At 42.0% G+C, this 72,089-nt stretch overlaps 1 long non-coding RNA gene and 1 pseudogene across 2 annotated transcripts in view; both read left to right on the top strand.

The window, feature by feature from the left end:
* Positions 1–22,329: 22,329 nt before the first annotated feature.
* On the top strand, positions 22,330–34,792 carry LOC125921632 (60S ribosomal protein L32-like; annotated as a pseudogene).
* Positions 34,793–63,963: 29,171 nt separating this feature from the next.
* Positions 63,964–72,089, top strand: part of LOC125921962 (uncharacterized) — a 13,592-nt gene continuing 5,466 nt past the window's right edge. For both annotated transcript variants that reach the window (XR_007457544.1, XR_007457543.1), the window contains exon 1: positions 63,964–64,455. This is a non-coding gene — a long non-coding RNA (uncharacterized LOC125921962). The remainder of the gene's footprint in view (positions 64,456–72,089) is intronic.

Raw genomic sequence — 72,089 nt, 5'->3', positions numbered from 1 at the left:
TATATATCAATCCATTCATCAACTCAAACACAGATTAAACTCCTTCTTTGCATCATTTGTGGACCATACCTCCAGGATATTTTGTCAAAGTTATTATGATGATTAGCAGTTCCCTGAGGCCTTTGATCATCAGTAAATTCTGAGCGGTACTGAAGAAATATTCAAACAAGAGCTCTCCTGTCTATCAAGTTTTAGAAATTAATTTTTTGCTGATATAATAGTCAAGACTCATATAAATTATATACCAAGGGCCAGCTAAGGGTTAAGTGAATGCAGGCAATAAAAAGGAAATCATAACCTCTTCCTGCTAGGTGGGTCTTCTGTACCGCATTTTGAATTTGCTCTTTAGGAGTGATGTACATAGTGCCTCAGTGGCTTTGAATCTAACTTTCTGCATCTGTGAAACAGAGACAGTGGTTCTGAAGATTACATGTCAGAGAGGCAGGAAATCACCTAGCACCTGCTCAAGCAGGCAGTGATGCTCCGCACGGTGAGGGTTCCAGAGTGATGGAAGCCAGGAACTTACACCGTATAACTTACACCCTTCTCACCCAAGGGAAGTCTAAGGTTGACCATTGGTAAGAAAGGGAGAATTGGAGAGAAGGGATTAGGGTTTAGGTGCTGAGGGCTCCTGGGGCCCAAGGTTCTGGGGAGGACTTAGGAGCACACGGCGGGTGAGATCTTGGGAAGAGGATGCCTGTGAAAGATGAAAGGGGAAATATGGGGCAGGGAGCGGCTCAGACTACAATGCAAATCTGACAAAGTCTCTGCCGGCTCAAGCGGGGCTCTGGAGCAGATGGCCCCTTGGAGGTCTTGCACGTTGGGCAGAAATGCAAGGCCTGAGTATTCCACTGTGTGTCCAGTTATTGGCGAGGCCCTGCCTAAGAAGTGTGAGAAAGAGCCTCATGGGGCAGACACCTGGGGCCTAGTAGCTAAAGACATTCTTGCATCTGAACAGCAATTTTCTTTTTTCTTTTATTTTCTTTTCCTTTTCTTTCTTTCTTTCTCTTTCTTTCTTTCTTTCTTTCTTTCTTAAGTTTACTTATTTTGAGAAAGAAAGCGAGCACATGCAGGAGAGGGGCAGGGAAAGAGGGAGAGAGAGAATCCCAAGAGAGAGATCCACACTGCAAGCCTGGATGCAGGGCTCAAACTCACAAACCATGAGATCATGACCTGAGCCAAAAATCAAGAGTTGGACTCTTAAAAAAAAAAAAAAATTAAAAAAAAAAAAAAGAAGAGGGGCGCCTGGGTGGCTCAGTCGGTTAAGCGTCTGACTTCGGCTCAGGTCATGATCTCGCAGTCTGTGAGTTCGAGCCCCGTGTCAGGCTTTGTGCTGACAGCTCAGAGCCTGGAGCCTGTTTCAGATTCTGTGTCTCCCTCTCTCTCTGACCCTCCCCCATTCATGCTGTCTCTCCCTGTCTCAAAAAATAAATAAACATTAAAAAATAAAAAAATAATAAAAAAAAAAAAGAGTTGGACGCTTAACCGACTGAACCACCCAGGCGCCACAGCAACTTTCTTTCTTGAAGGGAGATTCAACCTGAACAGCCATGTGGCTGGACAAGATGATATAATGGAAATCCTTCGCTAAATTTAGAAGGATCCCGGAGCAGAAGATATACCAGTGCCTGGCTTCCTCAGAGAGGCCATAACTATGACGTGGCCCTTGAATGTTGGAGTGGCAATGTCTGGGGAGGTGTTGAAGCCGATGAACTTGTGGGCAGCTTCACAGCATCCTGCACGCTCTGGCTGGTCCGGGGAAAGAGCTGAGTGGCTCTGAGATCCCAGGATGGGGGCAGCAGTACCAGTAAGGAGGGAAGATGGGGAGAGAATTCCTGGTCAGAGTAGGAGAAGGTAGGGTATGTGGACCAAGTGCCCAAGGCCACAGGAAGTAGAGGCAGCAGGAACAGAGTGATGCCCAAGAGCTGGTGGGACCAGTTATAGCTCAGCAAGGTCAGCAAGGCCAGCAGATAACTACGGACCAAAAATGTACCTGGGCCTTCACCTGGGCTCAGTGGGAACCACAGGACAAGAACAAGAATCCTAAATTGTCGTAAGAGTTACTAAGAGCAAATGGAATTTTAAACTAGAGGGACTAACTTACTTTGAACTAGTGTGATTATGCTTTCTACTTATGAGAAAGCATATTATTTCTAATACCGAAATGACTTAAATAGGAGAAGGGTTAGGTAAATTACAGTACATTTACTTGATGGCTTATTAGACTAATTACAACGACGTTACCATTAATGTACAATAACATATAACCATTTTTCTGTTATATTGGTCAATGAAATAAACAGAAAGAAATATTGCACAGTGTTTTTCAAACCTTTTGACCACAGCCACAGTAAACAGCTCATTTTATATCTCGACCCAGGACACACATGCAGATTTTTATCACGGACACAAAGTGGTATGAAACAATGTTCGCCTACCCTGGGTGCAATGCATTTTGGCATTTTATATGATCTTCCCTTCTTTTTTTTTTTTTTTTTTTTAATTCTAGACTCACTGCATGGGTTTCCTCACCACTGATAACTCATGACCCTTCCTGGATTGAGCATGAGCCCAGTGATGGAAAACAGCAAATGACAAAAATGTGTGTCTGGAACACATGCTTGGGGAGATGTGCCAAAATACCAACAGGACGGACTCCAGGGGATTTGTTTATATGTCCCAATTTGTCCCTAATAAACAGAAATTACTTTTTATGATGGAATTAATAGGACCATAGCAATTTTTAAGTGGCTCTCAAGGCTTCTCTTCTCCAGGCTAAATAATCACAGTTGCTCACTGTCTGGTGAATTCACTTTATACCACCCAATAAACTCCAGCACAGGAGGCCAACAGCAGGGGTGGCAGCCCCAGGCAGTATATGGAGCCAGAGCCCCACGAGGAACAGCTCTGCAGCTTTGCACCTCATGACTCATGGCCCCCACGTGGCCACTGCTGAATTATGTGCATTTTAACAAGAAGGCTGATGTCACAGTTGTCGTATCCTTGACTTCTCTCTTCCTTTTTTCCTCTCTCCAACACAGGTTTATTGAGTACCTGCTTTGTTCCAAATACTAGTCTAAAAGCTGTTAAAAGAGATCTTTTTTTATATTTTTCCTATAGTTAGCATGTATTTTTTTTTCATAATCAGAAAAAAAAAAATACATACCGTTTCAAAAGACTTGAAGACCTAAGTCTTTTTTCTTTAATGTTTATTTATTTATTTTAAAAGAGAGAGAGAGAGAGCATGCATGTGCTAGCCGGGGAGGGCCAGAGAAAGAGGGAGAATCTGAAGCAGTTTCCACACTGTCGGCACAGAGCCTGACACGGGGCTCGATCTCACAAATTGTGAGATCATGACCTGAGCTGAAATCAAGAATCAGATGCTTAACCGACTGAGCCACCCAGGTGCCCCAAGACTTGAGGACATAAGTCTTGCCTTCAAGATGCCCACAGCCTAGGAAGGAGCAGTCACATAAATAACCATGTCAGTGTGAGACTGACCTCAGTCCCTTACCTGCCTCCTGCCCCAGCCAGAAAGTGGTGCCTCTGAGCAGCTTCTAATTGGCAAGAGGCCAAGGTGTTGGTCTCTCTCCTTTCCCAGAACACCACAGAATTTGTTTTGCTCCCATCTCTGCCCTTAAGTCTCCATTCGTATTTGCTGCTTGAGAGAGAGCAAGAACAGAGAGAAGGAGAAAGAGGAGAGGAGGAGGGAATGGGAGAAGGATGGAGAGAGTCTTCACGGCATCTAGTCCAGTGGTGGCCCACAGATGCTTGGATCTGTGGGGGGTCAGGTCCCTACATGGGCCATGATCATTTGACTGAGGCTAGTGTTGGGTGGCATTCTTCAGTGCTCAGAACACCTTGTAACTCTACACCCTTCTGAGCCTCAACAGTACTAACACAGGACTGGTTGGTCCATCAGATTATTTTCTGCTGTCCTGTGTGGCTTGGCCTGTGACCTCCACAGGAATTAGACAGCTGCCTCTCTATTTGTCTGGTGTCGATGCTGTACCAGATCCTTCTGATTATTTTCAGGTTTTCTCAGTTAATGAGTAATGTTCTAATGGTAGCTTCTCCTCAGGACATTAATTTCTGATTCTGGTGTTTCCCTGAAGAGTTGGCAGACAGCAGGCTGGATAAGTCACTAGAGAAAACAGCACAGTACTCCTAAGTCTATGCTTCAGGGACCGCTCCTCCTGGAGGACAATTGATTTATCACCATCTTGTTAAAGGAAGTGTCTGTTTTTCAATCTTGGGCAGCCTGTCAAAATTTAACATAATGCTGGGAGCACTGACAGTCAGTCAGGGGTGTTTTACCTCAGCAATTCCTTGACCTCTTGAACTCTTGTCTCCTGCTGTAATCAGAAAAATTTCCTCTCAGCATATTCTTTTAATAATCCCTTGGACACAGTTGTGGAGGATTCTGACGCGTCTAGCCACACTGGATTTGTCAGCCCGAGTTTCGCTCAGCATGTGTCCACCTTCCAGGGCCCCTGTTCTGCTCAGACGTGCTCTTCTGATCTGAGAAGGGCTGCACAGGCTACCGGGAGGTGTCAGAGAGATCTGGGAGGTGTGTTTCAGGTTCTGAAAAAACCCGGTGAAAAACATCGCTCTCCCAGTGCTTCTTTTATTTTGCACCTCATGATAAATGTTCCTTTGGCACTTTTATAAACAGACAGCTAGAACGTCACCTTTTTAGAAGTGCGAGTGGCTTGTTGGAGAGGAATCATGGGAGTCAGGAGGCCCAGGTGCAGTGGCCTCCATGGCCTGAGTGGGTGGTCTGACAAGGAGCAGGTTGTTTGTCTGCAGAGTTGGTCTCCTGGTTTGCAAAATTTCAAGATGCCATCCTTCATGCAGACAAAAAAAAAAAAAAAAAAAAAAAAGTGACATTGCCGATTCTCTGCAAGTCACATGTGGGGTTTCTGTGTGCATTTTGGTCTTCATGAATGCCTCTCTGTCCTTTCTGTGAATAGCGTGGAAGATGGCACAGAACAGGATGCAAAGATAGTCTTAGAACAAGAGAAGCCAGCTGGTCTAGAGTGGGAGCAACCCCCACCCTCCTGCCCCCAGCCCTGTCTTTTAGGAGCAACAAGCTCTAGCTCATAGAATGAAGCAATCAGATAAATTTGGGCATTTACCAACCAAAACAACCAGCCTGCAGAGCGAGAAGGAATTAGGTCATCTCGATAATGCATTTGGGATCCCAAGAAGCTAATGTATTGTGAAGCGGAGGAACACATTATTTGAATTCATGCTTGTTCAATTAATGCAGAAATTAGCCGTAACTGGGTTCAGTCCCATCCACCCCAGAGAGCAGATGGAGTCCATTCTGCTTGGCTCATCCATCACACATGGATGAAATTCCATCTGAATTCCAGAGATTCCCCAGAGGCCCATAAAATTGTATCTTAGCTGCTATACAGGACACATTGGAAATCGGGAGAATAAAAGTCTTAATTTGTAAAGTGAGGAAAAATACTAGATGCTCTAGGAAAGGAAAATGCTCAGAATTTCATAGCTAGTAGGGTGGGTCCTTTCAGGAAGAAAGCTGTTTCCATTCAATGGCCCCCAAGGTCTATGTCCATCAGGCCCAGAGTTTTCTCAGCTGAATGGTGTAATTCTTGCTAGCAAAAAACCTGCTTTACATTTGAATGGTTTGGATAAACCAATTTTTGACCTCAAGTTTACAGATTCTTGTCATAACCCTTTGTTTCCCTTTGATAATAAATCTTCAAGAACTGTGCAGTCCGCTACAGTAACCACTGGCCACATTAAGCCCTCGAAATGTACTAGTCGCAACTGACATGTGCTGAAAGAGTACAACACGCACTGTGTTCCAAAGACGTAGCACATTACCAAAAATGCCAGATATCTCAATGATTTTTTTTATATTGATTACATATTGAAACGATAATGCGTGGGATGTACTGATTTAAGTAAAGTATATTACTAGCATGAATTAATTCTGTTTCTTTTTATCCTTTTTAATAAGTTTACTAGAAAATTTCACATTACATCAGTGTATTTATAACAGACGGCACTGTTAGTGGTTTCGTTTCGGGTGTGAAAAGAGTCTCAAGCTTCCTTTCCCACACACTTTCAAAAATCCTCTTTTGGTCTAATTCTGAAGTCACTTTTATGAGACATCAAACTTTTTTGTTGTTGTTGCCACAATTAGGGACAAGTTTCAAAACCCAATAATTTTTTTAAATAGGCAATGATGAAAAAATAAAATAAAATAAAACAAAAATAAATGGGCAATGACTACTCAAGTAGCTTTGTACCTGGAAAGCCAGGCAAGAGACATGGGTCAAAGGGACAGTCTCAGATGTTTTCGGTTTAAACATCACATTTTCTTCACCAGCCTCTTTCCATTTCTTCTACCTCCTATCACCCCAACCGTGTACAATATGGAGGTTTGGTTGAGCCCCACCACACATGTCTGCTACAAATAAATCATTGTCTAAGAGTCAGGTTATCTAAATTTTACATACCAGTGGGGCTAGATTCCCATTAGACATAAAAATACAGTGGGCAAAAGGAACACAGGAATTAGCAAACACACTTTAAACCCGGAGACGGGGGAAGGATATAGAATCCATCATGTCAGTGTCCAGCCACTCACAGCCATCTCTCTCCGAAGACATAGTATCAGATCCTAAGAAAGTTCAGATTCCAAAGTTTCTGCCCATACCAATTCATTTTAATGCTCTTTATATATTAGACATAATTATGATTAATAAATTTGTATGGCAATGACTCTCTGCAGCTCTAACTTGTTGATATTCCTCAACATTAATATCATTTCTTGCACTGGGCTACATTAAAGTACAAACAACTGATACTGTATCTTTTCTTTCTTTTTTGATATCACGTTGTTGTTGTTGTTTAAATTTTTTAAATGTTTATTCGCTTTTGAGAGAGACAGAGCATGAGCGGACACGGGGCAGAGAGGGAGGGAGACACAGAATCCAAAGCAGGCTCCAGGCTCTGAGCTGTCAGTACACAGCCCGATGTGGGGCTTGAACCCACAAACCGTGAAATCATGACCTGAACCAAAGTCAGGCGCTTAACAGACTGGGCCACCCAGGTGCCCCAATATCACGTATTTTAATAAATGGGATTCTGTTTCTCTTAGGTTCCTCATTCTTTTTTTCCCTGTCTACTAAATTTAGGTAAATCCCAATTATAGTATATTTGTATATGTATATGTATATGTATATGTATATGTATATGTATATATACATATATATATATATATATGTATGTGTGTGTGTGTGTGTGTGTGTATCTATCTATATATATATATATTTAAAACTTTCTTTTATAGATTTTCTCTGTCTGGAGTTATTAATTGCCTCTTTTTTTTTTTTTTCATTTGTTCACTGGTTTGGTTCCCATACCTTGAGTAGCTCTATACAACACATCAGAGTATAATCTTTTACTTTGTCAAAACTGTTACATAGTTCATTCAATCCATTTTTCTTCCAGGGATATTTCTTTTAGTATTTTTTCTTCTGGATGCCCTGTTTCCGGGATCCTCATCCTCTTTTCTTGGTTTAGTCTCTCATTTTAATGAAACATTTCTTCCAGTCGCTTCTGAGAAGCATCAGAAGTAAATTTTTTTGAGATTTAAAATGTCTGAAATGTCTTTATCCTCATAATACTTCTAGGTTGAAAATAATTTTCCACCAAATTTTTGAACTTGTTCTATGTTCTTTTATTTTTATGTAATGTGGTTGAAAAGTCTGGTGCCATTTGAATTTCCAGTTCTAATATATGATGTTTTCTCTGTAAAAGATTCTGAGCTCCTCTGTTTAACATCGGAGATCTTAAATTTTGTGATGTGCCTTGATACATATCTTTATTCTCTCATTTATCAGAGTCTTTCAATATGAAAGCTCATGTCCTTGAGTTCTGAAAAAAGTTTATATTAGATTTTTATATTTTAATAATTTAATATACAATATTAAATTTAATAATATAATTTTCTTTTAATATATAATTTCCTTTTCCACTATTTTCTCTCCTCTCTTTCTGGATCCAAAATTTAATTTTGTTTTTTGTATCTTCTCTTTTCCTCTAAGTTTTGGCTTTCTAGGGAATTTTAATCTCTCCCTCTCATACTGAAGGCTGTTCTTAAAAGGCTGATCATCTTTGCATATCATAATTCAGCTTAAGCCACACTGTGTGTTTGGATAGAGTTTGTTGGTGTGTACTTTACTATATATAGGGCAATTACATGACAACTTGGCTTTTTCATAGGGACCCTCAAATGTCATTTCTTGGGTATCTTTATTATGTGGTAGTTCAGTTTCTCCAGAGAAGATCCTCTGATCTCCTGCTTGGGGGTATTTAGGAAGCACATCTGTCTTTTTAATTTTGGACATGTTACATTTGAGGTGCCCATGAGACATTCAGGTGGAGATGTTGAGTCAGCAGAGATCTATTGGATATATGGGTTTGGGGCTAAGAAGAGAAGATTAGACTGGGACATCTAATGGAGGCAGTGTGGGTACATAAACAGTAAATGACAGGGCTGCAGTTACCTATGGAGGAAATATAAAGTGAGAAGGGAAGAGGTCCTGGGAATAGTTCCCGAGGAGTGACAAAATAGGGTGAGAGAAAGGGAAAACATGTGGTCAGGGAGATTGGGAAGGAGAGGTCAGAGAGGTGGAAAGAAAAAAGCATGAGAGTGTGGCCTCATGGAAACCAGAAGTCTCCTGACCCATGTGCTTTTTCCTAAAATGAGGTTAGATTCCCCCATCATATGCTCTCTTCTAGGTTACACTTTCCATCATGTACTGTAATGAGTATTTATGTACTTGATTCATTTGTTCACTGAATATTTAATAAGAATGCACTGTGTACCAGTACTGTTACAGGATACAGATCTAGTAGGTACAAGATAGACAGGGTCTTTGTTTTTATGAAGTTTACCTTCTAGTAGGGATTAACAGGTAGGGATAATAAGGAAGAAGGTAGAGGAAGAGAGTGGTCAAGTGGGTCAAATGCTTCTGGAAAGTCAATGACAACAAGGACTGAAGAACATCCACTGGACTGTACCACATAGAGCTCATTGGAGACACTAGTGTGGTGGGAACAGAAACCAGATCAGAAAGGGCTAAAGATGCAGCAATCGAGGGAGGAAATGTAGACAACCCTTGTGGGAAGAATGAGCAAAAAGGTGGGAATAGACAGTGCCTGTATGGATCTTGATACAGGAAAAAAATTCAGTTAAGAATGATTGGAACATGTTTAACAGAGGATAGAAAGGATCTGGTTGCTAGAATAAGATTGAATAAGTGTTTGAGTAGAGAACAAGGGCAGATACTGAGTAGCAAGAGGTTTCTTAGAAAGGTGCAGAGAGGAAAGGGAACACATATGGGGAGATTTGCCATTGATAGCAGAAGGACGTCCTCTGTCACAATAGGGTGACAGGGATTTGAGGAGAGTGATAAATTTAAATAGCAGTGATAGGAAGGGTGTTTTGAGATTTGAAACATGTTTTTTACTCCCTCCCATTGACTGAGGGGCTTTCTTTGTCTCAGGAGGAGTGAATAGATGAGAGCACAGCAGAGTTCAAAAAGAATTGGAACTAGAGCATTCAAGCAAAGACCCTGGAAGGAGAGGAGGCTGAGGGCCGAATATGGGATGCTTGAAATAGTGAATTTAAAAGATGTATGAGGCGCCTGGGTGGCTCAGTTGGTTGAGTGTCTGATTCTTGCTTTCAGCTCAGGCTATGATCCCAGGGTTGTGAGATCCAGCCCCACATCAGGCTCCATGTTGAGCGAGGAGCCTCTAAAGATTCTCTCTCTCTCCCTCTCCCCTGCTCATGTTCTCTCTCTCTAAAAACAAACAAACAAATAAAATAAAGGTTTGTGGGCATGAATGGGCAAAGTTGAGTGTAGGGGAAGGTCACTGGAAATGAAGAAGTTCAGGAAGTACATGGAATAGTGAGGAAGGCTGGGCTGAGGTTCACAGCACAAAGCCTTTAGGTGATGGCCCAGCTCATGGGCTCTATCCAGGGACTAAAAGTTGGAGAGAGGTGGGTCCCTAAACAAAAATCTCAGCCAACAGTCCTAAGAAGGCATATTGTGTGCTGGGAGGTAAACCTCAAATGTTGGCCATGGGTCATGGACAGTAGTTTCCAATAGATGCTCCATATGGAATCAGCCTGCCTCATGGGACCAGCTCTGGAGTTGGGGCTGGGGACTTCCTTTGTTTCCTTTTACTTCAAAGCCCCACAGTTTATATTGTGTGGTACTGCACGGTTCACCTTCAAGCCGGAAGCCTACATGTTGTGTCAATAGTGGCTTCTGTCTTTAGACAAAAGCCATATGTCTCAAGCAGTGTTTGGGGCAGGTCAGGCTTGTATTCCCTTAAGCTCCAGGTGGAGAGACATGGCAGTTTTACTTTAGAACAGTGTTTCTCAATAGTACTGTAGCATATACCAGAATCATCTGGAGGGCTTGTGGGGAAAAGAAAAAAAAAAAGATTGTCAGGTCCTACTCCCAGAATTTCTGGTTCAGAGAGGCTAGGGTGAGGTTGGAGTATTTGCATTTCTAACAAGCTCACAGGTAAGGTTGATGCTGCTGGTCCATGGGCCATATTTTGGGAACCACGGATTTAGAGCACTGTTCTAAATTCTGGCAGCACACTGGAATCACCTGGAGAATTTTATTTTTAAATTTTTTTTTTTAACGTTTATTTATTTTTGAGACAGAGAGAGACAGAGCATGAATGGGGGACTGTCAGAGAGAGAGAGGGAGACACAGAATCCGAAACAGGCTCCAGGCTCCGAGCTGTCAGCACAGAGCCCAACGCGGGGCTTGAACTCACGAACCGCGAGATCATGACCTGAGCCGAAGTCGGACGCTTAACCGACTGAGCCACCCAGACGCCCCTCACCTGGAGAATTTTAACACTCACGTGGGCTGGGGTAAAACTTGAACATCAGAAGTTGTCAGAGCTCCCCTGATGATTTTACAGTGAGGGCCGAGGGCCTCTGATTTAGAGTCTAGGCCCCTCTTGAGAAGCATGTGGAACAATCGATTTCTCCCACTATTCAAACAGCTGTGGCTATTTACTTAATCTATTTGGACATTCAGTTTCCAAGAGATAGTTCATCATATACGTTATGCCCACAGTAGCTGTGAAATATTCCCTTACTCGACTTTGTGCTGTTGCTTTTCTTTCCCAGATCATCGTAGAGTATGCTTTTCTAATCCAGGAGGAATTGTGGCATTTGTTTATCTGAAAAGACCCGTTTAGATGAATTTGCAGTTTAAGGGGACACTTGGAAATGTGATATATTTCATTTCATTAATGGAAGTGATATGGTTCATTAAACCCCACCAGTAACTTTCCACTTGGAAAGCTTTATAACTTCCTGGTCAGGCTGGGGTGGGGTTTGTACTTGAAAAACACATTTGACTCCGTAAGAGTTTATAGTGTGGAACCTACAGCACTTGCTTCTAGGTTGTCTGCCTCAGGGAGCTAACAGGAACCAGGACAACAGTGTTAGGCAGTGCTTTGGCACTCAGGAAATCATCGTGTATTCCTTATTTCTTACTTGATCTATACTTTGCTAATTACCGCTCTAGTGTTGACCAGTTATAGCTCCTTCTCTAGGGTCCATGACTCTGGAAGTCTGTAGTTGTGGCCAAGTTATAATGAGGTCCTTCCAGTGTTCTTATGACCAAATTAAGTGAACAAACTTCAAGGGTGCTCCCCAGGTTCCACAGCACTTAAAATAAAAAAAGCCTCCAGTGTAACATAATAAAACTTGTTGGTAGTGCTCTCTAAGAGTATGGATTTTGGAGTCTGAATACGAGGACTTAAATTCCTAAAAGCTAAAGCACTTTACTCTTAGGGCAAATTACATAACTTCCCTGAGTTTTCATTTCCTTATCTGTAAAATGGGAATATTAAATCACCTGGCTTAACTACTTCACAAGTTTTATTAAAAGACACAATGTGTGTGAATGCTTTCTGTAAACTGTTCTTTAAAATACAAATGTTAATGATTTCTAAAAATTTTTTTAACGTGTATTCATTTTTGAGAGACAGAGAGAGAACACAAGTGGGGGTGGGGCAGAGAGAGAGGAAGACACGGAACCCGAAGCAGGCTCTAGGCTCTGAGCTGTCAGCACAGAACCCAACACAGGGCTCGAAGTCACGAACGGTGGGATCGTGACCCGAGCCTTAGTTGGACGCTTAACTGACTGAGCACCCAGGTGCCCCAAAATGTTAATGATTTTTACCACAGTACTTACCGAATGTCAAATTTTGGAAAGTGGGTTTTTAGGGATAATTAAGTCTTCTGTGCTAATATTTTTATTTCAATTAGAATGGAAACAAACATATTTTCCTCCTATGTTCAGCAATCCTGGGACCAGCCTGAATAACCTACCTACACGCTCCAGAAAATACTTACTCCCAGAGAATAAGACTGAGCAACAGTTAAGATGACTAACCAAACGTAACAGCTTGCCCAGTAAGACTCACTTTCAAGACTCTCTCCTTCCGGCCTCACACCCCAAAGCTGTTGTGTTATTAACTCTGCCCAATTCCAGTTTTCTGCCTTCCATGTCTTGCCTTAAAGTCATCCATCTGAGGCCCTAAACTCCTATAAACATCCTCCCTGGACTTTCCTCTTCTGAGACACAACCTGGAGTGTCAAGGCAGTTCTCTCTTGATACAATAAGGCTAAGAAACTTAGTTTAGTTTAGTTTCTTTAATTAACAGGTTTCTCTGGTGGTCTTTTGAGAAGTGACACAATCCTGTTGAAAACCTCTCCAAAATATAGTATTCCAACTTTCTGCATCTAAGCAGGGTGCCTTGGCCTGCAGGACATAAAGGAGTCTTATCTATCTCCAGATATTATTCAGTGCCTTTGGTGATCTTTCAGGTTATTGACTTTTCATCCAAATGCATTATCCACTAAACAATTAATCTAAACCTCTGCATGGTTGAGCCCTGATCAAGTGAAAATAGAATGGAATAGTCTTCAAAACTGTCTGCTTTAGGGAGCCCGGGTGGCTCAGTCAGTTGAGCGTCCGACTTCAACTCAGGTCATGATCTCGCGGTTGACTAGTTCAAGCCTCGCGTTGGGCTCTGTGCTGACAACTCAGAGCCTGGAGCCTGCTTTGGATTCTGTGTCTCCCTCTCTCTCTGCCCCTCCCTCGCTCATGTTCTGTCTCTGTCTCAAAAATAAACATTAAAAAATATTTAAAAAAACTGGCTGCCTTAGAATCTTTGGGGGTGGGTGCCAGGAATAGGGTAACTTAAGTTCCGTGGGAGCTTTTGGTTTAATATATAACTAATTAGAACGTGAGGTTCTCAAACTCCAGTGGGCATCACAGTCTTGGGAGGAGCTTAGTAAAAATGCAGCTTCCAGAGCTCCATCCCCAGAGATTCTACAAAGGCATTGGGTGGGGCCCCAGAATCCATATGTTAGTCAAGCATCTGTAGTCTTCTACTAACCAGTTTTGATAAGTGTTGATTCGTGTGGAAGAAGTAAGATCTTCATAACTGCAGGAAACTGGTTATGATTAAAATCTTTTGATAATATGTAATAATGAAGTTTTCCTGAAACATTTCCTGCAATAATAATTTTTTAATTCTGGGCTTTAGTTTCCTCATTTGCAAAATGGGATTGCTAAAATTTCTTAACCATAAGAGATGTCCTATTTTTGTCTGTGTTGGGATCCTGACTGAAATCTGCATAGTGAAAGAACAGCTGGCAAATTTAGTCAAGTTCCTGTTTTGAATCCTATTTGTTTACGTTTATTTATTTATTTATTTATTTATTTTGAGAAAGAGAGAGAGAGAGAGAGAGAGTGAGTTGGGGAGAGGCAGAAAGAGAGAGGGAGAGGGAGAATCTCAAGTAGGCTCTATGCTGTCAGCACAGAGCCCAATGTGGAGCTCGATCCCATACCCATGAGATCATGACCTGGGCTGAAGTCAAGAGTCAGATGCTTAACCAACTGAGCCACTCAAGTGCCCCTTGAATCCTATTATTAATGTTGCTAAACTTCTTTAAATTTAATGTATTGCCTTAAATAGAATACTCATTCTCTAGGAATGAGTCAAATTATGCTTAGGTTTTTCCAATGTATTTGACTTTTGCTCATCTTGGAATTTGAACTTAATCGATATTTTCATATGTTCACAAGTATAACGAGCACACAAAATCTTAAGTTAACAAATAAACAATTGAGGTTCTAAAACTGCTGGGTACTATAGGATATGAGTCAAGGAGATGTGACACGTACATATAATCATAAAACAAGGCCAACTATAATAAACAGAAAAGTATGGGTCCAAAGGTTAGAAGACAAATCTATAGGAAGGTGGTACTTTTAAACAGTGAAATTTATAGTGTCTGAATTATATCTTAGCACATTTGTTATTAAAAATACATATTTGGACAGCAATCCCACTCCAGGGTATATATCCAAAATAATTGAAATCAGGATCTTGAAGAGACTAGGTTCACAATAGTCAAGATATGTAAATAACCCACATCTCTATCAACAGATACATGGATAAAGAAAATATGGTATAATGCACACCATGGAATATCGTTCAGCCTTCAAAAAGAAGGAAATCCTGTCATATGTGACAACACAGATGAATCTGGCCAATATAATGCTAAGTGACAAGCCAGAAGGACAAACGATTATACTTGCACGAGGTATCTAAAATAATCAGACTCGCAGAAGCAGAGAACAGGGTGGTGGATGCCCGGGACGGGGGGAGGGGAAAATGGGGAGTTGCCGAGTATGAAGTCTTAGTTATGTAAGATGAGTAAGTTGTAGAGATCTGCTGTACAACTTGGTGCCTATAATTAACAATACTGAATTACGCACTTAAAAATTTACTGAGAATAGATCTCATGGTAAGTGTTCTTACAACAACAAGAGACAATAAAAGTTTTGAAGACGACGGGCATGTCTATTACTTTGGCTGCAATAATGGTTTCATGAGTATACACATATGTTCAAACTCATCAAATTGTACACATTAAATATGTGCATTTTTTGTGCATCAATTATACCTCAAAAAGCTGTTAAAAATACGTATTTGGAAAAGTAAAATTAAGATAGACTTTTTTTTTCATTTCTATATAAAAACAGTCCCAAGATAGTTATTTTAGGACTGACGTAGTGTTTCACAAGGTCAGGGAGCCAGGCTCTGTAATTTTCAGCATGTGATTTCCCTCTATGGTTCAAGATGGTTACTTGGGTTTTGGTGACCATGTTGGCGCCTTCTTAGCCAGCAGGAAAAAGGAAGGCGAGGACAACTACTTCCCAGAAGTTGTGTATGTCACTTCTTACATCTCCTTGGCAGAATTAAATCACATGGCCATACCTAACTAAAAGAGAGGCTGGAGAATGTACTCCTTATTCACAGCAGCCTGATGTCTGGGGCTAACATTCAGTAGGGAAACAGTACCTCTTATTAGGGAGGAGGGAGAGGACAAATGAGTAGACTCTGCTACATGGACATTCTGTAGATCTTCTTGAATATCAGGTCAGAATCATCTAGGGCACCGAAGTGGCTCAGTCAGTTAAGCACCCAACTCTTGGTTTTGGCTCAGGTCATGATCTCATGGTTCGTGAGATGGAGCCCTGTGTTGGGCTCTGTGTTGACAGCGTGAAGTCTATTTGAGATTCTCTCTCTTTCTCTCTCTCTCTCTTTCCCTACCCTTCTCATACTCTCTCTCTCTCATAATAAATTAATAAATATTTTAAAAAATTTTTTAAAATAAAATAAAATAAAAAATAGAATAGTTTGTATTTAATTCATCAAGCGATTTGGGGACAGATTATTTTGAGGCAAAATGTGACATTATTTTGGAGATATAATCCCCGGCAGTGATGTGTAGGATGGGTTGAAATGAGGAAAACCCAGAAGCAGGAAAAACAATTAGGTGGTTACAATAGACATAGCAAGAGTCTGTCTGTGGACAGAGTTTAGGAAGCAACAGGAGGACTAAGAGGAGACAATTAAAAGAGTACAAGTGCTCTGGTAGATGGGCAACTGAGTAAAATGAGCCCCCACCTCCCCAGCAAGAAGCTGGGGAGGTGGGGGCCTTTTGGGTATCTCCCATGAGAAAAGCTGCTCAAGGGGCGCCTGGATGGCTCAGTCAGTTAAGCATCTGACTTCGGCTCAGGTCAAGATCTTACGGTTCGTGAGTTTGAGCCCCGTGTCAGGCTCTGCCCTGACAGCTCAGAGCCTGGACCCTGCTTTGGATTCTGTCTCCCTCTCTCTCTGCCCCTCCCCCACTCACGCTTTGTCTCTCTCTGTCCCTGAAAAATGAATAAAACTTAAAAAAATAAAAGCCTGCTCAGGCCTTTGGAGGTGTGCAGCTCAAACTCTGAACACCACTGGGACGCTGAGGGTAAAATACCACTCCTTCCTCTGAGTCTCTTATGGCAGGAGATACAAAAACATTTATCAATATCTCACATTTAAAAAAAAATCTCAAACTACTCCATTAAGTAAGTATAAAAGACCAGATTGTGGGTATGTAATCACTTCTACCTCAGTCTCTAAGATGGGCAATGATTATGTAACACAGCCGGCGTTTCTAAATGTCCTAACAATATGTAAGGGCCAACATTTATGTGCTGTTTTGTGGTTTTAAAATAGTTTTTAATCCACGCAATCCCTTAAATGAGATACGCATTGGATATGTGAGAAGACGACAAATGGCCACGTTGAGTGACAGCCTTATTGTTGGGAAGGGATGAGGCCTAGATCCTAATGGAGATCTTCTTGCCTCCTAAGCCCAGGGTCTCCTACCTCTGCTACAGGAATGAGCAGAAAATGGTCATTTCTGGATTGTGTGCGTGCATGTATGCTGAGCATTTGGTTATTGCAGAAAACGAGGCTGCCCCAAGTAACCTGGGAATCATGATTAACTTGCCATGGTCAGAAAAATGGCTCCTCTGTGAAAGGGTAGCTAGTGTTCCCTGGGATAGGAGTTGTTTTTCCAGCTGGGACATTGAGACCTGGTGGCATTTCTAGCCTTCCTAAATTACTTGCACATATTCTCTTGGTTGGTGTGGCAACGTGCTCCCCTTGTTGCTGCTGATTTATGCAGGCCTTTCATGTTGTTCACTGAATTTACTGAGACTCCTGGGTTGGCTCATGGCCCATCTACGTTTCCTTAAACTCTTCCTATCTAAATTCACAAAGATATAAAGCTTGCTTTTACCCTACTTAAGAGAATTAAAAGCCTGCCAACCTAGAACAAAATATGTCTGGTTAGTAAAGAAAATATGAAGTATAGTGCAGTTATTGATAACATGAGGAATTTGGGACCAGCCCAAACATCTCATAATAGGGCTTTATGCGTCCTATTCATTTATCATCATGAGCCAATAATAATAGATCTATTCAATGAAATGTTATTTATTCATTGAAAAATAGCAGCAACAAAGACTATATAGCATTATATAATACATACATATGAATATACACTATATACATTATATAACAAAGAGGGGGGAAGCAGTTAAGAAATTAAAGATGCCCTATGGTTTTTATTATATGAAGGGAATCTAAACAGGACACCCCAAAATATGCCAACTTGGCATAAAAATTGTTTCGGGCTGATGACAGTTAGGAAGCAGCAGACACAGAAAGAGCTCCCTGCCCTCCCCTATCTGCCTAAAAGCAGAATATAAATCTCCCTTTGTGAAGGTGCTCCCCTCCCCTCTCCTGGACCAGGAGAACAGTCATTATCACTGGAGACAGAAAGTCGGGACTGAGATGGGCCTGCAGAAACAAATCTTACTGAAATATCCCTTATCCTCCATTAGTTTCCTCCGTTTGTTTGCCTTCCCACAATTTACCACCCAGGAGCCCGAATCCCTTTTCTTTTGTCTTGCACTTCTCCACAAATTTATTATCCTTTGTTAAGATGGTATATAAGCCCCAGATTCTGACTACCCCTGTGAGTCTGCCAGTGTGTATGCAACACTGTACACATCATAAATAAACTCTGGGGTTTTTCTTCTCCCGTTGATCTTGTGTTTGTCAGTTTAATCTGCAGGGCCCCAGATACTAAACCTAAGGGTGTAGAGGAGAAAGATTTCCCTCCTCTACACATGCTAAATAAAAGGGAAATGGCAGGGAGAAATACACCAACACGCTAATATCGGTTGTGTAGCATGTAGCACATTCAAACAGAAAAAAAAAAAAGGCTTGAAGAAGTATTCCGTAAGGACTGCAGATTAACTGCACATCAGCATCTCAACCTTTACAAACAAATAAAGGAGTTGATCAATAGTAATACTTGGAGGGGTACTTTAATTTAGGCTGTGATAAAGAAAACACAACTTGATGAGAGTAACTAAACCCATGCTCTGAGGAAAGAGATACACACAGTTTTACAAGACAGTTCACAAAAGCATGATGAAGAGTCAGGTTCTGGAGTCAGACTATTTTTTGCAAAGCTTTAGGCAAGTTACTTAACCTTTGCCTCAATTTCGTCTTCTTTAAAATGGGGATAACAGTAACTGCTTGGTGGAGGCGTGGAGGATTAAACAATACTGCCCATACGGTAAGTACTCAATAAAAGTTACTGGAAGCATTCTGAAAATGATTCTTTTCTTGCTAAGAAAATGGTAATAATCATTAGTCGTATAGCAAAAGAATGACTGTATCAACTGTTTGGCAACTTTATCGGCCCCTCCAACTGTTTGATTACCTAAAGCTTCTCCCTGGGCAGCATAGCTCTGGAAATTTCTCTCTGGTCTGGGGGCTCTGCGGTCTCCTCTTTGGGTGGAAAATTAACTCCATATCCAGGATCCGAAATAAAACGTTCTCCACAAGAGGTCAGAAAAACAGACGCCATGATATGTCACTGTGAGACGCTGTCATATGTCCCCTTTCCCACTCTGCAGCACACCAAGGGGGGGGGGTCACAGCTCCACTATGCAGCCCACCTTATGTTAAGCATGAAGAGTGGGTAGAATGGAAGGGGTATGGGTGAGTCAGCTGTGGGGGGCGGAAAGTGTCATTTCAAGGGGGGACAGAATAGGATGACAGACCAGCAGTGATGCTCTGCCACAAATTAGCTTTATGACCATGGGCAAATGGATTCACTCTCAACCTTAGTCCCTCCCCAGGTGAAACGAGCTGGATAGATTCCAACACTAAAATTCTAGGTCAACGCATCCCTCCCAGGGACCACTTCCTCTGAAAAGACAGAGGAAATGCTAGGTCCTTATAGCCCTCTATTGACTCACGTGATCCTGGGCAGATTACAGTATGTCCTAAGCCCTTCTTCACCAATAAAGTTCTGACTAATAATCAAGCTCAATTTAGGCTGGAGTTGAGGGTAGGAGTTCTGAGTTCCCACTTATGCAGGCTCTGTGTCTCCTGGCTGTCATCATTGCCCTGGCCGGTTGCTGCCTCATCTTTGGGAACTCCTCACACTGTGTATGCTGCTTCTCTTTCTCTCAATCCCCTTCTGAATTATGCTGCTCACTTCCTTTCCTTTGCAGAAGTTCAGTTTGCTTTTGGCTCTACCTTGGAGCTTTGGTGATGAAACAAAGGGGATCATATTTCTTCCAGTCAGAGCTATATTTCAGGGCACAGCTGCCCAGACCCACTAGAAATAAAACAAGAGGAGACATGAAGTCATGGGTAAATTCCATCCAGCTCCTTCCCGGTTGGAGAAGAACCCAGTGAGAATTTAGTGTCTGGAAGGTTGAGCCCAAAAAAAGCTTGTGGGGTGAATGCTGCAGACTGGTGTCTTATTAGCTGATGGGTTGGAGGGAGAGCTCTTTTCTGGGTGGTGGATACAGCTGCCTCCAACCCTTGCTCTCCTCTCAAATCCTCATGACTGCCTGAGCTCTAGAAGAGGGCTTCATCTCTGACACACGGAATGTTGAAACTAGAGGGTCCCTAAAAGCTGTTCTGCGGTGTGATGCCAAAACCCTATTTGGTGTGGCCCTGGGAAGCTGTAACACATATGTTGCAAAACACATGGCAGAGACCTTCTAAGTGGATTTAGGAACCTTGTCATTTTACATTCATGCTGTGTGGCCAACACACACATGCACAGACTCGTGCTCAAAGCAGGTGACTAGAGAATGACCCGTTTGCCAAGGCATTTGAAATATTCATTCCAGGATAGCAAATCGCAGAAAGTACGAGTCTTATGATCTGGTAATGATAGCTGTGTGTAGACAGTATTTGTTGCACTCTTATGAAATGTCAGGTACTTAATAAGGATTATATCATTTAATGCTCACTAAAAACTTATCAGGATGGGGCCACTTTTCTCCAAATTTTATGGATGAGAACACAGAGGCTTAGGAAAAAGTTAAGTAACTTTTCCAAACTCACAAAGCTACAAAGTGGTGAAAACAGAATTTATATAGAAGTAGTCAGTCCATGGAGCCTGTGTACCTATCAGGAAAACTGAACGACTTCCTCACGTATGGTCTCTTTCTCAATGACATGGTTAACACCATTTATTCCATAATGAATTTCATTCATTGTAGGTTAAGAACTAGGATTTTTTTTTTAATTTTTTTTAACGTTTATTTATTTTTGAGACAGAGAGAGACAGAGCATGAACGGGGGAGGGGCAGAGAGAGAGGGAGACACAGAATCGGAAGCAGGCTCCAGGCTCTGAGCCGTCAGCCCAGAGCCCGACGGGGGGCTCGAACTCACGGACCACGAGATCGTGACCTGAGCTGAAGTCGGACGCTTAACTGACTGAGCCACCCAGGCACCCAAGAACTAGGATTTTGGAGACTTACTGCTTGGGTTCAAATTGCATTTTCTCGCTTTAACTGATTGTTATAATCTTGGGCAACTTTGCTTAATATCTGTGCCTTAGTTTCCTCATCTGTCAAGTGGGGGATGCTAATAGTACCAAGCTCACGGTTTATTGGGAGGATGAAGGGAGATAACACAGATAAGTCTCTTAAAACATAGTGTTAGTCTTTCTTATCATATGTTAGTTATTATTAATGACATTTATTGATTGTCTGCTGTATGCCAGGTACTAGGTTCTTAGATATAGACAGGAGAGAGGAACAGTATTTTGCGGTCAAAAAGATAAGTTATGGGGAAGGAAAGACAGACATTTAAACCAATTGTGATATAAAGTGTTATAATCCAGAGCGGAACACTAAGAAAGAAGTAATGGGCAGGAGATAAAGCTGCCGGGGAAGGTTTGGGCCCAGACTCATCAGGTCACAGAAATCCTATGTGCTAAGAGTTTGGGACTTCGTCCTCTGTAGGCAACCAAGGAACTGGGGCATTTTAAAAAATAGGGGGTGGCATGATCATTTAAGGGCTTTACCAACCTCTGGCTGGGCCCCACCTAACCAGAGGTGAGCGTGAGCAAAGATCCAACAGAAGAGAAATAGTTCTCATGAAACTTTTTGGCCACAGTTTGAAAAATTCTGTTTGGAAGCCGATCTGTAGATTTTACATAAGCAGGTTCATTGTACAAAAAAAGGACTTCCAATCATTTTATATCCTCGTACCATATGCATCGTACAAGTGACTCTCGTTGACTTAATACATTTGGCACCCTCTAGCATGTATAAAACATGTTGTATAAATAGCAATATAGCCCATGCTGCCAGGGGCTCCTCTTGACTGGGGCAAAGATGACAGTGTATTCTTTGAAGAATATGAGGTAATGCATAAGGCAGTTCCCTCGCTGTGTATGCCAGAGAATGTTTGAGCTGGGGGCATAATCTCCAGGGAACGGAAACAATTTTAAGAGTCAAAGCTAGGGTTGGCTGGTTTTTTACAGCAGTAAACCCAACCTGTTCCACCAGTTCTAATCTGCATGACTGATTAAATGGCCAGCATAGCCAGCCAGCTCCAACACAGAGATGAAAAGGAAGTGGAAAAACCCAGGCTAATAATGAAATAGCCAAGGATGTGTGCAAGGATTTAGCACAAAATGTTCATCACAGAGTTGATTGCAGTAGTAAGAATGCCCAACAATTGGTAAAGTGCTTAAAGAATATTATGGTACATCTGTAACACTCATTCACTAGTGCATAATTGTTGAAAATGATGATATGGAAGAGTACATAACGATAACCCAAGCAGGTTGTACTATATCACCGCGTTAAAAAAGCTTCTAAAACGATGCACAAAAGAAAATCTTATGTTTGTAAAAGAAAATAAAAGGCTCATATTTTAGTTGTTATTATCTCTAGGTGGAAGATTATAGTTAAGTTTTATTTTACTCCTTTGCTTATATGTGCTACACAATTTTTCTATACTGAACATCTTTCTGTGTCCAAATTTATTTTAAAAAATTAAAAAAAAATGAAGTGTAACTGGTGGGAACACAAAGGCATGGATAACAGGGTACAGAGAAGATTCGAGGGCCAGATTGTGATGTCCAACGCTGGTTATGGGAACAACAAGAAGGCAAAGCACATGTGGCCCAGTGGCTTCCAGAAATTCCTGGTCCACGGCATCATGGAGCTGTAAAGCGCTGCTGATGTACAATAGATCTTACTGTGCTGATACTGCTCAAAAAACGTTTCCTCCAAGAACCACAAAGCCATTGTGGAAAGAACAGCCCAGCTGGTTATCAGAATTACCAATCCCCATGCCAGGCTGCGCGGCAAAGAAGATGAAGAGACGGCTCGTGTGCACGTTTTATTTGCGGTAAATAAAACCATGAAAAGTCTGCCATCTGGCATTTTCCTCCCTTAAAGCAAAGACAGAAACCAAAAAAAAAAAAAAAAAAAACCAAAAAACACACACAACTAGATAAAATGGAATGAAAACGACATTTGTACGTGTTTCATACGTGTGGCCCATTTTGTCCTCATGACAATCCTATGAGATAGCTGTGGCCAAAACCATTGGTTTTCTACCAAACCTGCATGTTTCACGGCATTTCCCAGCCTGCCTTCAAATTCAGGTAGGTCATATAACAGACTTCTGAAGAAGGAATATGAGCAGAGGTTGGGTGCCTCCTTTCAGCCTGACCATATAATATCACAGTCCTTTTTGCTTTCTCTTCTTCATCTACAAAATTGCAAGCAAAGGATTCTAACTTGTGCCCATGAGAGGAGCCCACGTGTTCAGAGAGAGCTGCCAGGGAAAGCCATCCATCTGCACCCACCTGTGGAACAAGAAATAAACTTTTACTACATGAAGTCACGGAAACTTTGGGCCGTGTGTTGGAGCAACGTAACCCATCCTACCGTAACTAATACAGATGAATGCTATTGTTATCCCATTTCACAAACAAAGCACCCAAGGCTCAGAGAAGTAAAATAACTTCTCTAACATTGCAGAGCTGTACAGGGTGGAACTAGGATTCAAACGAACACCTGTTACACTCTAAAGCTGTAGAATGGGCAGCCTCCTTAGAGATACACTTTTTGCTCAGCTACCCGAGTGGGAAGACAACAATGCTTCCAACAGATGCAGATTTTTAGAGAGAATATCAGGTGTACCGATGAGGGTGTATCTTAAAGGTTCAGGTACATAAAAATTACTAGGGATGCTGGTTTAAAAAAATAACAGTCCCAGGACCTCATTCTCATGGACTGAGATTCAGTAGCTCAGAGGAAGGGACATGGAATCTGCATTTTCAACAAGCACTAAAGAGTAAACCTGATGCCAAAGGCAGGGATTTTGAGTAGGTGATCTCAATGGTAGACAAGGGCCGTTGTCGTAGACTCTGGGTCTAGAGTTCTTTCTTGTCTAGCAAGGAAACGGGACGCAGGATTAAAATGCGAGACATGGCTAATGTCCAGGAGAAGACAAGAGCCCCGATTAAGGGTCCTTGCTCGGTTTTTATTAGGATTAGAAGGCTTACAAACATGGTGATCAACGTGCACAAGCGACAGTGAAACTGTGAACATTAACTCATGGACGTGAGGGAAAGTGGGTCTTGAAGATATGCGGAGTTAGGGGTTTGGGTCAATACAAAACAAAATCCTGGCGCTGTGTGGCCGGATGGAAGGTTGTTTACAGCAGAGGTGAGGCAACACCTCTGTTTACCTATACAGGTCTAGGGGACAAGAAAGACAGAGCATGCTACCTCAGGGTCAACAAGGCACCTTTCTTTTGTAATTAGCTCCACTCTGGGCAACTTCACCCTGCAGCGGTCTATAGTCCTATTCACCTGTTTACCTAATTTTGTTCTTCCTTCCTGTGAAAGCAGCTTTCTGCTACAGTACTAAGTTGGGGGCACTTCCGCCCTGAATACCCAATCTTGTTTACTTCATATACCTTTGTTCTATATTGAGGCCTTTGCCCTGCTCCCTCTATACCTATTTACCTAATCTTGTTTACCCAAACTTGGGGGTGAGCATCCTATGGCTTTACAATTCTTTATGCCTTGTTAACCCATCAGTGCAGGCTCAGAGAATTACTAAACTTATTCCCCACAAGTCATCTTTCTTATTCCCAGCCAATGGCCTCCTCTTATGTTTGGAGAAATTCCTCCTCTTTTCGGGTCAAGGTATCAGAGAGCGTTCACCACCCACGATGAAGCTGAAAATGACAATTACACACTTTCCAAGATCCCAGGCACACGACCTGGACCCAGTCTCTCAGACATACCTGTCCCAGACTTGGAACCAAAGTTAGTGAAGGAAAGGAAAACTGAGATGAGCCAAGTAATAAAGCTTATAAGACTCATGGTGAGGTTTTAGAACCATCCTAGATATACATCCCAGTTCTCTGCTTCCCTGCAATTTCTGTGAGCTACCCAGACTGTTTTAATACATGACATTTAAGCTTAAATCCACCGGAATGTGTGGCTTGCTGTTGCTTACTATTAAGAGCAACTGAACTTGCCACTCTTAAGAGTTACTACTGGGGCGCCTGGGTGGCTCAGTCGGTTTGGCGTCCGACTTCGGCTCAGGTCATGATCTCACCGTTCGTGAGTTTGAGCCCCGCGTCCGGCTCTGTGCTGACAGCTCGGAGCCTGGAGCCTGCTTCGGATTCTGTGTCTCCCTCTCTCTCTGCTCCTACCCTGCTCATGCTCTGTCTCTCTCTGTCTCAAAAATAAATAAAAACATTAAAAATTAAAAAAAAAAAAAAAAAGAGTTACTACTGAGAACTGTGGCTGCTAGGTCATTGTGATCCTATCGAAACTGTAGCCAAAAGCGGTACAGCCTGGGCTGGCCATTGGCCGTACAAAAGTAATTTCAAAATATCCGAGTAATTGACTCCTCAAACACAAAGCAAGGCAGTATGTATTCTATAGCAGTACTTTGTAAGCTACTTTTTCTTCTCTGTCTACTTGCTTCACACCTTGCACGTCCGCATGCTTCCCCCGCCACCCAGGACACTCCTTCCCCAGGACCCTAATGAGATTCCTTCATTCTTCTATCTTTCCCCTTTGCCTCTCGGTTCTGTAGAAAGCCTCTGGGAAACCTCTCTGGCAAAGGCAGATCTCTCCCAGAGGGCACTGGAATGATTAATGTTGAACAGGGAAAGGCAGAATCCACTTCAATGAGCTCGGGGAAGAAAATCTGAGAATTCCCATGTATTGACATATTTTGTTGCCACGTATCCTAAAAGGGAGTGAGACCACCTTGTCCATTCTCCTGCTGCTTCGCAGCGCCCTAGAACTGGCAGTTGTCGTGGGATTTTGTGCGGAGAAACCCAGAGTCTCCAGATAAGCCTTGTTGTGCAGCTGATAAGCAGAGAATGAGAAGGCACCACAGACCAAAAGCCTGCACTCTAGGAAAATCTAAGGTGGGAAAAAAAGCTCAGGACATATACCCACTTGTGCAAGAAACAGAAATTTTCTTCATTTTTCTTTAACTGTCCTCAGACTTTAGATTTCATCCCACCTGGCGCTAGAAACTTAATCTCAGTCCAGAGGTCCCCTTTCTCTGTGAGGTTGGGTCTAAGTTCCAGGAGGCTGATGTTATGTCACAGTGCTGGGAAGGGACATCTACTCGGCTGGCATTGGCTTAGACGTGCATTTCCTCTTCTAGGTCCACACATGTGCTGTTATCTCATCCCCATTTCTGACCTCTGGGCCTCTGCAAGTGTGGCTCTTTTTGCTTCTTTCAGCCCACTCTTGGAGACTTTTTTTGGGGGGGGGGTGCATCTCCTTTTTCTGCTTGGGAGCATGAAGGAATTCTGAGAGGCAAGCCCGTCAATGCAGACACCCTACCTAACCATTTGCACTCATTGCTCCTGCTTCCTGTCCAGTGCAGGATAAATTGGGGAGGCTGATTACCACTCAAGGCTCCGTTTCAACAGTAAGAATAGACACCTTTGGCCCCTGGATCCCTCAAACCCGTGTGGAGTTTCAATCACTCCCCTGACCCCCAAAACCAGGATGCAGCCCAGGGAAGGCAAGGCACAGGGCACCTCTTCAGGGACCCAGCTTTTTATTCTCCCCTCTAGTCCTCTTCTCCTGGCAACCTAGGGGATTTGGGAAAGCTAGTTTTGAGGGTGAGAAAAACTGGCTCTGAGTCACTGTGTATTCTTTGGAATCTTTTGTCCTATGCCCTGTGCTCTTTCTGGTCCCTGCTGTGGGTTAGGCTTTTAGAACTACAAAGCCTTCTTTCCTCTCTCCCTGTGTCATTGCTGCCCGGAGGCAAAATGCATTGAGCTTGAGTGGGAGGAAGGGCCATGGGAAAATCCTGGGACCCGGTGGGGGCCCAGTGGTTAATGTCTTAAAATATTATTCCACCACAGGAGTCTGCTACGTAATGTTTGCTGAGGGCTGTTTTTGGCTTTTTATGAATTTCTAAGAATATCATGCTCCTACTCAATCTCCCCCATTAGGTGGTGATTAGATTATAAGACATCGCATTCACTGTCAGTATAATTGATTCCTTTGATCATGTCCATTTACTTAAAGAGCAGAGATTATTGTGTCTTTCTGTACTATACAAGTGCAACTTTTGTGTGCATTTGAGATTGGTTGCTGTAAAATGAAGTACATCATCTTCCTCTTCTTGACTTTCATATAAATGGAAACATACACTGTCCTTTCTTGTGTGTTTGGATTCTCTTGCTCAGCTTAATATTTGTGAGATTCACTCATATTGTTCTGTGTCTTTTCAAAAATTATATGAATTTTTATATTCATATAAGTATGAATTAATGATGAATTATATGAATCGGCCAGGACTTATTTACCTGTTCTCTTATTGATGGATATTTGGGTTATTCCCAATTTTGGGTTAGCATAAAAAAAGCTGCTATGAACATTCTTGTACATGTCTTCTAGGAGGCACAGGCTTCATTCCTGTTGGGTATATACCTAGAGTGGGATTATGGAGGTCATAATATAGTTACATATTTAGCTTTGGTATATAATGCCAAATAACTTTTTAGGAGCTACACAAACCCATACTCTCTCCAGCAACCTATGAGAATTCCGGTTGCTCGATATCCTCATTAATAATGATTTGCATCATCAGGCCTTTGAATTGAGCCATTCTAATGAATGAATAGCACATTCTGATGGGTTCCATCACTGTGGGTTTAATTTGCATTTCCCTGAGGAGTAATGATGTTGAGTACCATTTCATATGCTTGTTAGCTATTTGTAGATCCTCCTTTGTGAGATGTCTGTTCAAGTCTTTTGCCCATTTTTTATTTAAATGTTTGTCTTTTTCTTATTGGTTTATAAGAGTCTTTTAGGGGCACCTGGGTGGCTCAGTCGGTTCGGTGTCTGACTCTTGATTTGGCTCAGGTCAAGATCTCACTGTTCATGGGATCCAGCCCTGAGGTGGGCTCTGTGCTGATGGCATAGAGACTGCTTGGGATTCTCTCTCCCCCTTTCTCTCTGCCCCTCCCCCGCTTATGCGCTCGCTCTCTCTCTCTCTCTCTCTCTCAAAAATAAATAAATAAACTTAAAAAAAGAATCTTTTTTACATTTAGATACAAGTCTTTTGTTGGATATGTGCATTGCAGGTATTTTCTCCTAGGCTATGGCTTGTCTTTTCACTCCCCTATAAGTGTCTGACTTTGGGTGAGCAAAAGTTCTTAATTTTAACTATACCAAATTTAGCAATTTTTTATGGGTAGTAATTTTTGTGTCTTGTTTAATAAATCTTTCCTTAATCCAGGCTCATGAAAATATTCTCCTATGTTTCTTCTAGAAGCTTTATTGTTTCACCCTTCACATATAGGTCTACTATTAATCTCAAATTAATAATTTGTATTTGATGTGAGGAAAGAGGCAATGTTTATTTTTTTCCATATGGATATATGATTGCTGTAACTTGACTGTTAAAAGATTATCTTTTGGGGAGCACCTGGCTGGGTTAGTTGGTGGAACATGTGACTCTTGTTCACGGGGTTGTGAGTTCAAGCCCCATGTTGGGTGTAGAGATTACTTAAAAATAAAATCTTAAAAAAAAAAAAAAGATGATACTTTTTCCATTGCGTTGTTATTTTGCATAAGGAACTGTATGTATGTGGGTATATTTCTGGTCTCTAGTTTATTTTGTTGACTTATTTTCCTATCCTCAGGCCAGTATCACATTTATTTCATGTTAGCTCTAGGTATTCTATAAGTATCTTTATAAATCAAGGAAGTTCCCTTCTAATCTTAGATTGTTAAGAGATTTTATCATGAATTATTATTGAATTTTTGAAATGTTCTTTTTGTATACTTTGAGGTGATCCTATGACTTTTTAATGGTGTTAATTTGATGAATTATATTGATTTCAGAGTATTAAATTAATTTTTCAACTTCATGAAACTTTACATGGTCATGTACATGTCTTTCTTATTTATCACTGGATTTAATTTACTATCATTTTGTTTAGGATCTATACTCTTGAGACACAATGGCCTATAACATTCCTTTCTTTCAATGTCCCTGGCAGTTTTTGGTGTCAGGGTTATGTTGGCTTTATAAAACTAGTTTGGAATTGTTTCTTTTTTCTTCTCTAAAAGTGTATTAATTCTTCCTTGAATGTTCTGGAAAAAATTACCAATAAAGCCATCTGGGCTGGGCCTGCAGGGATTTGGGGGAAATGTGGGGGAGAAGGGAGGCTTTTAATTATAGAATCAATTCGTTTCATCAATGTAGAACCATTTATTTTTCCTATTTCTTTTGTTTCTCAAGGAATTTGTCAATTTCAACTATATTAAAGTTTTGGCATAAAGTTATTATATTACCCTGTTAAATTTTTTTTAATATTTAGGATTTGTAGTTATGTCCCCTTTTTTATTGATAGTTTATGTATTTTTCTTCTTGATCCCATGATGGGGGTTTATCAATTTCATTCATCACTTCAAAAAACAAATTTTTACTTTTCTTTCTACCTTAGTTTCTATTTCATTAATTTCAGCTCTTGTCTTTCTCTTCTTTTCTTTTTCTTTCTTTTTTTTTTTTTGTCATTTTTTTTCTTTTTCTAGTTCCTTGGAATAGAGGAGCTAGAATCACCAATTTTCAAACTTTTCCTTTTTTTTTTAGTTTACTTATTTTGAGAGAGAGAGAGCACACAAGTAAGCACGAGTGGGGGAGGGGCAGAAAGAGAGGGAGACAGAGAGAGGATCCCAAGGAGGTTCCACACTGTCAGCACAGAGCCCAATGTGGGGATCTATCTCACAAATCTTGACATCACGACCTGAGTCGAAATCAAGAGTCAGACGCTTAACCAACTGAGCCACCGAGGCATCCCTCAACCTTCTGCTTTGAAAGTTAAAAATTTCCCTCCAGTCACTGCTTTGGCTGTGTTCCATGAATTTTGACGCGTCATACTGTGATTTCTTTGATTTACTGTTTATATATTTTGAATAGGTGATACAAGCACATGAAAACACACATACAAATGTACATACAGTGAAAAGTAAGATTCCATCTGTATCACTTTAGGATCTGGCAAGAAACAAAAATTCCCCCAACTCAGACGGTTCAGATGAAGATATTTTAATAGGAGATTATTATGGAAGTATCACTAGGACAGAGGAATCAAACAAGGAATGTTCAATCACTGCTGATTTATCATCAATAGACGTCATTATCACCTCTAGAACTGAAGGAGCATTGCGAGGAAATTGTTCATAGATGCTGGTAGTTGCTAGAACCAACCAGAACCATGCAGATAGGGCCCTCTGTAAGTATGCAGTTATGAAGGGAAGATGATACTGCCAGAACCATTTCACCAAGCAAGATGGGAGAGGAATGACAAATATCCTGGCCACTCCTGTGCTTCCAACTTCTGCTATTGTTTCTTTTTAGCTGAATCTGAGCTAGTCTTTAGGTGGTAAGCCCCGGAACAGAGAATGGGTCAAAGAAGGGTGGGGAATGAGGGGATGGGGGGAACAATAAAGGAAGGACAAGCACAGGGGATGTTTCCGGGGTGGAAAATGAGGCTAAAGCTATGACCTAACTCTGCCCTGAATTGCTAGGTTTGTTGCATGATGGATGGTTGTAAGGAAAGGCACTCTGGTATTTGGAAAGACCAGGACTGCATTCCAAAGAAAAGTAGAATTCCGAGGATCACATAGATGTATGTCACGGCGGTACACAAAATAACACCAGGACTTGATATTATAGAATGTTGAATCACATTCCCTTTGAAATGTATTCCCTTTGAAATTACTCTTCAACCCTGATTAAATCAAGAAGAAAGTTTCTTCATTTGAAAGTTTTAACAACTCTCATAAGAAAAGGCCCAGTTTCAGAGATTTTTGTCAAGCAATAGGATTGAGCTAGAAGTTAATAAATTGTTTGGTTTTCCTGGCATTTATTTATTTTTTTAAATTTTTTAATGTTTATTTTTGAGAGAGAGACAGAGTGCGAGTGGAGGAGGGGCAGAGAGAGAGGGAGACACAGAATCTGAAACAGGCTCCAGGTTCTGAGTTGTCAGCATAGAGCCCAATGCGGGGCTTGAACTCAGGAATGGCAAGATCATGACCTGAGCCGAAGTTGGATGTTTAACCAACTAAGCCACCCAGACACCCCTCCTGGCCTTTATTTTGAAGTTACTTTCAGTTTATGGCAAATAACACTGGTTTTCCATTTATGGGAATGATACAGGTTTCTTTTGAAAAAATATATATTTAGGTAAAAACCAAGCCCGTTAAAAAAATATTAAGTAAACAAGAGCCCAGGAGGTAATCAGCTGTGGCAAGCATACTAGAAGGATATTTGAAGACTAAAGTGGGATAGCATTGTTTCAAATGTAGGTATATTACCAAGACCTGAGACAGCACATAATGAAGGGTAGAGTTTCTTTTCTTTTTTTAAAATTATTTTTAATGTTTATTTATTTTTGAGAGAGAGAGATTGAGAGAGAGAGAGAGACAGAATGTGAGCAGGGGAGGGGCAGAAAGAGAGGGAGACACAGAGTCCTTAGCAGACTCCAGGCTCTGAGCTGTCAGCACAGAGCCCGACATGGGGCTCAAACCCACAAACAGTGAGATCGTGACCTGAGCCGAAGTTGGATGCTTAACTAAACCACCCAGGCCCCCCTGAAGGGTAGGGTTTCTAAGAGGGTGGAAAAGAAGCACAAACCTCTAAGGGGGCAGACTGCTACCACCTGGATGGAGGGTATTCTTAAGACATGCTCCCCACTTCTCTGCCCCTACAAAATTTTTATCAACTTTATTAATATATAATTCACATACCATAAAATTCACCCATTTAACATGTACAATTCAGTAGTGTTTAATATTTTCAGAGTTGTGCAACCATCACTACAATCTAATTTTATCATATTTTTACTATTTTTTAAGTTTATTTATTTATTTTGGGGGGGGGAGGGGAAGAGAGAGAGGGAGAGAGAGAATCCCAAGCCTGATGCGGGGCTCAAACCTATAAACCATGAGATCATGACCTGAGGCGAAGTCGGATGCTTGACTTACTGAGACACCCAGGCACCCCTACAATCTAATTTTAGAATGTTTTCATCACCCCCAAAAGGAGCACTACACCTAGTGGCAGTCTCTCCTCATTATCCTTCCCTCCAGCTCCTGGCAACCATTAACCTATTTTCTGTCTATGCATTTGCCTGTTTGGGGTATTTCATATAAATGGAATCACACAATCTATGGCCTTTTGTGACTGGCTTCTTGCAGTTAGCAGAATGTTTTCAAGGTTTATCCATGCTGTGGTTTGTATCAGTAAGTATTTCAATCTTTTTTATTGCCAGATAATATTCCTTCAATGTACTGAATCTTTATGTCCCCTCCCCCACCAAATTCACATGTGGCAACCCTCCCCCTCAATATGCTGGTATTAAAAGATGGAGCCTTTGATAAGAGACTCTTAAAAACTGAGAACAAACTGAGGGTTGATGGGGGGTGGGAGGGAGGGGTGGGTGGGTGATGGGTATTGAGGAGGGCACCTTTAGGGATGAGCACTGGGTGTTGTATGGAAACCAATTTGACAATAAACTTCATATATTGAAAAAAAAAAGATGGAGCCTTTGGGAGGTAATTAGGTCATGAGGGTGACGTTCTCATGAATGGAACTAGTGCCCTTATAAAAGAGACCCCAGAGAACTTCCCCGCCCCTTCTGCCATGTGAGGACAAAGTGAGAAGTTAGTAGTCTATGAACCAGGAGGTGAGCTCTCACTGGATACTGAATCCAAGGATACTGGATACTGGATACAAGGCACCGGTATCCGCTGGTGCCTTGACCTCAGACTTCTTAGCTTCCAGAACTGTGAGAAATAAATGTGTACTGTTTAAGCCACCCATTCTATGGTATTTTGTTATAGTCACCTGAATGAACCGAGACAATTCCCTGGCATGAATATTCCACATTTTCCATCCATTCATCAGTTGGTGGACATTTGGGCTGTTCCCACTTTTTGGCTATTATGAATAATGCAGCTATGAGCATTTGTACAGGCTTGTTTGTGGACACAGCTTTTCATTTCTCTTGAGCATATACCTAGGAGTAGAATCGTGGGTTTTGTGGTAACTCTATGTTTAACATTCTGAGGAGCTACCAGACTGTTTTCCAAAGTGGCTGCATCATTTTACATTATCACCACCAATGTATGAGAGTTACAACTTCACATTCTTGCCAACACTTGATAGTCTCTTTTTTTATTATAGCCATCCTAGTGGGATGGAGTAGTGTCTCACTGAGGTTTTGATCTGTGTTTCCCTAGTAATTATTGGCGTTGAGCATCTTTTAATTTTGTTGTTGGGTTGTAAGAGTTCTTTATATATTCTGGATACAAGGCTTCTCTCCTTTGTCCCCCTCCAAAGGATAGTCCTTGCCAGTTAACTTAGCGATTACAGGAGAGAGAAGGAAGCAGATGTAAATGCTAGTCGACTGAAGAGTTACCTTGTCCTAAGAGGTAGCCTACCTAAGTCGGGATAGCCTTGGCAGGTTTGTTCTCAAGAAGCATTTTGGGGTCTGTGCAAGCACCTGGAAAGGAACTGAGTGTAAGCCTCAGATATCTGCACCAGCAAGACTGGAAGGGATGACATTTACCAGGACGATTTTGAGTCCAGGGTTTTCTGATTGCCAACTGCTGATATAAAAATTCTGCAGATCTTTGCTATTCAAAGTGTGGACCTTGGACCAACAGCATCTACATCACCTAGGAGGTTGCTAGAAATACAGAGTCTCATGCCCTACCCCAGACCTACTGAATCAGAATCATTTTTATAAGAATTACAGTGATCTGTATGCACTTTATAGTTTGAGAATTGCTGCTATAGGGCACTTAAAATAGATTTAAAAACTAACTGCATTGCAGAAAGCCTGCCTGGATACCTGTGCCAGATGGAGCTGGCTGGTACTCGAGACCGGATTGGGAAAAAACAATAACGCAGGCAAATTTATCTCCAGTGTCCCTAAACCAACCCCCTCAATTCCAATTCTTTCCTTTTATATTTGAGGTCCTCCCTTTTCTTCTTGACTTTTTAAAATAACCAGTGCTTTATCTTTATTTTACCCCTTATCTTATAGCACAACACGCTTGGTGCAACACTCCAAAAGCCATCACACTACAGACAACAATAGCGTTAAAGGCGTCGACAATTTGTAGTTTCTCTCCAATAAAGCAATGAGAAGGCCCAAGCCTTCCAGAGAAAGCTGGATAGACTGGGAATCCCAGGGATTTTTCCAGATCCTGAAGTGACACCAGAGATCATCTTTATTATTTATAGCTTGTAATTTACATTGTGCTAAAAAGAATTGAAGAAGTGAAATAAGGGTCAAAAAAATATGAAAGTAGGGTTTATGTACCACATCTATGCCACGTGGAGACTACTTTGCTAGAAACAAGTTGTAAATTTGGTTCTGAGCTTCCTAGCAGCCAATGAGAACTGAATGGATGTCCTCTTAGGAAGAGAAGTCTAATGTGAGCATCTTGGCTCAGCACAAAAGTAAACTAAAGAGAGCATCTGAGGCAGGGCTTGGAACTTGGGCCACTCTAACGTATCCACCAGCAGTTATATGAGGCCCAAAGGTTTATGCCATAGATAAATTGTACCTGGCCACCTGGATGGGACCAGTCTAGCGAACTGTTTTTTTTTCCCTTTCTCTTTTTTATTCCTCAAATATTATCCTACCGTAGAAAATCTGAGTCTTATCTTTAGTCCAAACAACCGGGTCAAAAGATGTATTCTCTTTCATCTAACAGGGAAACCTGCCTTTTCTTTCTTAGCTCAAATCCTCTGAGGGCATTGGGAATGACAGGGACCTTGGCGACCATCTAGGCTACTCTCCAAATGTCAACGAGCCAGAAAGCCATGGAAATTGGCTGCTTCCGCGGGACAGTCATTGCACACTTTCCCAATGGAGAAGCACTGATGCACCTCATGATACTAGCAGCTGGCTCCCAAGTGGTTATGATAAAATGTAGTAAGCTTGAGAACACGTGGGAGGTGAAGAGAGGGCACCACGTGACTTATATACACAAGGAGTTTGGTATAATGGAGGGAATGCTAGGCTCGTGTCAACTGTAGGACCTTGGGCATGTCATTAACCCTCCTGGATTTTCCTTACCTATAATAAATAATCAAAGCAGTAAACACTCATTGGGTCCTTAGTACTTCACAGGAACTATTCATGTTGAATTTTCACAACAAGCCATAAGCTAGATCCTACTATTTCGTCTATTTTCCAGATGAAACACAAAGACCCAAAGGCTCAGGGTCACTCAGCTGAACCCAGGCAGTCTGACTTCAGGGTCTGAGCTGCATCAACTGAGAGTGTCCGATTAGATAAATGCTAAAGACTCTTTCTGTTTCTGTTATTAATTTCCTCTCTTGTTGAGATGATAATAGCTTTGTGAAGACTGTAAAATAACCCAGGCGAAGTGCTTAGGGCAGTGCCTGGATCATAAGTGCTCAATAGATGTCAGCTATTACCGTTGTTCCTATTTTTACTTTTACCATTGCCATTTTATGGAACAAATCACTTCTGTCATCTCCTCAACAGCTGCTTCAGTACACAGCCCAACTGAACTGATTAATAAGTTCGAACAGTGGGTCAATTCAGTCATGAAATCAGGCAAGCCTGAATTGATGCCAAAGTGAATTGCCTAGTTAAATAGTCTAAAGCAGTGCTATCCAATAGAACTTTCTGTGATGATGGTAATGCTCTTCATCTGTGCTGATATGCTAGCCATTAACAGTATGTACCTACTGAGCACTGGAAATGCGGCTTGTGTGACCAAGGGACTAGGTATCTTATTTTATTTAATGTTACTTACTTTGAAGCTTTATCTTACTAGTTTCATATGGCTAGTGGCCACCATATTGGACAGCTCAGGCCAGACCCTATCTGGAAGCCAAGAACCCTTGGTGAGAGGACACTAAGGTATCAGGCATAAGAGAGAAAGTTGGGATTCCCTCTGGCCACAGCCCTGTTTTGTTACAGATGCCTTAAAGAATCATGGATATTTGAATGCTCCTGCTTTAGAAGAGGAGGAGCTCTTACTAGTAAGTGAGGTTGTGTATTTCAGGGATGGGAGGCAGGAGAGTGGGAAGAAATAAGACAACTGCACTTTCACCACTGAGGTGCCCCTGAGTCATTCTGGATAGAATTAGATTCCTTATTGTTGTTAAAAATTATTTTTAGGAGGTGGGTAGTTTATACCTATGCTATGTGACAGCACCATGACATTCCATCTTTCAAATGCTCTGTGTCACTACGTGCAGAAACTAAAAAGTGATTTCGAGTCGTGGCTTCAGTGTTTAATTGGGAAAAAGATGATCAAAATGGATGATCAAAGAATCATAGACTTGGAGGGGGCTGTCTTGTAAACACGTCCATTACAAATTGGCATTTCAGGGAAGCCATACATACATCCCCAGGGCACAAGTGTGACACTGTGCCTCGTTTTTCAGACTGACTGGCTTTGGATCAAGAGAGGAGGAGCAGTCAGCCAGGTGGTGACAGGACCACCCTCAGCTCTTACCCTGATCCTTCAGGATCCTGCCCATTTTTTTTTTTTTTTTAATGAAAGAATTTCTTGATGATATGAAGAGATCAATGAGCTCATTTTGATCTAAGGATATAAACATGTGACTACTGCCCTGGTAGAAATTTCTAGGCCTTGTATTATGTTCTGGTTCTAAAATGTTGAGCTATGAAGAGTCCCTCTTCTACTTATTCCCCCCTGCCCCCAGTACTGGTTGGGTGAATAATTCAACGGCTGCCAAAATTTGCAGAAAACGAAATTGAAATCTAATGAGGCTTTGCTTGTGTTAAACCAATTTTTAAATGATAGTAATTAAGAGAGTTTTCATATAGGAAAGGCTTTGTTTAGATTGAAACGTTAAAAACCATGACCAGAAGAAACACAGGGTCTTAGGCATAAAGGATTCTCTTTTTGTTGTTTCGTAATCATGCCGGCCAGTGTTCGAGCAGTGAATGCTAACACAGTGGCCCGCCCTGGCGTTGGCCCCACTTCACCACTGTCCTGGTGAGTCTACCTCGGAGAACGTCTTGCGCCAGGGCTGTGGCCTCTCAGGCTGTCTGCAAACAGACACCAGGCCATCTGCCCTCTTGCCTTCCACCCAAACACAGCTGCTGGGCTCCATCCCAGCTCCAGCCATCTGGAGGAGGAACAAAGGCCCCTCTCCTCACCCTCCTCCTGGCTGCCGAGAGGAGACTGGGGAATCTTGGCACTCTCTTGGCCTCAGTGAGGAAAGGAAAATGGAAGAAGCAGCCAGATCAGCTACTAGTGGCAGGCAGCTCCTTCTTTCTGGTTGTTGGGGTCAGTGAAACTCTTCACTCACTCCCCAGACACGTGTTGAGCTCATGTACATGTCAAACCCTGGACCGGACCACGCTCTGGGGACCAGAGGGGGCAACAGGGCTCCTGGCCTCTAGAAGCTCACACTCTGACAAGGGTGATGAACATGTGCACAGCCAGGTTCGTGGCAGGCAGAAGTGAAGGATTGTAGGAGCCCAGCAGAGGGATGTTCTGCCCAGGGTGAGGGGATCAGAGGAGTGTTCCCACAGAAGGTGACATTGGGCCTGATGTCTGAGAGTGAGTCCGCAGTGGATGTTAGCAAATCAGAACGTAGAAAGGCTAGCCCAGGTGGGAAAACATGGAGCCCTTCACGATGGGGTAAGGAGTCTGAAGGGGGAGGTGATGAAGGGCGGTGTTGGACAGGGACAGCCAGACTTTAGTGGGCCTTGCTCCCCATCAGAATGAGAGGTAGGCAGTGGGGGGCTGTGAGCATGGAAGGGTGACAGTCAATTTGGGAAGGTCCTCAGGTATGGGGAAGAGGGAGGGCTTTAAGGCAATGAGACTAATTAAGAGCAGACACAATGGTCCAGAGGAGAAATAGTGGTGGCTGAATTAAGTGACAGCGGAAATAAAATTAATTTGAAGGGGAAATCTTCAAAAAAAATTTTTTTAAGTTTATTTATTGTGTGTGTGTGTGTGTGTGTGTGTGTGTGTGAGAGAGAGAGAGAGAGAGCATGAGCAACGGAGGGGCAGAGAGAGGGAGAGACAGAATCCCAAGCAGTCTCCAAGCCGTCAGCGTAGAGCCTGACGCAGGGCTCGAACTCACGAAATGTGAGATCATAATCTGAGCCAAAATCAAGAGGGGATGCTTAACTGACCGAGCTACCCAGGTGTCCCGAAGGAGATATTTTTACTAAAAATGTTAGCTCTAAACCCTTCAAACTAGTTCCCAAATCATTTTGAAGTTCACAGTAAGCTGTGCAACAGAGGAACTCAAAATTACTTTGTAGTGTGTCTGGACCTCTTCAAGGACAGGAAAGAGCTGGACTGTACAGGGATAGCCACTGCCTAAATGGGCCCGAGAGCCACCTGGCAGCCACAGATGGTATAAAGTGGCATGCCAGGCTACTCTCAAAAAGAATATTTACCAAGAGGTATCTGACTTGCTGAAATGGCTCAAATCCCAACTATAGCGTTTACCTATGAATCTCATTCCAGTTGGGTCCTCAAAGCCACCAGGAGAGACTGGTTTTTTTTTTGTTTGGTTTGGTTTGGTTTTTTGAAATTTAATTTATTTTAAAGTTTATTTATTTTGAAAGAGAGAGCGCGCTCACGCACAAGCTGGGGAGGGGCAGAGGGAAGGAGAGACAAATTCCCAAGCAGGCTCTGTGTGCCGTCAGCGTAGAGCCCGATACAGGGCTTGAACTCACAAACTGTGAGATTAAGACCTGAGCCAAGATCAAAAGTGGAACACTCAACCGATTGACCCACCCAGGCGGCCCATAGGGGAGACTGTTCTGAAGGCAGGTGGTTCAGCTGGTTGCAGTCAGCGCTTTTGGCCTGACTGGGCGAAATCTCAGGGCTGGGGAGGGCAGCTCCAGGAAGAGAGGTGTGTCAGTTACTGCCTCTTCCTCCTCTTGCCCATTCGGTAAGGCAGATGCTGTGCACTGGGCCCTGCATGTCAGAGACCAGTGAGCTGTTTGGTTTCTTGTTTTAATTAAAGGGGGAAGAAGGCAAAAGCTCTTTCGGTTCCAGTGCTCTCCACTCCTGGCCTCCTTAAAGAGTGCGGAGTTCGTAAGTTCCAAAGCACCCATGAGTGAATCAGTAGCCAAAAAGCGGGGATTGACAACTGGCTTCTCTTAGGCAGGGATGAAATGCTAGATTTAAGAGAGAAAAGAAAACAAAAGATGCCACACCTCCATCCCTTAGACCCAAGCAATAGACTCCCCCTCAAAAATACTTCCAAAGCATTTTATTATTTGCAGATTTTGCCATTTTTTTTTAAATGTGAAGCATGGAGAACTCGAGTAGGTCATAAATCTAGTGGGTTGATTAAAACATTCTTTAAGTCACTGAAAACTCATACCATTATTTTTCTTTCACAGGGATGACTCTTAATTTCTATTCTGAGGAATTCTTTTTTACTTTTAACGCATAAAATTTAAAAATTACAACTGCTAAAAATAACCACGGGTACATTTTCTATCTTCTTCTCTGGTTTCTCAGGCCCTTGTATCTTTGCTGCCTTCCTCTACAGAGGTTGTCTGGGTTTGTTCGGTAGGTTTTTAAAACATGTATTTTCTGTTGCTCCAATTCTTGCATTTCAGAGTATCTTCTGTTATTAATGTTACCCTAAATTAGACATTATAAGAACAGTAGATAAGCTTGTTAATTCAGCTGATTCATAATTTCTTACATTAAAAAAAAAAACCCCACAGATCAGCAGCTTTAGAAGATATGATAAAGTAATACTATAACCTTCAAAACAGATTGCTAAAGGGCCCAAGGATTACCACTTAGTGCCTTTGTCGGGAAAGGTTCTTTTTTTTTTTTTTCCTTCCTGGTGTTATTCCTATATCTTAAGAGAGTAAAAGAATATTTTTTTAAGCATCAATCTTATTTCTGAAAGTCACGCTGTGAATCCTCAAGCGCATTGATTCCCAGAGCGCTGAGCTTTGTAAAATCCCTTCGCTTCCCTGGGCCTTGGTGTTCTCGCTCTTTGCTCCTGTCTGGGGCGCCCCATCGCCTGTGCTCTGATATCCGCCTTCCCCCTTGCTGTGGGCTCTGTTATTATGGTCCTTGAATCACATGCTTTTAGCCAGAGAACCCTCGACACAGTTTGCCCTCCAAGATCCTGCATACTTTTGTTGGACCAGAAGGGCGAGTCACATGACGTCCTTCGCTCGTCTGGAAATTGCTCAGTCAAAAGATTTCTCAGCGTTTCTTTCACTTCATTTATTCCAGAGCTTTCAAATCCTACTTTGTTCTCATGCTCAGAATTTCAGCAGATGGTCTTCTAAAGGGAAAAATATGTTGTGGTGTTCAATTCCCCTCTCTCATATCCCTCACTTACCTCTCCTGGAAGCCTTTTTTACATGCTACCCTCTTCTAACTGTGTGTGTGTGTGTGTGTGTGTGTGTGTGTGTGTGTGTGTGTATTTTATATATTTTTAAATTTTTATTTATATATTTATTTATATATTTTTCTTTTGAAGTAGTGATTCCCTCAACCACAATTTCTTATTTTTTCTCACTCCCAAGACAAACTCTGCAGGCAACACCATTTTGCACCTTCAGACAAATGCAGATGTTTTCATAATCGTAGTCTTACTTGTTTTCCATTTAAAAACAATACAACAAAAGATGTTTTAGGAATTCCAAAATCAAGTTTTCTAGGAACAACACACGCACAAAATCCTATTTAAGAGGAAGAGAGGTCCTTCCAGAGGATCCCAGAAAGCATCCACATTTTTAAGGTAAGAAACTGGCAGTCTGGAAGGGGGAGGGGGTTCCACGTCCCGTTTCAAGTTGTGGCAGAGTACAAACCAGCAGCAGAGACAAGGCCTCCCAGAGGAGAGTCATCTCTACGTCAGTTTCTCTAACTGTAAAGTGCAAAGTGAAACACCACCACTGTAAAAGTGAAGTAGCTGGTGTACCAGAGGATGTTGAAGGGTCAGGGAGTTAATACGTGTAAGCACTTAGAACAATGCCTGGCACAGAGTTCATGTTCCATAGGTTTTAGCTCAACATTATAGGGAAAGGATGCCCTATGTTCTCACCCTATGAATTTTGTCAAAATGATTGCACTTCTTTATTCTATGGAAGTTCTATTAGAAATTTGGAGCATAGGGGGCCTGGGTAGCTCAGTCGGTTTAGTGTCCGACTTTGGCTCAGGTCATGATCTTGTGGTTTGTGAGTTCGAGCCCCGCATTGGGCTCTGTGCTGACAGCTCAGAGCCTGGAGCCTGCTTTGGATTCTAGGTCTCCCTCTGTCTCTCTGCACCTCCCCCACTCTGTCTCCCTCTTTCACTCTCTAAAATAAGTAAACATTAAAAAAAAAGTTAAAAAATAAAAGAATCTGGAGGATAGGATTTGACCCAAAATGATGATGTTGATAAATAAATTCATCAACATAAAATATAACAACTTAACAATAAAATATCTCAGTATTAAACTACATTTTAGAAGGTAGATGGGATTACTAAGGGCGTAGGGAAATTATTCATAATCTTTTTTTTTTTTACCACATTTATCAACTTTTAGTTTTATGAAGGTTTTTCTCCAAAAATATATACTATATTCTTAAACATAAATATCCTTTACTTTCATTCCTCAGTATTTTTTTTTTTCCTTTCTTCTGTTCCATCTTGATTATTCTCCACTAGGAAACAAATTTAGGGCCTTCTAGAGCTACAAAATGTATTTGGAAGTAACAGCCTGTCTTTTCTATAATCCAATAAGGCTATCTGCTCATCAAACGTGCAACTCAGTTTTTAGTTGTATTGTTTGCTCCCTTATCCCTCTGATATTTTCATTCTTAAGAGGGAGTAGACAGGGGATGGTGGTGGTGGTGAAAAATCTTCAAAGATGAATGGCTTAAAAAAAAAGGCTTTAAAATGTCAGTGTGTCAATACACTTACAACGTAATGTTCGTACAATATAAATAGAAGGAGCAGGAGAGAGATGAAAATAACTAAGTTGTTTGCAAAGCAGTTGAAAATGTGGTATACATTTAGAATTCCTTTTCAAATGTCAAATTTGTAAGAATGTTTTTAAATGTGTGGCTATTTTATATATACATAATAATTTATATAGATCCTTAAGAACAGATGATTAATTCTGGGGTAAGTTTGGGCCTGATTGAAATCTGTACTGTACCTGTGTGTTTATTTTCCTTCTGGTCATATTATCTTATAATTTCTTCTGAATTAAAAAAAAAGTGCACACACATTCACCGATGGATGCATGTGCACACACATGTACTTCCAGCATTGACATTTTAACAGGAACCACTCTTTAGTTCAGACAATTTTTATTTATTTACTTTTTAAATAATTAAAAAAATAATTTTTTAACGTTTATTTATTTTCGAGACAGAGAGAGACAGAACATGAGCAGGGGAGGGACAGAGAGAGAGGGAGACACGGAATCCAAAGCAGGCTCCAGGCTCTGAGCTGTCAGCACAGAGCCCTGTTAGGGGCTGGAACTCACAGACTGCAAGGTCATGACCCGACCCAAAGTTGGACGCTCAACCAACTGAGCCACCCAGGAGCCCCTAGACAATTTTTGTTTTTGGTCTTATTCAAGATTGGTTCTCTTGGACACACTCTGAGATGAAGGTAAGTGTGGAGGATGCTTCTTCAGTGGCGCTTTTGGGATCAACATTTGTGAAAAGGGGGAAAGAAAATAGAGGAAGATTCAGGCCCATTGACTACCTGACAGCCTTAGCCAGGACTACAGACATCTCTGGAGCTAATAGGGCCCTTTCAGATATCCAAAGACTGGGCTTTTCTATTGCCACTTCAATCAGTCACTGGATATGGCTGCTCTGGGAAAGGCCTGTCCCTGGGTGAGGCTACTGTCTGCAACTGAAGCAAATCAAGGCTGACAACTAAAAGCTATTTGCCAGCCCAATGGTCCTCCCCGCAGCACAGGCAACAAATTCTTCAAGAGATATCTAGGGGACCCATCACTAAGACCACCGTGGAGCTGGTCCTAACCAACTCTGTGCACTCGGGCAGATCACTTTGGGCTTCAACTTTATTTCCTAGGAAAGGGCTGGTTGATTAGATGACCTCTAGGATTTCTTTCAGCTCTAAAATTCTAAAATTTTAAAAATCAAAATAAATTTTCATAGCCTGACTTCTACCTTGTCTTTGGTAAATGTAGAAAAGAATCCTATGTTATATATACAACGAAAAGATACACACATGCATACAAATAGATGGAAAATCATCTTGTTCCTTTTGTCACAACAGGAGCTTGGCCAGGAAGTACAAGCAAGAGGACAAGTGGGAGTGATTAGATAAGAACTCCCTTCTTGGGCAGCCCTGAGGAGCTTCCAAGGGTCCATACACTGTGTGTCTCTAGAATATAGGATTCAAAAATAAGGTTGTATTCTTAGGCCTTTAGATCTCTCTACCCAACAGTGATAAGAGCCCGTTCTTTGTTTCTCTTTCTCAAATCATGGTGATTAGGCCCAATTGTAGGAACATTAAGGGGAAAAAAGTACCCTTCTCATCTCCTCCTTTATCAGCCAGCCCACAGGATCTTCCACCTCCTCCCCAGCTAGATTTTTCAAGACTCGTGTGGGCATCTGCAGCATGGAAACCAGATGGCAGTTTTCTTGAATCTGCCTGTTCTACTTTAACAGCCTCTCTGCAAAAGCTCCCCAAAAGAGTATGCTGCAGGTAGGGTCAGCATGAGAGAATAGTGGATTCAGGTCATCTGAGACACGGGATTCCCTAAACACCAAGTAGACATGAAGACAGTCTAAAGACAAAACTCAGTGTGGAGCCTTTCAAGGGTCTGTCACTGGGTAAAATATGCGACATGGTGAAACATGTCCAGGAAAAAGGTCTTTTTTTTTTTTTTTTTTTTTTTTTTACTTGAATTGCAGAAACAGTCCTCCATTTGTAGGAAGGGGCTGATTGGTAGGGGAAGGTTGTGATGTCTAGTAGAGCTTACCATTTTCTAGACTTTGGGACAGTTCTTTGTCTCCTGGTGAGAATCTCAGAATGGATCAACTTGGTTGCTCGTTTTTGGTTGCTAAGAGAAAATAAGGCAGTATGGATGGTGGGGGAAAGGGGAAACATTACGGGATTCTGAGGTGAAGAAAGATAGAGTGCTCTACGGGTTCTCAAATGCCAGTGTGCAGGCTGGGATCAAGCTGGCTGCTTCAGAATCACTTCAGAAATCTCTTAAAAATAGAGATGTCTGGGGGCGTTTGTGTGGTTCAGTTGATTGAGTGTCTGACTCTTGATCTTGGCTCAGGTCATGATCTCATGGTTCATGGGATTGAGCCCTGCATCAGGCTCTGCATTGACAGTGTGGAGCCTGCTTGGGATTCTCTCTCTTCTCTCTCTCTCTCTCTCTCTCTGCCCCTCCCCCTTGCTCACTTTCATTCTCTTTCTCTCAAAATAAATAAACATTAAACAAATTGAGATTTCTGAAACCCATCCTAAAAACTTTTGATATAATAACAATTTCTGCTTGATTCTGATACGCAATTAGGTTTAGAAACTATAGGCATAGTTAGAATGTAACACTTAAATCATTGGGATTCATCCGTTATTTTAATATATGGTTATTAAGCATCTTCTATGGAAAAGTTACTTAGGTTCTGTGGGGCTTATAAATATGTATAAGACTTAGGCTGCCTCACATGCCTTTGAACATGAACAGAGGACTAGAAAGGTACACAAGTAGGTGACAGAGATGTTCTCAGACATCAGCTTACAGTCCAGGGAGATGGAGACAATAGAATGGAACTATGATGCCAGGAGAAAATAAAGATGTTTGAAACTGAGTAAGGAACAAAGAGGGAGACAGCTGGGCAGATTTTCCAGGAAGGGTCCCTAGTTCAGATGCCCAAAGGTTAGAGAAGACAAATATTAATATCAGCCTCATAAGTTTGTAGAAAAAATTCAGTGAGAGCATGTGTATAGTACTAAACACAGTATGTGATCCTCACCAACAAATGGTAGATATTGATAACTGTGGACAAGCACCTTGTTCAAAAATGTCTCTCCCTCTCCACCTGTCCCAGTGCCGATAATTCCTTTACTGAGTTTTGAAGTCTTATTGGAAAAGACTTTTATTGAGGTTATTTTGAAGGGCTTATCCCTTAAGCTTTTAATAGTCTAGGAAGGAAGAAGGAAAAAACAGGGGACAGTGGCCACATGGGAAGACAGAAGTCAGGAAGGAGTTGAGGTGGTGTTGGAAGCTAACTTTCATACATATGACATCATTACTATAGATGCTGCTTTCCTGAAAGGGAGACAGCAGTCCAAGGCAAGGTGCATAGCCTGTGTGATCATTCGGAGCCCAAGCCCCCTGTACCAAATGGTACCTTGTTCCTCTCAGCAGCTGGCAGATGGGGAAAGAGACTATGGAGAAGGCTCCTCGTTTTTAACTACTCAGGTCTTAAAAAAAACTCTTGTGCTCACAATCCTTTGGTGAGAATCAGTCACTTCGCTCATCTAGACAGAAGTGGGCATGTAGGTGGGGGAGGCTGAGAAGTGTAGCCCCTGGCTGAGCAGGGTGACAGCACGTTCATGAAGAGCAGTCAGAAACAGAGAGACACAGGCTTGGCCAGCAAGGGAAAAGCTAAGGTCAAGAAACAGGTCAGTGCACAGGTGCCCCCGCCCCCCAAATAAATTAGCTTTTTCAGGGAGAAGGAAGGTGTTAAGTTAGGTACTTGTCTGCGAGAAGAGAAGGGAAAGCGTTTGGGGAGTTTATAAGGGATTGAGAGTAGCAGCCTTGGCTGGAAAGATGGGATATTATGCTAGAAGAAGGCAGGGAGGCCCAGTATAAGAGACAAAACTCCAGATGGAAATTTGGTCATGCTCCCCCTGGCCAGCCAGAGGCTGCATTTCACAGCCTTCCCACCCTTTACATGGAGGGGGGCTGTGTGATTGGTTCTCACCAATGGAATGTGAGAAGATTTTTATAAAAAGTCAAGCGAGCCAATGAGCCAAGAAACACATGTATCTCCATAGAATCTGTTTCTTCATTTGCCAGCTTCTCAGTACATGAAGATGGAAGAAGGAAACCCAAGATGAAAGAGGTCTGGGCCTCTTAACGATCACATGGCAGGCCATTAAGACTAGCATTCGACTGCAACAGGAATTGGAATGAGACATTATTGTTTCTGTTTTGTTTTGTTTTTAAGTTTATTTATTTATTTTGGGAGAGACAGAGAGAGCACACGTGTGGGAGGGGCAGAGAGAGGGGGAGAATCCCAAGCAGGGTCCGTGTGGTCAGCAGGTCCACACGAAGAGCCTGACAGAGGGATGAGGCTCAAACTCACAAAACCATGTGATCATGACCTGAGGCAAAATCAAGAGTCAGGCGCTTAACTGACTGAGTCACCCAGGTGCCCCGAAACTTTATTGTTTTAAGTCTCTGAGATTTCAGGGCTTATGTATTTCAGCAGCTAGCTTTACCTAACGCATATAAAAAGTCAGAGGAGGCCTATGGGGAAAAGAGGCAATTCAAAAATCAAGGTGATGACTCTTTTGAACTGCCCCCCAAAGGCAGTTTAAAAAAGACCACAGGCTGATAAATACCACTACCCCACATGCATCTTAGGCAACCACCGAGGCCAAGTAAAGGGAAACTTCCCGCCTCCTTCCCATTTCTACACTAGGCTTCAAGTTCCAGGCTTCAGGGGGATTGATGTCTGTTTCTTAAGATCTTCATCTGTCAGCTTTTAAACCACTTTGATTCGAGATAAAAACATTGTAGAATTGGAAGGACACTCGGTGTTTAGCCTAACTCTTGTTTGCAGGGAGAAGGGGTAGAGTCACAGAATCAGATAAACAGGAGAAAATCAGTTGTGAAGAAGAAGGCTATCATAAGAGCAGACTGTAGTATCTCTGACCTGTGGGTGTGCTAGGGGAGGTGGTTCTTTAGTCAGGCTAATATTCCTTGGGTTTTAGGGGGGCAAAGCTGGGCGGAGAACCCAGTTTGGGAGGAGTGACTGGAGAAGAGTTGAGTTGACTTACTCTGCGTGGAAGTGTAAGGATGAGAACTGAGGAAAGGAAGAAAGGCAGAGAGAAGTGACAGCAAAATCCTGAGACGCCAGAAGGTTGACAGACTGAGAGAATTCCGGATGTTATGGGGAGGAAGATGGAACCTCCACATCCAGGAAACACTGATGTTCAGTGTCAAACTATCTGGTCACTTCCACGTGGGGCCTTCCTTCTTCCATTATCAGTGAAGTCTTTCACACCAAAGACATCTTATGTGGGAGGTTTTGCAGGGGCACCAAGCAAGGGCTAGAGTTTTGCAGATTACTTGACAAGCTGTGGACCGGGGACATCATTGCGCAGGGTGGGTGAAGACCTATGAACAAAACTGATCCTGGGGGAGCTCGGAATCACAGGTGACCATCCACGCTGCAAACATTAATTGAGCACCGAATATGTCCCGGGCCCTATTCTAGGACACGAGGACAACTCTTTGAACAAAATAGACAAGGTCTCTGGGAACACCCAGTCTAGTGGAATGATGGGCAATAAATAACTGGACAAATATATGAGAAAACGAAGCGAGGGATGTGATATGAGTGGAAGCTGTACTTGAGAACGGGTGGTCACCTTGCAGAGGCAATATTGAAGCGGAGACAGTTCCATCAGGAATTTGCTAACACCTGAGGGGGGTAGAAGTCTGGTTTCCCAGGAGCACAGCCACCCCCGTACATGTACCTTACAGACTAATCCTCATTTCTGCTGCTCATTCTTTCCCTCTTCTCCACAACGATGCAGGGTTCTTTTTCAATGGGCAACAAACATGTATTGAACCCTTCTTTGTATGCCGTGGAGAGATATTTGCTACTCAAAAGGATAAAATCAAGGTTGCCGCTGAAGAAGGGGTTCATGGATTCTGCTTCCCTCGGGTCCCAAAGGAAAAGGCAGTGATCTGCTGTTTGAAATGATTTGATCTCACACTTGTCTAGAGGCAGAAGAATAAAGCTGACTAGAAGACGGGTTAAGCTCCTTAGCTGTCCTGAGGGAAGACGCACTCCACCCTCCCCCAGAGTAAAGACGTCTGTGTTGGCGGATGATGACGTCCTTGGAAAGCTGGCGGTGCCAGGGCTCTGGGTTCTGAGAAACTGCTGAGCCCACGCGTGCTGCCAGCTGCCTGCGGGAGTCGGCAGGGAACGAAAAGAAGGAGCTCCATCTAGTGTTACAAAGCAAGACCAAAAGGCATCCTGAACGACTTATCAGGGGAACAAACACTCCTTGTCTTGTGTCAAGAAATAGTACCTAAAAAGCCAGAACTGCTGGGTTGTGGGAGTTTGGCACAAACTAGAAGTCGGGCTTCACCTTTGTCTGGGAAGGAAGGCTAAGTGGTCTTAAGATCTTGCTCATCAGTGACTACTGGTAAAATGTTTCCTCCTAGAAGAGCAGACCCCAGCACTATGCGCAGGTTCGTTGCTCGTTATTAAGCCAGGGCCTGGGGACCTGACAACATTCAGAAGACTCTGGGGAGACACATAAACTGGGTCCTGCACGTGTATGACTTTTTGGAGCTTTATTTTCGTAACTGATGTGTCATGAGTTTCGCATATCTTTAGCCTTCATAAATAATGACAGACTTGTTTTCGAAAATGGGATATAATGGTTTATGCTCTTGCCAACACTGCAGGAGAATTCCTTTTACTCCTTGTTGTCTCCAAAACTTGGTATTATCAGCCATTTTCATTTTTGTCATTCTGATGGGTATGACCACACCTTGTGGTGTCTTAATTTTCATTTTCCTCGTTAGTGGTGAAGTCAAGCACTTTTCATACATTTCTCGGTTTTCTGGATTTCCTCCTTTATGAATTACCTATTGGCCATTTGTCCATGATCTGTCTTTTCTCTTAAGTATGTGTACGATTACATATTTCTAGTTAGGAGGCCTTTATCGCATATGTCTCAGGCTTTTCCTTTTCTCTTCATGGCATCCCTTGGATGGACAGAAGCGCTAATGGAATTCAGTGTATAATTTTTTTTTCTTTTATGGTTTGTATTCCACCTATTTTTAAAATGTTTCCCTATCTTGAGGACAAGAAGTCATTGCCCTATATTATCTTTCAAAAGCTTCATGGTTTTGCTTTTTGCGTTTAAGTCTGCACTCTCCTGAAACTGAAATTTCATCGGTAGGAGTTAGCACTCATATTTTATTTTCTTTCATGTGGATTTCCCATTTTCCTGGATCTGTCTATTGGGAAGATCATCCTCTTCCCACTGTTCTGCAGTACCACCCTTGTCTTAAATTAGGTGTGTTTTGGAATGTTCTATCCAATTCCACTGTTCCACCTTTCCCCAATATCAAACCTTCCCAATTGCTCAAAGTTTATAATATGTCTTCATATCCTAGATAGCTACTCTTCTCACCTGGTTCAAGTGTCTTGGCCATTCTTAAACCTTTGTATTTCTGAATAAAATTTATAATCACAAGACTGCATTAAATCAGTAGGTTACTAGAAGATAATTGACATCTTATATACTTATATATACTTATAATATATATAATATATATATTATATATATAGTATATATATAATATATAATATTATATACTTATATACTTATATATACTTATAATATTAAGTATGCAATCAATAAAGGTGATTATTTATATAGGTCTTCTTTAATTTCTCCCCGTAATACTTGGTAATTTTCCATGTAGAGATCTTGGACATCTTTTATTGGACTTAGTTCTAGGTATTTGATTGTTTTATGCTTTATAATTTTTTTTTTAGAAATTTATTTATTTAAATTCAAGTTAGTTAGCATACAGTGTAGTATTGGTTTCTGGAGTAGAACCCAGTGATTCATCACCCACATACAACATGTAATTTTTAAAATAGACTTTGTTAGAGCAGTTTTAGCTTCACAGCAAAAAAGTACAGAGAGTTCTCGTATGTGCTCTGCCCCCACACAGGCATAACTTCCCCCGTTGTCAACATCACTTACCAAAGTGGCACATTCGTTACAACCAATGAACACACACGATAAATCATTATCACCCCAAGTCCATAATTGACATTAGTGGTCACTTTTGCTATTGTACATCGAACGGATTTTGACAAATGTATAATGACGTGTCTCTGTATCCACACTGTACTATCACACAGTTGCAGCCCCCTAAAAATCCTCTGTGCTCAACCTATTCATCCCTCCCACCACCCTAACTCCTGATCCTTTTACTATCTCCATAGTTTCTCCTTTTCCAGAGTGTTATATAGTTGGAATCCTACTGCAAGTAGCCTTTTCAGGTGGGCTTCTTTCACTTAGTAATATGCCTTTAAAGCTCCTCTACATCTTTGCATGGCTTGGCTGAAGGGAGGGACATTTTGGTTTCTTCTAAAGTTTTGACAATTTTGAAGAAAGCTGCTATAAACATCCTTGTGCAGGTTTTTGTGTAGATGTGAGTTTGCAGTTCTTTTGGGTAAATAACGAGGACTGTGATTGCTAGATTCTATAATAGGAGTGTGTTTCGTTTTGTAAGAAACTGCCAAATTGTTTTCCACAGTGGCTGTGCCATTTTGCATTCCACCAGCAATGAATCAGGGTTCCTGTCGCACCACATCCTTGACTGCATTTGGTGTCGTCAGGGTTCCAGATTGCAGCCATTCAAGTAGGGGTCTAGTGGTATCTCATTCTTGTTTTAATTTGCAATTCCCTAATGACATAGGATGTTGAGCGTCTTTTCATATACTTGTTTTCCATCTGTATTTCTTTTTTGGTGGCGCCTGTCTGTTCTGGTCTTTTACCCACTTTGAAAATCAGGTTGTTCATTTTCTTATGGCTGAGATGTAACGGTTCTTTGTATATTTTAGATAACAGCCCTTTATCAGATAAGACTTTTGTAGCCCTTTATCAAATATCTCTTTCTCCCCACCTAGGACTTGTCTTCTCATTCTTTTTGACAGAATCTTTGGCAGAGCAGACATTTTTAATTTTAATTAAACCTGGGTCATTCATTATTTCTTTTATGAATCATGACATTAGTATTGTATCTGAAAAGTCTTTATCAAACCCAAGTTCATCTGGATTTTCTCCTCTCTTATCTTCTAGGAGTTTTAAAGTTTTATATTTTACATTCAGATCTGTGATCCATTTTGAGTTAATTTTTGTGAAGAGTATAAGCTCTGTGTCTAGATTTACTTTTTAGCCTGTTGATGTCTAGTTGTTCCAACATCATTTGTTGAAAAGACTATCTTTGCTTCATTGTATTGCCTTTGCTCTTCGGTCAAAGACCACTTGACTATGTTTGTGGGGGTCTATTTCTGGGCTCTCTATTCTGTTCCCTTGATCTGTTTGTCTCTTCTTTCACCGATACCACATGGTCTTGACCACCATGTAGCTTTATAGAGAGTTTTGATGTTGAATAGTATTAGTCCTCCAGCTTTGCTCTTCTCCTTACTCTTGTGCTGACTATTCTGAGTCTTTTACTTCACATAAACTTTAGAATCACCTTGTCAATATCCACAAAATAATTTGATGGGATTTTGATTGGGATAGCATTGAATCTATAGGTTAAGTTGAAAAGAACTGACTTCTTGACAAGATTGAGTCTTCCTTTGCACAAATATGGGATATCTCTCTATTTATTTAGTTCCTCTTTGGTTTCATTCATTAAAGGGTTGTAGTTTTCCTTATACGTATCTTGTACATATCTTGTTAGATTTATAGCTAAGTATTTCAGTTTGGAGAATATTCTGCTTTTATCAGTCTTTCTTTTTTCTTTGCTTTTCAGTTTTGAAAGTTCTACTGGGACATCCTCAAGCTCAGAACTGAGCAGAACATTTTCCTTGCTTTGAAATTTGCTGTGTTTTGACATAAAACTCACAAATATGTGGAGACCCCCTAGGACTGGGATTTTAACTCTCAGATGTATTCACACTGGGCCTCCAGCAACTTGTCAATTACAGTTTAGGTTTTCCTACCCCAGTACTGTTTCCCAGGGAGGTTTCTCCTCATGGGTTTCTGCTTCAGAAAGTTGGGATTCTCTGTATTTGCCTGTCTCTCTAATTTAGGGGGCAGTGGTTTGCCCTCTTACATCAATTCTCTTGACAAATCTAAGAAGAATTGATTTTTCCATTTGTTCAGCTTTTACTTGTTTTAAAATAGAGCAATGATTTCCAAACTCCTTACAAGCTGGACCAGAAACTGACAGCCCTATTATTTTTCAAAGCAATTTAATAATCTTTGTTTTTTAACTCAAAGATTTATTCTGTTTATAGTTACTGTAATTGACAGATATTTGGATTTTATTTCTGTTACTCTTCGTACTAATTTTTCACATAGAGTTCCTTTCTTTGACTCCATTCAGATTGAGTATTCTCAGTAATCTTCCTAAGATTTTCCCTCTCTCTTTCTCTCTTTTGGTTAGATGCATATATTTGTATTTTTATGTATTTATCCTTGTTGGAATTAACTTGTATTCTTGATTGTATGGATTGATATCTTTCATCAGTTTTAGAAAATTCTCAGCCATTTTCTTTTCAAATATTGCTTTTGCCACATTTTTCTCCTCCTCTCTTTCTAACTTTAATTTAAATTAGACCTTCTCATTGTGTTCTTTTATGTTTACTGCATTCTTTCATATCTGTGCTTCATTCTGCATATTTTCTTCTGACCTATTTCCAGTTCACTATTTTTTCCTCAGCTGTGAATAATTGACTATTAAACCCATCCATTGCATTCTTAATTTCACTGTTGTATTTTCAGTTCTAGGGTTTATATTTGTTTTTTTAATTGGCTATACAATAAGTTTTCAGTTCTTTCACCAGATAATCAATTTTGTCTTTGTCTTCTTGAATGTAGAATGCAGTTATTTTAATACTTATTTCTGATGACTCCAATAGCTACGCAGTTTCCATAAATCTTTTTCTATCACCATTATTTCTACTGATTATAGTTCATGTGGTCCTATCTTCTTGTGTACTCAGTTACCTTTGTATACCCGGCATTGTATTTGAAAAATTGCTTCTTGAAATTATTTGAAACCAAGGTAATATTCTATTTCTCCAGAGAGCATTTTGGCTTGCTTTTGCCAAGCACCTGGAGTACCTAGCATTACTGGGTTACTTGTGTGAGATCTGTAAAAGGGCTGTGAGAGACTTTTTTTAGGTTCGCTCTTAGTTCCAGGGCTAGCTCTTTGTGTCCCAGACCAAAATGTAGGGACTCACCAAAGACTTATCTGGGAAGATCATTTATTCCAACCTTTATCTCTCTAGCTCTTTAAAACTAACAAGAGGGGGTACCTGGGTGGCTCAGGTGGTAAGCGTCTGACTTCACTCTGGCCACGATGTCAGTTCATGAGTTTGAGCCCTGCATCCGGCTGTGTGCTGACAGTTCAGAGCCTGGAGCCTGTTTCTGTTTCTGTGTCTCCCTCTCTCTCTCTGCTTCTCCCCCACTGTCTCTCTCTCCCAAAAATAAACATTAAAACAAACAAACAAAAAAAACTAATAAGAGTACTGATTGGCCTCCTGGCATTTCAGCTGCTTCTTCTAAATCAACAAAAATTTCAAGGCATAGGCATCACCTTTATGGGTTTTCATCATCATCCCATTCTTGGCTGTATAAGCTCTCTCATATTTTCAGACATAACTATTTATATATAATTTATTCAGTTTTTTACTCATTTTTCTCAGTGAATGGGTTGGTCTCATTTATCTAGCTCCCCATTTCCAGATTTTGGAAGTCCAGAATTAGGGTTTTTTAAACTAATTGTTTTAACTAATTTTAAGGGAGGAAAAGCTTGGGAAAACAAAGAAATACTAAAACTTTATTTAAGCACAAAAATAAAGACATCAAAGAAAAATATAAGTTTGAAGAAATGCCCTAAAACAAATTAATTCACCTTAGGCATAGCATATTGACTAGAAACATTATTAACTCTTCCTCACCACAAATATGATGTTTGGTCCACTTAGGTATTAACCACAGTCAGAGAGAGCAGGACCCCAGGACACCTGTTCTGGTTTGACTAGACTCACCCTTGCCTGGCCCTGGGTTTTAAGGTCTCAGGATCTACAGGCAGATCTGAATATATTACCTTCCATTATCCACCCTACCCTTACCCAGTTTATATGCTAGAGCAAAAGTACTCAGGATATGTTTTTCTTATTTAGAAAGCACTTAGCTAGAGCTGTGCTTAAAGAAAATCTATTCATGAGGTAACTATATAATCCTATTTTCCCACCCACTGACTAATGCACAAGACATGTATAGTATTTGTCATTCTAATGAACAAAACACAGCTTATTGTCAATAATATTATTTGATATGGAACCACTTATCTGTTATTAGATATAAAAAAGTGGATTTTCATGCCTTTCCTTTGTGTGTATAGCTAATGCACATAGATGAAAAGAACAATTAATACAATAAGGAGAGTTGGCTTTAAGTCTATATGTTTTGGGGGTTATGCTTAAGATTTAAGAAATACATGAGGTGCCTGAGTGGCTCAGTTGGTTAAGTGTCCAACTCTTGATCTCGGCTCAGATCATGATTTCACAGTTCCTGAGTTCAAGCCCTGAGTGGGGGTTTGCGCTAACAGTGTGGAATCTGCTTAGGATTCTCTCTCTGCCCTTACCCCACTCATGCTCCCTCTCTTTCAAAATAAATAAACTTTAAAAAATTTTTAAAAAAGAAAAAATTTGGTCAGTTGAACTTCATGGAAATTATGAATTTTGCTTTGTGACTCTGCTAAGAAAATGAATGGACTAGATATAGACTGGGAGAAAATATTTGCAAACCACATATTTGACAAAAGACATGTCTAGAATACGTATATATTTAAAAACTCAACAGTAACACAAAACAAAACAAAAATAATTCGATTAGAAAATGGGCAAAAGACATGAACAGACGTCTTACCGAAAATGATCTGAATGGAATTGTGCTGAGTAAAAAAAAAAAACAAAAAAACAAAAAGCCAATCTCAAAAGGTATATAACTCCATTTATGCAACATTTCAAAATGAGGAAATTATGGAGATGGTGAACAGATGATTGGTTGCCAAGCATTAGAAGATGATGGGAGAGATCGGAGGGTGAGTGTGATTATGAAGGGGTAGAATGAGAAACCTTCATGGTAATCAAATAGCTCTATATCTTGACTGTGATGGTGGGTACATGAATGTACACATGTGATAACATTACACAGAATGTGTATGCATGCATGCATGTGCGCACGCACACACATACAAATGATGCGTATAAAACTGGTGAAATCTTGGGGCTCTTGGTGGCTCAGTCAGTTAAGCGTCAGTCTCTTGATCTCACCTCAGATCTTGATCTCAGGTTTATGAGTTCAAGCCACTTGTTGGGCTCCATGTTGGGCATGAAGCCCATTAAAAAAGCAAAAAATACAAAAACAAACAAACAGACAAAAAACTGGTGAAATGTGACTAAGTTCGGTGAATTGTACCAATGTCAATTTCCTTGTTTTGATAATGTGTAATAGCTGTTAGCTGTTATCTTTGGGGAAAACTGGGTGAAGGGTACATACACAGGACCTCTCTATGCTACTTTTGCAACTTCCTATGAATTCAGAGTTATTTCAATATGAGAAATATTTTTAAATGCCACATTTTTGTCACTGGTCTTACTCTCCTTTCTTCAAAATCTTTACAGAAGATGCCAGCAAGTAGTAAATTGAGGTGATTTATTTTTCTACTATCTATTCTTCACAAATTGACGACAAGGACACTGAATTGAATAGAAGTATCTACAAAATCACCTAGCAGAGGAAGAGAGGGAAAAACACCAAGAATTTGGGCTAGGGCAGGGGAGTATTGCATGCAGTCATTACTGAAAGTGATGTTTTTCTCCAGGTGTTTACTTTTTAATGATCTTAAATAGACAGGAGTGAGGGCAGCCAGACAGTGTTAGAGACGAGATGCTTGCAAATGAAAGGGCAGGAGGGGGAATCTTGGGGGGCAAAAAAGAAGAGTGAAGCTAACAAAGAAGAGATTTAGGAGAGAAGAATTCACTCAAAAGACAAGGTGAGTGGAGGAGACTATAAATTCAAAAATAAAAATAACCCAAAGAGGCAGTACTTGATAAAATTACAAGCATTTTAACTTCTCATCCACCAGACAGACAGAGCTAGTCTGTGTTGTGGTTTCCATGAACCTCTGAATAGCATTTATTGAGGTGAGAGAGAGCTCAGTAGAATCCAGAAATACTTGACAATGGGTATTTACCATATAAATCTTAAAGGGAAAAATATCCTGTTTCAACAATGTTAATTGCTGCCCCATTGTCTTGTCTTTTGTTACCAAGTGAGCAAAATACAAATTGTTTGTTTGCAGTTGTTCTATGGTGTTCTGCCGATATTTGCATTACCCACAAAGGGATAATTGGATACAGACAAAAGTGAAGAAAACTTGGGCTTTCGCAACAGACAGACTGGGTTAGAATTCCAGCCCCACTACTCGTATGAAGATTCAGCATCCCTGTACCTCTGCCTTTTCAGATGGAGACAGTACCACCTTCCAGTACTATTGTGAGGATTAGAAATGATGTATAAAGAAGCTGCCAGCACGGTATCTGGCACATTGTTGGCCCGTAGCCCTTGGTAAATATCTTGGTTATATTATTATTATTATTATTATTATTATTATTAAGTTGTTCTTCAGTATGACACTATTCACTATAAAATGTCATTTTGTGAACATTGCATCTTTCCTGGGCCGGTCCAAAGAAGACTAGTTACTGATGAATCACAAAGGCCTCTGTTTGAAGCAGTCTTACTTTGCAAGGCTGTCTTCAGGAATGGATCCCAAGGATAGAGTTACAGGGAGGTCTTATAACATTTATTTCCCCAGATGATAAGCCTTACATGGTAGTATTTTGTATTAATATAATAGTAGAGGGCATATAGTGCAGATCCTTTTTTCTCTTCTTGAAACCCAAAGAACATATCCATAACATAATCATAAAATAATTAATAGATTTACCCAGAAAACTGCAGGGAGTCAAAGCCAAAATCATACATATTTTTGTCCCTCAGAAAGAAACCCAGGTTTTTCTACCTCTTGACAAAGATTCTTTGCTTGACCACACTTCTGTCAGGCTCCTGAAGCTTTTCCTAGGCCCATCTGTGCAATTCTTTACAAAATTCAGTATCAGCAAAAACCCCACTAAGTCAGTTTACCAAGGATCCCCAATCCTTCATATCTGATCACTCTGGGTGTATACTCAGCTTCCTCACCCTCCCACCTTCCCCGAGGGATATCTGGTCACCCAGGCCTGTCTGCAGCGAGAATCCTGTTAGGTCAGTTGAGCCAGATCCCCCCTTTCTTCCTGATGTTTCCTTGCAGTAATTTTCCACCCACTGAGTCCCACTCTAGTCCTTGGCAATAAATTCCCACTTGCCCAGGTTGTATTCAGAATTGAGCCCAGCTCTGTGACGAGGTTTCTTTTCTCCTGTTGCAACAGTCCTGAATGAAATCAGTTTTTACTGCTTGAACAGTCTCCAGCTCTGCTTTTTCTATGACAGTCTCGTATCCCCAAGACTTGCCATGGTTCTCTGAGCCACTCAGATGTTCAATGAATTCACTAGACATGCCTAACTTCTTATGGGATTAAATGACTTCTTATTACTACAAATCTTTGAGGTGGAAAGAAAGGAATAGACTCCCTGAACAAAGTAACTACGGTTGTCCCCCCCCCACCAAGTTCAATATTACACTTCTAGTCATATTCATCTTCCTGTCACGAAGGGTCTGCTTGTCTTCACTGAACCCCAAGTTACTCACTGTGAGGCTCTCGTTCTTTCACTTTGTTGTTAAGACTTCTCAGATTCCCTTGTGGTCCAGAACCCAATGAACCCTGGAACATTTGGCCATCCTGAGTCTGCTGTCATGTTCCAATGACAATGGAAACATTTTATATTATAATGTTAAAAAGAGAACAGCAGGGTAAGTTTGGAAAGAACAAGTTCTCAGGGAAAGTCAGGGAAATCAAATTATCCGGGAAGATTTAATTTTCACAAAAATATTGCCTTTACCCTGAGTTCTCTCTGAGGTCTGCTCTCTATAAATGAACTGAGTCTGTGGAAGAAAAGTGCAGTGGAATTTGACAACAGTAAAAGCATGTTATTTTTAAGAATTAAAAGAAGAAATCATGACTCCAATTCTTTTCATAATCATAAATACCGATTGCCCGGACCCATAAAACTTTACAATGGGAGAGACCTCAGAGATTATAAAATCGAGTCCCGTCACTTTACTGATGATGAAACTAAAGCCTGAAGGTGTTACTGGACTTTCTCATAGTGACACAGATTCTTCGCACCAAGCTGAAGATGAAAACCCAGGATGCCTCATCTGCAGGCCAGGATCTTTGCATTATCATAACAGCCACTTTAGGTCACTGAATTAGGGTTCTCCAGAGAAACAAAGCCAATAAGGACATATAGAGATACACAGAAAGAGGTTTAAAAAAAATTTTTTTAACATTTATTTATTATTGAGAGACAGAGAGAGACAGAACGTGAGCAGGGGAGGGGCAGAGAGAGAGAGCGAGACACAGAATCCAAAGCAGGCTCTAGGCTCTGAGCTATCAGCACAGAGCCCGATGCGAGGCTCAAACTCACAAACCAAGAGATCATGACCTGAGCTGAAGTCAGACGCTCAACCGACTGAGCCACCCAGGCGCCCCAGAAAGAGGTCTATTAGGAGGATTGACTCACATGATTATGGAGATTAAGAAGTCCCATGATCTGCTGTCTGCAAGCTGAAGCCTCAGAAAAGCTGGTGGTACTGGTTCCAGTCCAAACCTGAAGTCCTAAGAATCAGGGTAGCCAATGGCATAAGTCCCAGGCCATGTCTAAAAGCCACAAAATCAGGAGCACTGAGGTACAAAGGCAGAAGAAGATGGATGTCCCAGTTCAAGCAGAGAGCAAATTTGTCCTTCCTCCTTCCTTTCTGTTCTCTTCAGGCCCTCAGCAGATCGGATAATGCCCAGCCTCAATGATGAGGTTGATCTTCTTTACTCAGTCTACTGATTCAAATGATAATTCCTTCCAGAAACATCCTTTACAGACAGACTCAGAAATAATGTTTTATCAGCGATCTGGGCATCCCTTTGCCCAGTCAAGCGGATACATAAAGTTAACTGTTATAGTTACCATAGATTTTCAACTATGTCTTGTATCTCCTCTTGTATGTCCAATAAGAACCTCAGACTTAACAGAAGGGGACTTTGTTGGTTGTGTTCATCACATTCCAGAGCCTAGACTAGTTCCACATAGACAATCTGTATTCCCTACAGATACCACAGGGAGTGAATATTAGGCCTGCTCTCAGACAGATATAGATAGATAGGTTCCTATCTATTCTAGGCCTATAGATCAAACTTCGTCCAGGTAATCTTATAGCTCGTTGCCCCCATGGTGGATTAAAGATGGCCACAAATTCCCAGGTAATACTCCAATTGAGAGGTAGGTCTAAGTCCCCTTGCTCCAGAGTCCAGATAAGCTCTGTAACTGCTTTGACCAATATAATGCGGTAAAAGTGATGCAGTGTCTATTTCCAGGGTCAGGTTTGAGAAACCAGAAATTTCTGTTTGGTCTCTTTCTTTTCAGGTGCCCTGAGCCGCCATGGTGCTGGAGAAGCCATGTGGAAGTGCTGTAGTTGAGAGATCCCACTGAGTCCTGTTTTAGGGGCTCCCTGCCAAGGCACCAGACATGTGGGTGGAGCTGTCTTGGACCCTCCAGACTAGATCATCCACCCACTGAGTACCACCCAGTGACTTTGGTTGGTGCCATATGGATCGGAATAATTGCTCAGCTGACACTGCCTAAATTCCTGATTCACAAAGCCAAGAAAGATTATAAAGTAGTTGTTGCTTTAAGCTATAAGTTGGGAGTAATTTGTTACGCAATGATAGATAAATGAAGAGGATCCAAACAAAACCCATAAACCCCTTTCCGTGCCCTTATGGAGGATCTCAATGAAGAATATGTTCGGCTGCAAATAACAGAAAACTCTATTTAGTGGCTTAAACACATAACAGAAGTCCAGAGGCAGGCATCCTGGAATGGTTGAACTTGTCCAGGAGGCCCTCAAGGGCTGGGTTCCTTCTGCCTTCCTGCTCTATCGGATGACTACAGTCTCTCCAGCCACTGCAGCAGTGTTCAAGACAGCGAGAAGAGGTGAGGGCAGAGCTGTGAGGGGACAAAGGCCTATGACATTGCCAGGCGAATCTGCTCCATCAGAAAGGTTTTTCTGGACGTTTCCTTCAGTGACTTTCCCGTGTATTTCATTGGCAAGATTTGGATCACGTGGGCCATCCCTAGCTGCAAAGGAGTCTGAGAAGCTAAGTATTTTAGCACAGCACATTGCCGCCCTCGTGATACCTGAAGTTAGGAAAGAAGAATGGGTATTAGACATTCTTCTAATCTCTATAATAGATACAGTGTGAGCGGATGCCACGGGGAATTCTTTCTGTCCTGGAGCCTCAAGCAGAAAAGGGGAGCTGCTTGCTGCAGTAGCACCTGCATTCCCATAGAGGAATGGTTGAAAGCATCGATCTCTTCAGAAGGGTAGGTGGAGGAAGCTGATCTTACCTTGAAGCTGAACTTTCCGGGCAAGTTCACTGGTTTTTACTGTTGTTGTTTTGTTTTGTTTTTTGTTTTGTTTTGGGGGTTTTTTTGGGTTTGTTTTTGGTTTTGTTTTGGTTTCGTTTTTGCTTATATCCATTTGTACGTTCATTGGGAAGGCTTAGGGAAGCCTGTGATTTTTAGTAGGGGAGCGACTCCCCTCCCCCATTGAGCACCCTTTGGAACTGACACTGTCTTCTCTGGCAGCCACTCTAGAGAATGATTTGAAATTTGCTCTTCACAAATATAAAAGGCCTTAATAACTAGGTCAACCCATACCAATCATTTCTGTACATCTTTGCATGACAAATGAACAAAGATGCAAATCCGCTTTCAATAGCACCCATATACACAAAAACTCATTACAAAAATGGAGGCTTGTCATGTTTGCAAGAAATTTTTTTTTTTTTTTTAAACAACCTCATCTGAAATCCAAATACCTCGCAAGCACTTGAACGTGTAACATGGCCTAAATGTTAATGAAGCAATTCGGCTCACTCAGCAGGATGAGCAACAAAAGAAAGTCTTTTCAAGACACAGCTGTCAACAATTACACTTGGTGGGGTGGAGCTGGCTGATATTCAGCATCTTAAAACTCATGGAAATGTGGAGCCTATTTGACCGAAACCATTCCAGACTCCAGGGAAGACAGTAAACCCCTATTTATTTGGCAGGCCCAAGAATAGGATATTCTGGTTAGCTGGGCATCCCCACCCAGCTCAGAAATAAATGACAGATTTTTGTAAAGACCCAGAATGATACAGAAAGCTCTGAAGGATGATATAGGATCTAACCAGGCTTCTCTTGATGGGGTGATTCAGATGGCATTTCAGGGTCTGGCAAGGCCTCAATTTTACATTTCAGAATTTAAAAACATTTGAACTGATTATTTTTATAAACTGAAGTTATGGTTACTTACAGGAGAAAGCCCCCATTCTGGCTGAGGAGTGCTTCTTGGAGAATTACTCCCCAACATGTTCATGCAGGCACCTAGTGAACATGTTTGTACTGAGTGGCCCTTTGACCACAGATAATTGGGCCAGGAGCAACCCTTGACCAAAGGGAGACACTCAGATTATCTGTCCTGGCAAGTTGAAAATCGGAATACGGGGAAAATCCCTGCAGTCTCTCCTGGTCGCCTGGTAATCAAAGATAGGAGAACTTGGGATGTAGGGAGTGACTGTTTTCCGCCTTGTGCATAGAGACACAAAGAGCCAGATGGGAGAGAAAGAAGCAGCAGGAGTTAATTATGCTGAATGAAGAAAGACGAGAGGGGTGCCTGGGTGGTTCAGTTGGTTAAGCATCTGACCCCGATTTCAGCTCAGGTCGATCTCACGGTGGTTTGTGAGTTCAAGCCCCACATCAGGTGTTGACAAGCAGAGTCTGCTGGATACTCTGTCTCTCTCTCTTTCCGCCCCTCCCTTGTGCGCGCTTTCTCTCTCACTCTCTCTCTAAATAATAAACAAACATGTTGAAAAAAAAGAAAAAAGAAAAAAAGAAAGACTAGAAACCACGTAGCCCCAGAAAGAGATAGCCCAGAGTGCCAGTCTCAGTTCCTGACAGGCTACAGATCCTGGTTCTTTCCCTAGCCCCCATGAGGCCTGACTCGACTGCTTCCCCCCTAATCCTCCCCCTCTCTCCCTCCCATTTTATAGAGAGTCTTTCTGCCACATTGGCCTAAGACTTAGTATTTGTGTAATTGTGAAAAATTTCTAACCTCCACAAAAGAAGAGGGCATAATTAAAAACAAAAACACCCATATTGCCATCGCCCAGATTGAACAATTGTCAAGATTTTGCCACATTTATTTCATTTATTTTTTTTTCTTTCCCCAAGTATTTAAAAACGGATCTCAAAAGTCACGTTATTTCACTCCCACACACGTCGGTGTGTTTCCCGAAACACACAAAAAATATGTAATTCCAACACTTCTATGCTGTAAAATCAGAAAAGGGACAGCGAAGGATGGAGTTGAGCAAAACGAGGGGGAGGAGGGGAAAGAGCAGTGGGGGAGGGGTGGGCAGAAGGGGAGGTGGAAAGGACTGGCCAAAAGCAGCGTCCTCAAGAGCTGCTGGATTGAGGATGAGGGGGAGAGTTTGGGGTTGAGCTAGCTGGGGCCGGGGGAGACGCTGAGGTTCATCAAAACAGGAAGAAGAGACAAGGAGGTACTAGAAAGATGATTAAGGATTATATTTGATTACCCTTACATTCCTTCAACAGAGTCGAATAAAAACTGAATTTTTAAAACCGATTTTTTTTCATATTTAAATGTTAAAAATATGACTCTATTCTCAGTTTGAATCATGTGTCACTTGGCTCCACCGAGGTACATGAAATGTGTTAGTTTATCTTATAGAGAAAATGGAACCCATGATTCCCCCTCAATATTGTAGGCATCTTAGAGTGTTTTTCTTAAGATTCTCTCACAGTGGGCCAGGCACTGCTCTCACTCCTTCACATGAACTAATTTGTTGAAATTAACAGTAACTTTACGATTTAGGGGCTCTTAGTATCCCCATGTTATGCCTGGGAATACTACAGCTTAGAGAGGTTTAAACGTCTTGTCCAAGGTCACCGCTTGTGGGGCAGAGCCGGGTACTGAGCCCTTGTCTATCTCCTGCCGAAGCGTGGCTCTCGGCTGTTCCTCTAGACCAATAGTTAGGAGGCTCCTCTAGACCAATAGTTAGGAGGCTGAGAACGCCCAGTCATGGGTGGGATGCCCTTGTGATACGTGCAGAGCATTCCCAGTGCTGTGAGAAATGCCACATGAAATGCCACATGAGAAATGCTGTGAGAAATACATGTGTGCTCTCTTTTCTCAGGGTCCTGCAGGGGTTTCTGGCTTTATAAATTCCTGTAAAAATGCAAAGTCTTCCTGGGAAGGCAGAGCCACTGAGGTGAACCACTGCTCATGAACGTGATGAGTTGGAAAGGAATGGCCTTGGTCTGTTTGGGCTGCTGTAACAAATTACCATACTCTGGGTGGCTTGTAAACAACAGAAAGTTATTTCTTATGACCTGGGGGCTGAAAGCCTGACATCAGGGTGCCAACATGATTGGGTTCTGGTGACAGCCCTATTTGGGGTTGTAGACAAGCTCCTTCTTGCTGTATCCACACATGGTAGAGCCGGGGCCTCTTTAATAAGAGCACTAATTCCATTCATGAGGTCTCCACTCCCAGGCCTAAGTACCTTCCATTTCCCAACTCCATCATATTGTAGGTTAGGATTTCAACATGTGAATGTTAGGGGGACACAGACATTCGGTCTACAGCAGGAATGAAGTGATTAGCAGCAGGAACTCTGGATTCAGAGAAACCTGGTCTCAAGTCCTGTGTCTGCCCTTACCAGGTCTGGGCCCTTGGGCAAACTGCGTAATTTCTCCAGGTCTCAATCTTCTCCCAAGTGGTAATTACAGGATTACAAAGAGTGGAGAAGGCAGAGGATGAGGGAGGAATGAAATAAGCGGTTTATAAACACTAAGAGGGGGAAATAACAGGGAAAGGCAACAAGGTCAAAACTAAGTTTCTCATGTTGGGCTGGTGACGTTGGCCTTTTGTTCTGCCTTATTTCAGAGCCTCCAGTCTAGGTCATAGTTTCTGAAGAGTGTCCTTGACATTGACGTCTAGCCCTTTGGACTAGACTTTTGTGGGTGGAAGGCACCTGCTGGCAGGTAGAGGTGTAGCCTAGTGGAATCATGCCTGGAGCTAGAACCATCTACTAACAGAACAGCTCATTGTGAGCTATAAAGGGTCAAGGATGCACACTGCCCTCCTCCTCATTGCTCAACATTGTAAACACAGCCAGGCCCTCCGCACTGCACAAGAGTGACCGACGACCCAGCTGGGGCTTTTCCTGCTAGCACTGGAACCACCCGGGGCAGACTGGGATACACTGGCCATCCTACCCGCACAGCTCCAGGCTTCAGGCTCCCGGAGGCCAGGGTAGGGGAGTCTTCATGAAGTCACCTGTGTGGATGACGCCCCCTGTGTAAGTACACACCCTTCCCCTTTGGGGGATTTTTCAGGTTCAATTATTATAGACAGTTTGTACTCTCAAAGGTGAACTCCAAGTGCCTCCACAAATGAGAAAAGGCTAGAGAAATAAATAAAGTTATTTGGGCTCTATTTGGAGAAAAGGTCAATCTTTTTTGGCTCTAAAAATAAATAAGAAAATTACTTGGTCTCCATTTGAAAAATGAGGCCAGCTTTTCTCCCAAACCATTTATTCCCCCAACATTTTCACACACATAGAAAAAGCAAACTAGTACAAAAACAACCACATACACTCCACCTAGTTTTTAACAATTGTTAGCATATTGCCATATTTGTGTGCTCTCCCCCACCCCTAGAGCATGGCTCGTGTGTTCACTTGTGTGCTCTCTCTCTCTCTCTCACTTCTGCTAAATATCCTATAATACACAGGACAGCCCCCACAACAAAGGATTACCTGGTCCAAAGTGTCAATAGTGTTGAGGCTGAGAAACTCCTTTATATGAATCTGTGTCCAGAGTCCAATAGAACCATTATATTTTAAGGTCAGAATACTTTCTAAAGTGTACTTCTTGGGGCACCTCCGTGGCTCAGTAGGTTAAGCGTCTGACTCTTGATTTCGGCTCAGATCGCGATCTTGAGGTTTGTGGGATTGAGCCCCTCATTGGGCTTTGTGCTGACAGTGCAGAGACTGCTTGAAACTGTCTCTCTCTCTCTGTCTCTGTCTCTAAGCCCATCCCCTGCTCATATTCTATCTCTCTCCCTCTCTCAAAATAAATATTTAATAAAATGTAATTCTTCGCTACCTATTTTCATGACTCTATGACAGTCTTGCATCACAAGACTTTATATTGACTTTATATTTTGAACTTTATATTGACTAAACCTTCCTCTACACAGAATGGTCTGATCACCTTCTTCCTCATCTTACACAGTGCCATTGATTCTTTGAATGCAAATGAATACTTCTTTTGTTTTGTTAAATTCCACATTGCCGATTTCATTTAGTGGGAAGTATTTTCCAAGTAGGATACAAGTTGTCCTCCTAGCTTTGAATAAACTATAAATAACTAGATAAACAACTTTATGATACCTTTGTTAAAATTGTTGATAGAAAATCATTGCCCAGTGCTCAGCCATCAAAAAGAATGAAATCTTGCCATTGGAAATGACGTGGATGGAGCTAGGATGTATTATGCTAAGTAAAATAAGTCAATTGGAGAAAGACAAATACCATACGATTTCACCCATATGTGGAATTTAAGAAACAAAACAGATGAACATATGGGAAGAGGGAGAAGAGATGGGAAACTAACCACAAGAGACTCTTAATGATAGAGACAAACTGATGAAGGGATCAATTGATGTGGGTGGGAGATGGACTAGATGGGTGATGGGTACTAAAAAGGGCAATTGTTGGGATGAGCACTGGGTGTTGTATGTAGGTGATGAATCACTCAAATCTACTCCTGAAACCAATATTGTACTGTATGTTAACTAATATTTAAATAAATAAATAAATAGATAGATAGATAAATAAGAAAATCGTTGACCAGAAAAGAGCCAAGTTTGGGTGTTTTGTGGCACATCGAAAAATAACCATCAGCTGGACACAGAAATTAACCATTATGTCACATGTGTTATGTTCAACCAGAAATGACTTAGGAAAACTCTCATCCAAATGATCACACCTCACTGGCAATGATATCTGGTATAGACTAAATTGTACTCCCTACCCCCATTCATATGTTGAAGCCCTAACCCCCAATGTGATGATATTTGGAGATGAAGCCTGTGGGAGGTGCTAAGACCTGAATGTTCCTGTGCCCTCCCCCAAATTCATATGTTGAAGTCCTACCCCCCAAGGTAATGGTGTTAGGAGGTAGGGCCTTTGGGAGGTAATTAGGTCATGAGGGCAGAGCCTTCATGAAGGGGATTTGTGCCTTTATAAACAAGGTCTGAGAGAGCTCCCTTACTCCCTCTATCGTGTGAAAACACAGTAAGTTGGCAGTCTGCAGCCCAGGAAAAGGCCCTCACCAGGACCAGACCTTGCTGGCACCCTGATCTTGGCCTTCCAGCCTCCAGAACCATGAGAGATAACTTTCTGCTCTTTATAAGTCACCCAGTTTGTGGTATTTTTGTGATAGCAGTGGGAACAGGTTAAGATAGGAAGTAATTAGGTTTAGATGAGCTCATGAAGGTGGGGTTCTCATGAAGGATTAATGCCCATGTTATTTAAGAAAAAATTTTTTTGGATTTTTTTTATTTGAGAGAGCAGGGAGAGGGACAGAGAGGGAGAGAATCTCAAGCGGGCTCTGCACTGAGTGTATCATTCTGTTAAGAAATATACAAGACACATCTAATTTTAAAGATGTTGAAATGTAAGAAATGTATGATTCGTAACTGAGGACCCTATGGCCCTGGGTACAAGGAGGGACCCTCCCGGTGGCTCTAGGAAGGAGAAAGAATCAAGCATTTCCAGATCATGGTACTGGTCCTAAAACTGAAAGTCCCTGTCTTACTCTGGGTTCCTTTCCCAAGGTTCACATTAAGAGAGCAGCTCTTTCCTCAGTGGTGCCAAACGGAGCGGAGATCCCTTTGCTATCCCCATCTGCTGGGGAAAAGATTGTTGCTCAGCAATGAAAGTACTGCCCAATGAGGTTTCAACAAACATAAAGATGTTATGAGATTTGTCTGTGTCTGACCAGTGAATTTCATGAAATAGGGCCCTTCTCATTGCCGGCTTGAAGCCAAAGTGTTCCCTTACAGATAGACTACAAAAGAACAGGTCTGCGAATCCAAGAGACGAGATGATTCATAATGAGTGGAAACCAGCACAGGACTCAAATATATTGCACACTTTCCAGGACAAGTCCACACCAGAACAGAGGGCTGAATATTCTCCCCCAGATCCCATTAGGCAGGCACGCACACTAAAATCCAGCATCCAGATTAACTGAACATCAGAAGCTTTCTGTCCTGTGGGGGTTGCACATCCCGGCAGTGGATTCACTCTGGTGGTATTGGGGAAGCAGTGAGGTTTTTCTGACACCTAGTTAAAAACCCACTCGGGATTCTGAGGCCCTGAGGTGCCAAGGGAGGCTGTGGGCTTGCTGGAGAACTGCTCTATTCTCAGTCTCCCTACAGAGGCCCTATGCAGCTGGGATCCCAGCAGGAAACCCTCCAGTGGAAGCAGTGGGGTGCTGGGCTCCCGGGGCTGGGAGCTGGTGACCTTTGAGCATTTCTCCTTTCAGAGTCTCTCACGGGAGGATCTAACTGGTGCTCTTTTACTGTGCCCAGGCTGAACCCACGGACCTTCCTTCTGCACACTCAGCCCCCCTGCCCACTCTCCCTGCAAGTGGGGGCGGTCACACTTCTCAGGCCCTCAGTTTGGGTGGAGATGCTCTCACTCAGTGCCTTCTGCTTTTCGTCTGGGAAGCATGCTGCATATCACCACTGCACCCTTTGGGGCAGCAGAAATGAGCATCAGTGATCCCTGTACACCAAGCCAGGCATCTTGGTAACTAGCCAGAGTGACCTTGTCACCCACAACATTTACAGCTACGGAAAACCAGAAAAACGTGGGCAGGCGGCTCCACTGACTTCCTGTGCTTCCAGAACTCTGGCGCACCCCGCTGGGCCTCACAGCTTTGCCCCCACACATGGCTCTGCTGGGAAGCTGCCTATGCAAGGAGAGGGACACTCTGCAGCGTCCTTTTTCTTGGCCATCGCCACTGGAGGGCTTTGCATTTTTAATTTCAATATTGTCATCTTGCCAAACAAGCAAAAAAAAAAAAAAAAAAAAAAAAACCAGACACAAAAAAACCCTTATACCCGGGGGCGCCTGGGTGGCTTGGTCAGTTAAGCGTCCCACTTCGGCTCAAGTCATGATCTCACGGTCAGTGAGTTCGAGCCCCGCGTCGGGCTCTGTGCTGACAGCTCAGAGCCTGGAGCTTGTTTCAGATTCTGTGTCTCCCTCTCTCTCTGCCCCTCCCCTGTTCATGCTCTGTCTCTCTCTGTCTCAAAAATAAATAAATGTTAAAAAAAAAAAAAAGATACGAAAAAAAAACCCCTTATACCCAATGTACCTTTCTGCAGCATGACCACCCCAAAAAACCAACCCAGGAGGGCACAGGAAGTGAGCACCACCAAGTAATAATAGCACCTGGATGTTCTGCAGCAGTCCCAGCAGCACCTTCCCATGGGAGCCATTTAGGAAATTTGTGGGGGAGCTTGGGATTGCACCATGACTTGGAAAGGGGGCTCCTGGCTTTTAGGAGATGGGCTCCCATCTCCACCAAGAATTTTTCTGCATCCTGGATAACTTGTAGATGTCCCACCGGACAGCTGTGTAAATGAGAAAGCTGTTTACAGTTATGGGTGTATAAAACACAACTTGAATTACAAGGTGCCTTTTGTGAGGTTTTAATATATACTGACATTTTGGGAAATGCAGCTAGCCTACAAACGGACAGAAGATTGTACTTTGTTTCATACAAAATTTTACCAGGGATTTTTCACTAGTTTGGAAAATTTTGGCCAGTCTGCATTTGCACCCGTGACATTCTCTATGGTTCTATACACAGGTGCAAACATCTGGCTCTCTCATATGTCTTCTTGTGTGATTAGGACTGGGCACTCACTTGTTGAAATACATACATTATTCTCCTTTTACTTCTTATAGTATAGTTCAGACATTATGTTGAACTTCTGATATGAGGTATATAAGCAGACTATGTTATCTCTGAATTTTATTTCAAGATGGAAAAGGGGATATTACTTCCAGGGTGGTGTAACAGATTTCCACAGATGTAGTGGTTTAAAACATCTAACAGGGTGGTAGTTTGAGAGAACGTAATATTTCACTTTCTTGTAAAGATCGGATCCACCTGAGATAATCTTTTTTATTAACTCACAATCAATTGATTAGTCATCTAATTATGGGAGGGACATCCATCCCATAATATTTAATCCCCTCCCACAGGGTGTGGGCAGGACCACTAAAGGGGTGTGTACCTAGCGGGGTTGGGGAGACTCTCTTAGATTTCTGCCTGCCACTGGCTGTAAACAATTATCTGTTGTAAGAAGGGGGCTTTGGGTCTCATAGAACTGAGGAACATCGCATACCATGAAACGGAGTTTTCCACATACATTTATCTTATTTAAGCCTCAAAATCACCTATGGATGTAGATATAATTTTTCTGGCGACTGTCCCCATAGCCACTGTGAATTACCACCTGGGCTGACTTAAAAAATGCATAGGGCACTAGTGCAGCAGGATTGAAAAAGAAAGAAAAGGAAAATTTAAGCTTCAATAAACTTACGTGGAATTTGCAAAGTCTAAAAGTTTAGGAGAAATAAATAAAGCTATTATAATGCTAGTATACCTAAAAGGTTTTTTTTGTTTTAGTATTTTGGAATTTTTAATTAAAAAATTTTTTTAATGTTTTTTTACTTTTGACAGAGAGAGAGAGAGAGAGAGAGAGCATGAGAGAGGGAGGGGCAGAGAGAGAAAGAGACATAGAATCCGAAGCAGGCTCCAGGCTCCAAGTTGTCAGCAATGAGCCTGACGCAGGGCTCGAACTCGCAAACCGCGAGATCATGACCTGAGCCCAAGTCAGACGCTCAACTGACTGAGCCACCCAGGCACCCCGCCAGGCACTGTTTTAGAGAACTTGACAGAAATTAACAAAACTAACAATGAGGTGAGTAGTACTGCGTCCATTTCACAGGTGGGAAATGGAGCAAGGGGACTCAGTATCAAAGTGACTATCAAAGTGACTATCAAAGTGGGAGTTGGAGCCAAGCAATCCTAGTCCGAGCCTACCCTCTCATGCACTTCACTGAGCTGCTCCCAGGTGAGAAAACCAACACTCCGCCAGGATTTGTCCAAGGTGACAACACTTGCCCAAGGTCACTCTCTTAGTAAATGGCCCAGAAAAGGCAACCTCTAGAGCCCATGTTCATATATTTACCCTTCGGAGCTCTCTGGTTTTGGTTTTGTGCTGTTTTTATTGTGGTGAAACATATATAACATAAAATTTACCATTTGAACCATTTTTTTAATGTTTATTTTTAAAAGAGAGAGAGAGAGAGAGAGAGAGCACAAACAGGGGAAGGGCAGAGAGATAGAGACACAGAATCCAAAGCAGGCTCCAGGCTCTGAGCTGTCAGCACAGAGCCCGATGTGGGGCTCGAACTCGTGAACCATGAGATCATGACCTGAGCTGAAGTCAGACACTTAACCGATTGAGCCACCCAGGCACCCCTGAGTCCCTGTTTTTAATTCTTTGGGATATATACTTAGGAGTGGAATTACTGGGCCATATGATAATTGTATGTTTAGCTTTTTGAGGAGTTGCCAAATTGTTTTCTACGGTATCCATACAATTTTACATCCCACTAGCGATGTTAAAGGGTTCTGATTTCTCCACATCCTCAGCTACAGTTGTCACTTCTCGTTTATTTTGACAATAGTCATCTGAGTAGGTGTGAAATGGCATCTCAGTGTAGTTTGGATTTACATTTCCTTAAGGAGTAACGACGGTGAGCATCTTTTCAGGTGCTTATTGGACATTTGTATGGCCTATTCAAGTCCTTTTCCCATTTTGTAATGGGGTCATTTGCCTTTTTATTGCGTTCTGGGAATTCTTTATATTCTCCAGAGATTGCTTGACTGATAGTTGCTAATCCTCGGTCACTCACCTGTCAGGTAGTCTTAGAGATCCAGGTGGAGACAAACATGTCTTTAATAGAAGACATGAACCTGGATGCAGAAGAGAGCAGGAGACCAGGAGGGAACCGAAAGAAAAGTCATCTACCATTCTGTACCCACCTACCCTGCTCTAACAGCGGTCACCCTGTACCATTGAGAAAAATCTTTGCATTCTGTTTCTCAGTGCTTATTGAGTGTTATCCCCAGCACAGAAGCTCTGTGAACCTGCGTGGCACAAGGATGGAGACACCCCCCCCCCCATGATTCCCTGCCTTCCATCTCCAACCACAGCTGCAGCAGAGGGGCGGGGATTGGAGGAGGAAGGGGTATGTGGGTGGGAGAGGGAAGATCAGAGCATCTATGATATGGGAGGGTGCTTCCTCTCAGATGGAAGATCCAGGGGGTGAGGAGTGACACCTGAGAGAGAGAGACAGCGAGAGAGGGAGAGGGAGAGAGAGGAGAGTTTATGGGAGAAGTGACAGCTGGATGGAGGTGTAAGAAGGAAAATCACGAGAGGATGGGGGGAAAGTACCAGAAAGGGGCAAGCAGGTGTAGCCAGATCAGGGGAGAAATGTTCCCAGATGAGTGCTGCAGACCTCCGTGTTTCAGTGATTCAGTGACAACACTTCTAAATTCACCCCCACCCCCCGCCCCGCCCCGGTACTCCCTCACACTCCCTCTTCTCTGGCTCCTGGAAAGCTTGGCTTGTCGTGAGCAATGAACATTCCAACTTCCTTAATTGTTTATTCATCAGGCCACAGATGGGGGCTGAGGGGAGAAGGCAAACCCTTATTTTCACCACAAGAAGTGAGCCAGGCTGCCAGCCCCTAATTCTCAGCAGCCAGGGACACAGTGGGGACAGGGTGACAGAGAGAGAGGGCAAGTTTCCTTATATCCAAGCAACACCTGCTCTGCA

This window comes from Panthera uncia, chromosome C2 (assembly GCF_023721935.1).
Source record: "Panthera uncia isolate 11264 chromosome C2, Puncia_PCG_1.0, whole genome shotgun sequence".
Lineage (NCBI taxonomy): Eukaryota > Metazoa > Chordata > Mammalia > Carnivora > Felidae > Panthera > Panthera uncia.
The sequence above is the reverse complement of the archived record's forward strand: the minus strand, read 5'-3'. Positions and strand labels throughout refer to the sequence as shown.